We start from the raw sequence: 72,089 nt of genomic DNA, 5'->3' as shown, positions 1-72,089 counted from the left end.
GATGTCTGTTGCGATCCTCCTCATTTAAGCTGATCCTACGTATACAGAGGGCTTGCCTGTAGAGGATGACTTCTTTAATGTGTTTAGGTGGAAGCTGGAGAAGGGGAGCATCGTGAGGTTATCCGTGGGTTTGCAGTACAGTGAAGTGCTGAGGTGACTGTCCTTAATGGAGATGCATGTGTCCAAGAATGCAACCTATTCTGGAGAGCACTCCATGGTGAGTCTGATGTGGGATGGAACTTGTTGATGTCATCATATAGTTGTTTCAATGATTGTTCACCATGAGTCCAAAGGAAGAAAATGTCATCAATGTATCTAGTGTATAGCATGGGTTGAAGGTCCTGTGCGGTGAAGAGGTTTATTCAAGCCTGTGCATGAAGATGTGGCATATTGAGGTGTGAATTTGGTCCCCATGGCTGGTCTGTGTGTCTGGATGAAAAACTGGTTCTTCAACGTGAAGGCACTGTGGTCCAGGATGAAGCGGTTGAGTTGTAAAATTGCATCTGGAAACTGGCAATTGTTGGTGTTGAGTACTGAGGCAGTTGCAGCAATGCCATGGTCGTGGGGGATGCTGGTGCAGAGTGCCATGACATCCATTGTGACGAGGAATGCATCCAACTACAGCAGCAAAGGTGAGGGTCCCCTTGCTTTGACATGCCTCCTTAGCAGCAAAAAGGATGTAGTTGGCAATCTTCGAAAACATTTCATTCGTCACCTGTGTTCCTGGCTAATGCTGGAGGCAAAAAGAATCAAAGCTGTGGTGACCGTAATGGCCATGGGCAATGTGCACCTCACCGGTTCATTTGAAAGGAGATTATGTTCCTGCTATGAGAATCTGGGCCTCTTCAGGCACTGGTGTTCCACAAGTTGAATGATTTGGTTCTCTGCCAGTAGACCCTATGTTGCCTTGAAGCTAGAGCTCTGGGTCCATCTCCTTGACCCTGTGAAATGGCATCTAGCTGGATAGAAGGTGAATGCTGCTGCTGGTGTTGTCCCTTCTTCTAATCCTCATCAGAGATGACGTATAAAGCTGCTTCAGCCTGCTCTCTTGTTGTCCTGAAGGCAGGGAAATGCAGATCAACGTGACTAAGGTCTAGCAAGGCAGAAATGACTTCAAAGAAGTTGGGAAACACCTATAAAGCAACGAAAGCACACTCTCAGAACAAGTCTTGTAAGCAAAGAGAAACTTGGGAACATTGCCCTGCTTCTAGAGGCACTGTGCAAACCATGTGGATTCTCCAAGTGCAGACAGCACCATGGACTGCCATTTGTGTAATTCATGCTACATTCTTCAATTCTATCAATGGAGAACATTATGCGACACATATAGCTAGTGGTGGCCCATTAAGCTGTCAGCCCACATGGAATTGTCACAGTTTGCATTCCTCCACAAAATCCTTTGCCCTCAATTTTTAGAGGTTTCTCAACCTGCCAATTTGATGGAGCAATCAATCCCTGTTGTATTCTTGCCGAATTGACTTTGGTGAGTTTCACATTGCTTGGGAAACCTGTGCATAGCTTGTTAAAGCATGGTGGCACAGTGGTTAGCACTGCCTCACAACTCCAAGGACCTGGGTATGATTCCCAGTTTGGGTTACTGCCTGTGTGGAATTTGTGCATTCTCCCCATGTCTGAGTGGGTTTCCTCCAGTTGCTTCAGTTTCCTCCCACATTCCGAAAAACATGCTGCTTAGGTGCATTGGCCATGCTAAATTCTCCCTCAGTGTACCTGAACAGGCGCCAAAGTGTGGCGATTAGGGGATTTTCCCAGTAATTTCATTGCAGTGTTAATGCAAGCATACTTGTGACACCAATAAATAAACTTAAAGCCAGAATTCAGGGTTGACTTCAGATTTAGTTGTCGCTTTACATATATAGACAGTCCCTAATTCTCTGCAGGATTACCTGCACTGAGTGTAGTTAAAGCCAGAAAGAAGCAGGATCACAGCTTGTTTCCAAGTCCGACACACGCTTACCTTTTTGGGAATTTAATCTGCCCCATCAAACCTGAACTCCTTGGCAGATAAAGTTCTGTCCTACATATTCCCCATTCTCACTGAGTCATGACCATATTAGCCATGGCCCTGTCAGGGCTTCTCCCATGTTTTGATGCTTTAATAGCTTGACAGGGTCCCTGCTATCAATGGAAGCTCTCCTTAAAACTTTGCTAACAAAGGACCATTGGTATCAGCCTTCCTCTCCAGGGTGCAATTTCCTTTCATTTCTTTGCAAGTTATTTCAGTCAGCGAGATTGATTTCCTCAATTGATTAGGCCTCGGATGCCTCTGTTGATTGACTATGTATAAGCAACAGCCACACGCAATTTGTTCTGTAATCAACACAAAATGAAATCCATGCATGTGGGATATCAAATGGTCCAGTGTGCTGTTATGGCTACATCGCAGCTCACACCTTATTGCTAAACCCACTGCAAACTTAATTTAATTTCCCGCCAACACAATGAGATAGAGAAAATAAATATCACCAACAGCATCTGATTAACCTTTTGCTTACACTAGCAATTTAGAAACAAATTGGATTCAGATTTATTCAATAGTAGCATTACAAGCATAGGGGACTGAATTCCTTATTTTGTTACACTTTGTGATACTTACCATCGTGGATCTTAAATATTTGTGGAGTAGATGCTACTGAATTTAAAATAGGCTGCATTTCTAACTATATATTTGAGTTACGAGCCCTGGAAAACCTTTGATCCAGACAGAAATCTGGGGATTTGCTTGCTGGGAATCTCCATTAAAGGGTGGGATTCTCTGCCTTCCCCCCCCACCATCCCGCAGTGTGTTTCTTGGCAATGAAAGGCAGCGTGCCCTTGGCCGACAGAGAGATCTTCTGGTCCTGCTGCTGTCAATGGGATTTCCCATTAAATCCACACCACACTGTTGGGGAACCCACAGTGGGGCTGCACTATCATTGGGACTGGAGGCTCCCACCGGTGGGAAGGTTGAGGAAATGCCACCTAGAGTATCCAGGTTCATGGATTGACCCCCTTATTATAAAACTGCTGGATGCCCACACTGCCATAAAGGGCATCATAATTAGGTAGTGGTGGGAAGAGAACAGGAGAAGTGGCAGAAGTCACTTAAAAAGAAGTCATTTAAAAATAAGCCAGCAGTTCAAGCTCCTAAAGCTTTTCAGCTGTGGGGGCCTATTGTTTTTAAAATAGTGGCAGCTTCAGAATTCATAGGCCCAAGTCAAGTTCCAGTAGAAGTGCAGGTGACCACATTTTTGACAGCCTAGAGGGAGGGAAAGAATATGGTTATTTTATCATTAATGTAACACACTGAGCCGTTCTTTTGTTGTATTGTGTTTCGCTTTTTTGTTAAATGAAAGGCTGTAATTGACAGCCAGTTCCAAAGCACATTTTCTAACCCACTTACTCAGTGGAGAATGTATTACTCCTGTAGTGCTCTTTTATTAAGCTGCAGTGATTACATCTCTGGTAATATTAACTGACATGTATTATTGTATGAAAGATGATTGATGAGAAAGTGTCAATGGAGAGAAAGGAGAAACATATCATTGGCATGGAGTACAAAAGCAAGGAAATTATTCTGAATCTTTAGAAAACACTGGTTCTGCCTTAAATGTAATAATGCATCTAACTCTGGACACCACACATAAGGAAGGATGCAAAGGCTTTAGTGAAGATGCAGAAAAGATTTACAGGAATGGCATCAGGAATTACGTGGATAGATTGGTGAATCTGGGACTCTTTTTAGAAAAGAGGTAGTTGACAGTAAATTTGAAAAAGGTGTTCAAATTCACATAAATGAAATAAATAGGGAGAAACTTGTGGAAGGCTTAAGAACCAGAGGACACTGATTGAAAGCGGTTGCCAAAAGAACCAAAGGAGACATATGAAAAGCATGTTTATTTAATGCAGTGAGTGTTGAGGATCTGGAATGCACTGCCTGAAAATGTGGTGGAGGCAGATTCAACTGTGGTTTCAAAAGGGAATTGTATAATTACGTGAAAAGAAAAGACTTAAAAGAAAATTTCAGTGTAGTTCTAGGATTAGTTGGCCCGAATGTCCTGTTTCTGTGCTTCCAATGTAAATTAAAAAGGGAGGCCTAGGTCAGATGTAGAGAACTGTCGATAGCCTACAACTCGGAGTATTAAAAGTGTAAGAATGAAATTTAAAAGTACATTCAAGAATCAGATAGAGGGCAAATACTGACAAATGAAGGCAAGGAAAACATAAATGTTTTCTAATTTCACAAAGAACCAGAGTAGCGCTGATTAGAGAACAAAAAAGTGACTTGGATGGGCAGTGGAAAATGTGGACATGATTTTTAATGAATACTTCTGTCTTAACAAAGCTGGAGGATGATGCAGATATTGTAATTCAGGAGGAGCAGTTTGAAATATTGAATTGGATGAATGTAATGAGGAAACATGCAGGAGTTTAGCAACTTTGAAAGCAGATAAACCGTCACACATGAATGAGATATATGTCAGACTACTAAGAAGCAAGGGAGCAAATCCTGAAGGCTTTGTCCATTCCAATCCTCTTTGGTACAGGTGTGGTGCTGGAGGGGTGGAGGACTGCTAACATTATATTGTTGTTTAAATAGGGAAGAGGTCAGCCAAATAATTACAGGACAGCCAGCCTAACTTTAGCAGGCACATTATTGGAGTTTGAGGGACACGTTGTCATTTAAACAAGGTATCAATTAATAAAGGACAGTCAGCGTGGACTTAAGAGAAAATTGTGTCTGACTAATTTTTTTGAGGAAGTAACAAGGAGGCTTGATGGGGTAGTGTAGTTGATGAAGTGTATGTGGACTTTTGAAAGACGTTTGATGAGATCCGGCGGCACAGTGGCACAATGGTTAGCACTGCTGCCTCACAGTGCCAGGGACCCAGGTTCGATTCCCAGCTTGGGTCACTGTCGGTATGGAATTTGCACGTTCTCCTCGTGTCTGTATGGGTTTCCTCCAGGTGCTCTGATTTCCTTCCATGATCCAAAGATGTGCGGGTTGGGTGGATTGGCCATGATAAATTGCCCCTTAGTGTCAGGAGGGCTACTTAGGTTAAATGCATGAGGTTGTGGGGACAGGCTGTGGGTGGGTTTGTGGTCAGTGCAGACCTGATGAGCCGAATGGCCTCTTTCTGCACAGTAGGATTCTGTGATTCTAGGTCCCACATGCAGACTGGTCAGAAAAGTACAAGCTAATGGGATCTATGTGCAAATGGTAAGTTGGGTCTAAAATTAGTTCAGCGGCAGGAAGCAAAGTCTAGAGATTGATGCGTATTTTGAATACAGGACAACTGTTTCCAGTGAGATTCTGTAGGGTATTAAGTCCCTTACTTTTCATGATTTATAGCAATGATTTGGACTTAAATTTAGAATTAAGAAGTTTGCAGTTGATACAAAAACTGATCACATGGTTCACAGTGAGAAGGAAAGCTGTAGACCATAGGGAGATATTAATGGACCTGTCAGATGGCAGAAAAATGGCAAATGGAATTCAATCCAAAAAAATGTGAGGTCATGTATTTGGAGAGGGCAAGTACTTGGACAGGGAGGTAAGGTATTCAATAAGGCAACAAAGGCATGTGGCATTCTTTCCTTTATTAACTGAGGCACAATTATTTTGTGTCTGGCTTCACTGTGTGGTAATTGAAAATCAAGAGGTGGAAAGGAGAGAGGAACTTAAAATAATCACCATCACCAGGGAACAGCTGCCTGGAAAACTGTTAGATCTAAAAGCTGAGACATCGCCAGCATCAGGTGACCTGCATCCTAGGGGCTTAAAAGAAATGTCTATAGAAAGAGTGGGGGCATTGGTCAGAATCTTCCAAACTTCCTCAGATTCTGGAAGGGTCCTAGTAGATTGGAAAATGGCAAATGTTAACACCTTTATTCAAGAATGAAGGGAGACAGAAAGCAGGAAACTATAGGCCAATTAGCCTAAGATCGTTAGGAAATTGCTAGAATCCATTATCAAGGAAGTTACAGCAGGATACTTAGAAAAACACAATGTGATCAAGCAAAGTTAACAGGTGTGATTTTCCCGGCTACTGGGGTGATCAAGTGGCATTGCAGGTGGGGAAACGTCAGTGGGTGGGCTGTAGCGGGACTGGCATCCAGCTGGTCGTGAATTACTCAGGCCATTTTGTTATGGCACAATCAGCCTCACTCCAGGAAACAGCGCAAGGTTGATTACAATCTGGAAATTGATATTTCCATCTCGTTAGTGAGTCCAGGACCGTATCATTTGGGCTTGCTAATGTTTTCCACCCTACCAGGGATAGTTCCCACCAATGGGGATTAAAGCTAATCCCCATCAACAGGGGCCAAATGTGATGGCCTCCCTGGTGAGGGCAGAGACCATTGAGGTCCCCCTGGGAAGTTGTGGACAGAGGGGTGCCCCTTGGGCAGTGTCAAATGTGAAGCACAGAGTCTCAGAAATTCACCTAAGTACACCTAAAAAAAATAGGTGGGAAAATCTCCCATTTTCCTTTCCATTTGGCATCTAGTTTTTTTTGGGGTGGGGGGGGTCAATATCACTCCCATCAAATTTTAAAATTTTTGAGGAAGTAATAGACAAGGTGGGTAAAGTATGTGTATATACTTGGATTTCCAAGAGATATTTCAGAAGGTGCCATATCAATGGTTACTGCCTAAAAGAACATGGTCTAGGGGTTAACAATACAAGCATGGATAAAGGATTGGTTAGCTTGCTGAAAGCAGAGAGTAGGTTTAAACTAGTCTTTTATTTTGGCTGGCAAACTATAACCGGTGGAATGCCACAGGGATCAGTGCTGGGGCCTCAACTATTTATAATCTATGTCAATGACTTGGATGATGGAACCAAATGTTCCATAGAGCATAAGAATGGGGAGATTGTACAAAATTGTATAAAATACCAGTGGGATCACAGCTAGAATCCTGTGAATATTTTGGGCCACTCCATTACAGGAAGGATGTGATCATACTTTAAAGAGTATAGAAGCAATTTACGAGAATGTTGCCAGAAATGGAGAATTTCTACTGCATGGAAAGATGAGATTGGCTGGTGTTTTCTTTGGAACAGAAAAGGCTGAGGAGAATTTTAATTCAGATGTATGAAATTATGAGGGTCCTAAAGAGAATGGATGAAAAGGACTTATTTCCCTTCACAAAAAGGTGAAAAATGGGGATGGGGAGGGAGATAGGTTTAAAGTGATTGTCAGAATGACTAATGGGAAGTGAATTTTGGGTCTGGAACTCACTGCCTGAAAGGGTGATAGAGGCAAAAACCTTCATATTTTAAAAAATACTTAGATAGGTACTTGACTTACCACGACTTGCAGAGCTATGATCCAAGAGCCGGAAGGTAACATTAGGCTGGATATGCTTTCTTGCTCAGCACAGACACAATGGGCCAAATAGCCTCCTCTTGTGCTGTCAATTTTCAATGTTGCTCTAAGGAGTTTGTCTGTATTGAATGAATGAACACCTTACCGCTTCTCAGATTGTGAATGGAATTCAGCATGTTCAGCTGAACCTGCCCTTTAAAAGATCGACCCAGAGAAACTACAAGTGTTGTCAGAGTTGAAATTTTTAAACCAATCTTTGCTAAGATTAATGACCCTTCCCAAAAATGGCATTTCAGATCCCTACAGAATATGTTTTCAAATAGTATAGTGGATTCAAAAGTCATTGAATCATTTAGAAAACAGTTGCACACTGTAGTGTGGGTGATACACAAACTAAGATGAACTGAAAGGCCTCTCTCTTCTATATCTATCTCATAATTACATGAGTGGTAAACCGATATGCATTCTTGTGTGTGGGTCAGTTGAGGGACAAGTTGCTTGCTGGATTTTTCTCGTCAGCTGTGCTTCCTTACTTACGTTCTGTGGCGTGCACCACAATGTAAGCAATAATTACCATTCTGTCTAGAGGTAGATAATCTGCTTTAATCTCACTGATTATTAAAGATATGAGGAACAGTAGACAGAGATGGTAGTAGGTATTTTTCACCAGTAAAATATATGCAAACAGGAGGGACGAAGATTGTTAGTTCATTCCATGTGGAATGAATTTGAGGAAAGTACTCCTGTTGCTCATTTTAACACAATAAAGTTAATGGACAGTGACAGTCTCCCTATAACAAGGCAGAAGCTGCAGAGCAGCCAGGCTGAGTTAATAAAATCAAATAGAATAGGAAACCGCCCAAATCAAATAAATCTGAAAAAGCTAAGAGGTGTTTGTTATGAACAAGGTTACTATTAGTGAGATGAAAAATACTCCGCAGTTGGTGATTCGATTCTTGGGTATTCCAGATTATTCCAGGATCAAAATGTAATACTGTTTCATATCTGTGTGCCTGAATTTATCAGAGCACAGGATCTTGGTATTCCTCAATTTGCAGAAGAATTACTTCTGGGGATACACCAGTTTTATAAAAATTTACTTTGGGATGTGGGTATTGCTGCTAGACCAGTATTTATTGCTCATCCCTAATTACCCTCAAGAACGTGGTAATGAGCTGCCTTCTTGAACCGCTGCTGTCCATGTGGTGTAGGTGTTAGGGAGGGTGTTTCAGGATTTTGACTCAGTGACAATGAAGGAGTGATGACATATTTCCAAGCCAGGATGGTGAGTGATTGGAGAGGAATAACTTCGAGGTGGTGGCATTCCCATGTATCTAATACGGTCCTTGTCCTTCTAGATAATAGTAATCATGGGTTTAGAAGGTTACCCAGCCTAACTCTCGTGAGTGGGGAAGGAAAATCAGGAGAGAAACCATTTTGTTGCCTATCTACCATCTGAAATCAATCCCAGTGTTTCGCAATGTCTATATTGGGAATATCGTACTGCTACCTTAATATAACTGGTCCATATTGAAATCAATTGTAAATGAGGGCAATACATATACAAATACATAATTTTCAATATATGAATACTGGGCACTGGAAACACTGGTGCATTCCTGGTAGCGAGGGTTGCTATGCTGTGGTCAGTTAACTCTTCAGTGCTGTGACTTAATTTCTTTTTAATCCACAAAGGCAACTCACAGGAGTTGTTTCAGGGTTTTGGATTACATTCATTTTGCCAGAGGAAAGGCGTCAAACGGCACCTAATTTATCCACTTTGGCTGCTTGTAAATTGACATGGTGGTTCAGCATGACCAAACAGGCAATGGAAACAACAGAATGGTAAATATCAAGAAGGGAAGACTGAGATTGCAGACCCATGTAGACAAGCTGGTCAAATGGGCAGAAATGTGGCAAACAGAATTTAGCCAAAGAAAGTGAGAGTTGATGCATTTTGGGGACTAACAAGGCAAGGGAATACACAATAAATGGTAGGAAGTACAGAGGACCAGAAGTCCATTGGTCAGCTCTGTGGTAGTTCTAGTGAGCTGATGGCTTCAGTTCTAGCGCCTCTGTGCCTCTATCTTGAATTATGTAAAAGATGTTAGAACCATTATTTCAACCCGTAGCCTTTTGAATCCATCCACTACGTTTGGCAAGTGGATTGAAGAGCAGCAGCATCCTGGACTGCCAGAGCATGAAGCCATCATGGCAACTGCCAGGAAAGAAAGCACACACATGCGAATGATGCTCTTGTGGTCACAGGGCAGTTAAATTCTAACAGAGTACAAATCCTTCCTGTTAATTAATTTCACTGGCCTTTCACATGGCATCCTGATGGCCTCATGGGTACAGTTGACACAAAAACAGAAAATGCTGGGAAATCTCAGCAGGTCCGACAGCATCTGTGGGAAAAGAACAGAGCTAATGTTTTAAGTCTGGGTTTTTAAAAAATTCATTCATGGGACATGGGCATCGCTGGCTGGCTAGCATTTATTGTCCATCCCTACTTGCCCTTGAAAAGGTGATGTTGAGCTGCCTTCTTGAATCACTACAGTCCATGTTCTGTGGGTTGACCCACAATGCTGTTAGCGAGGGATTTCTAGGATTTTGACCCCCAGCGACTGCAAAGGAATGGCGATATATTTTCAAGTCAGGATAGTGAGCAGCTTGGAGGGGAACTTGCAGGTGGTAATGTTCCCATTTATCTGCTGCCCTTGTCCTTCTAGATGGAAGGGGTCATGAGTTTGGAAGGTGCTGTCTAAGGATCTTTGGTGAATCGCTGCAGTGCATCTTGTAGCTAGTACACTGCTGCTACTGAGCGTAGTTGGTGAGGGGGGGATGTTTGTAGATGTGATGCCAATCAAGTAGGCTGCTTTGTCCTGGATAGTGTCAAGCTTCTTGACTGTTGTAGGAGCTGCACCCATCCAGGCAAGGGGGGAGTACTCCATCACACTCCTGACTTGTGCCTTGTAGATGATTGGTAGCCTGTGGGAATCAGGAGGTGAGTTACTCACCGCAGTATTCCTAGCCTCTGGCCTGCTCTTGTAGCTGTTTATGTGGTGAGTCCAGTTGAGTTTCTGGTCAATGGTGACCGCATAGATATTGATTACACCATCGAATGTCTGGGGCAGTGGTTAGAGTTTCTCGTATTGGCGATAGTCATCACCTGGCATCTGTGTGGATATTGTCCAGATTTCATTGCGGTTGAACATGGTCTGCTTCAGTATCTGAGGAGTTGCAAAGGATGTTGAACATTGTACAATTGTCGGCGAACATCCCCACTTCTGACCTTATGATGGAGGGAAGGTCATTGATGAAACACTGAAGATTGTTGGGCTTAGGACACTACCCTGAGGGTCTCCTGCAGAGACGTCCTGGATTTGAGATGACAGACCCTCCACAACCACAACCATCTTCCTCTGTACCAGGTATGACTCCAACGAGCGGGGAGTTTGTCCCCCGATACCCATTGATTTCAATTTTGCTCGGGCTCCTTGATGCCACACTCTGCCTTGATGGCAAAGGAATACACAATATGTCAAGGGTTATCATTCTCACCTCTCCTGTAGCATTCAGTCTTTTGTCCATACTTGAATCAAAGCTGCAATGAGGTTAGGAGCTGAGTGACCCTGGCGCAACTCAATGTGTCTCTCCATCCGAGTAATTGTACTGACTCTTTGTCAGAACAATTGATGATACCTTGTACCTGGGAGAATCCAGCTGTGATGGTGCTTCCATTGCCCTTTATGCCTGCAAAATCCCATCTGTATGAAATTGTAGAAACTGCCCAGCTCTCACAAATAGAATATCAATGACTTGCAAGATGCAGTGGTTTGACACTTGAGCATCACCATCAAGGTCCACTGTCAATTCTTGGATGGAGCCAGAAACAAAGAACCTTTTTAATGGTTACCGGCAGGATGTGGATAGCAGTAGTGAGGGATCTGAGCTCTTTCTCAGAGGGCACAAATCTCAGTTACCCTCTGCCATAGGTGTAGTCTCCTGCGGCACTGATTTTCTGATATGTCCAGATAACTTCTTCATCAGTGATACACTCACTACCAAAGCTATGGTCTTCATTGTCTTCCTATCCCTCTTCCTTTCTTTTGCCCTATTCATCTTTACATTATACTGTATGCTGGCACATATCAAAATATCCATGGTCACCAATGCCCTCTTTGGACATGATGTCTGATGGATGGGGAAGAGATAGTGAGCAGAAATCTGATTAATTTGCTACACCACTATTCAGAGATCCAAAAGCCAATTGTAGTGCTCCTGCTTCCATTTCCAGCTGTAATCAGTTAACAGGACATTACACTTTTGCATGGCTCAGCTACTCACTGTATTTTTTTAGACCAATATTCAAGTAAAAAACTCATACAAAAAGATTTATGACTGGTATTGCAAAACAAGATGAAACCTTTATAGTAATATAGGGCCAGATTTTACCATTCGGAGGCTAAGTGCCGGACACGGACTCAAAACGGATCTGAGCCCGGAATCACCGTTCCACCGCGCCCATATGCTTTTTGCCAGCTCCGGTCCAGTCCATGCTGTGGGGCGGGGCTTAGCGCTGCCAGAATGATTGGAGCTCTGAACCCACGTGCAGTTCAAAAAAAATCTGGAACAGCGCACCCAGGCGTGAAAGACAAGACAAAAGACAGCAGACAGAGCCAGAGGGGGGGGGAATGAGCTGCGATCCACCCCCCGTGGGAGGCAGGCCCCCTGACAGAACACCCCCCCCCACCCCCCGCCACAGCCAGACCCTTCCGGGAGACAGACACTTCTTACTGTGTTCACCCCAAGTCCAACACCGGCATCTCCACATCAACGAGTGCAGGTCAGCAGGATGGTGGAGGGACAGCAGCAACCGAGGTAGGTTGGCGGTGTGCTCTGCCGGGGGAGGGGGGGGCCTGCCTGCCGGGGGGAGAGTCTGATCACGGGGGTGGGGTTTGCCTCCCAGGGGGTCTAACCGTGGGGGTAGGGGGGACTGCCTCCTGGGGCAGTCTGTCTGTGGCGGGGTGGGGGGGTCTGCCGGGGGGGCCTGCCTCCCAGGGGGGTGGATCGCGGTGGGGGGGATGCCTCCTAGGGGAGTGGATCGCCGGGGTGGGGGTGTGCTCTGCCGAGGGGAGCCTGCCTCCCAGAGGGGGTCCAATCATGGGGAGAGGGGGTTCTGCCTCCCAGGGAGTTCAGATCGCGGGGGTGCGGGTCTGGTGGAGTGGTCTGCGAAGGGTGTTCGAGGAGGATGGGCTTCGGAGGTTCCCCTGCAGAACAGGAATCCGCTTCAGATTTTTATTCTGCAGGCAGATAGCAGTGCGGATCCGAAACGGATCCAAAGAGAGTAAAATGGGATTTGGCGGTAGAGTTGGGCGTGCGGTTCATTAAGTCAATTTAAATGAATGCTAATGCATTTAGATCGTTGCGCCGCCCGATTGGGGCATAGACCGGATCTGTGCCCAAATCGGGTGTTGGTAAAGGCGTGATATGCTCGGTTTTGGGTGCAGATCGCGTGACAGGCCCAATGCCCGAATTTACTGCGATTTCGCATCCAAAAACAGGCACAAATGTTTGGTAAAATCGGGCCCATAGAGTTTCTTTTGCAAGAGAGGCATCCATTTAAGTTACGGTGAGCAATTGAGGCAGCTGCTAAGGAAATTCTAGGCCCTCTTTGGTACAAGTGAATTGAAAGCATTGCATTTGGGGATTTGATGGCCTAGTGGTATTATCTCTAGACTATTAATCCAGAAATTCAGCTAATGTTCTTGGGACCCGGGTGTGAATCCATCCACAGCAGATGGTGGAATTTGAATTCAATAAAAATATCTGGAATTAAAAGTTGAAAGATGGCCATGAAGCCATTGTCGATTGTCAGAAAAACCCATACGGTTAATATCCTTTAGGGAAGGAAATCTGCCGTCCTTATCTGGTATGGCTCCAGAACCACAGCAATGTGGTTGACTCTCAACTGCCCCCTGAAATGGCCAGCAAACCACTCAGTTCAAGGGCAATTAGGGATGGGCAATAAAATGCTGGCCACCCAGCATTACTCGTGTCCCACGAATGAATAAAAAAAATGCCACCAACCCACCCCCCATTCCAGCTTTCCATTTCCCTTCTGATTTACTGTTTATTGTCCATCTGCCCATCAACCGGATAGTGGATACACTCCCTACCATATTTGCCACTTCTGTGTGTTTGAAGAGAAGCAACACCATCTTTTGGAAAGTAAATATGTTAATTCTTTTCAAATAAAGCATGTAATATGCATTTAAGAGGGAAAATATATATAGAACAAATTATTCCCTTCTGCCACTAATTAGACTCTGAAGTAAAGGCCAACTGTTTCACTTGTTTTTTTGTGCTGCTGGGAGCCATCTGTTTTGTCCAGACTATCGCTGTTAGGGATGCAGATTGGATTTGCCAATTGTTCCTTTTATTTTTCAATATGAGTGTAAAATGTCAAGGGAGGGGGGGAGTAGCGGTCCAATTAGTAAGATTAAATACTCCAAGGAAAAGTATATGATTATAATTAATATTCAGACATTTACTGTCATACATATTTTCAAAATAAATCCATATGAGGAACACTATAACTGTTAAGTCTGGAAACTCTCTGCAATAAAATGTGATCTGATAGAGATCACAAAAGCTCTCAAAATGAGATGTACTCATTTGCTACTATCCTGCCAGCCACCCCTCAAATATGTAATGATCATTCTAATGATTCTCCTGCCAAACTCAGAATCACATTTTTCTATCAAGCAGTACAGCAATAATTGCTTGACCACACAAGAAATGGGACTAAGGTCTTATATCCAATAGGCCATTCTGCTACCTTAGAGGTCCATTGGTGGATATAACATCTTCCCTTCACTAATGCTTTTTAATCTATTAAATCAATTGGCTACTTCTGTGCCAATGTGAGACACATGAGCAGTTGCTGTAACAATATCTAATCTTTCACGTCCCCAGTTTTTGTTGTTTTCTAACGTATCACTTCCATCAACCATGCATATTCAAGAGAGTACTGTAAACAATTTTCTTACTATTAACATACATGTCTAGAAAATAATGCAAAGCCATGCGAGAATCTTTGATATGCACAACGAAATAAGCAAGATTCTCTGCTGGAAAATTACCCTTTTATCTGACATTTATGGCTTAGCATGTAAGGAAGTATCATAACAGATCAATGGGTCATAGCCATGGCAACATTGATTCTGGCATGGATTTAAATTCCCACTGTATGCTATATTTTAGGACATTGGTTAATACTTTGTGTTCATTTCCTGGCAGGGGGTTTGACTCTGATCATTTATTTCCAGGAAGTAGTGGTGATTTGCTTAAACAAACTTTTATAGGCATTGTGGACTTGTACTTTTCTCTACGATCACTCGTGGGAACCTGCTACATTTAATTTCAGACTATCATCATATTCTCTCTCCCTCCTTGAACAACATCCTTTTACTTCTTTTCAATCACCCCCTTCAAAACATTCTCATGCCTTACAGTATAGCCAATCCAACGTTGTTTGCCTTACCTTGGCGTTATTCACTAATTATCTTTTCTCCACCACTGTCCTGAGAACTTCTCCATAGCTCTTGTACTTTATAGACCTGACCCACTCCATCCCTCTTCAGAATTGCACTTCACAACTTTCTTGTCTTTGGATGTCTGTGTGCTTCAAGATCCATGATTCAGCCCTTTACAGCAAGACACTTCTAATCACAGCCTTTATCATTTTTTTTCTATGTTGAGTAATTCTTTATGTCTGGAGAAAGCACTCTTTACTTTTCCTATTCTAAACTCCGATTTCTTCAAGGCAGTATCCATCACCAGGCAAGTTACTTTCTATCTTTGGACACTAAGGGGCAATTTAACATGGCCAATCCATCTAACCTATACATCTTTGGACTGTGGGTGGAAACCAGAAGAAACCCACACAGATATGGGGAGAATGTGTAAACTCCACACAGTCACCCAAGGCTGGAATTGAACCCAACTCCCTGTCATTGTGAGGCAGCAATGCTAACCGCTGTGCCATCCTGCCACCCCATTGTGATTCCTGTTTCAGCAGTTGACTTCGACATTCCCAACATTATTTATGTCAATCTTCGTAATGTTCAACATTTTTGTACATTAATTTTCATTCAGTGACTTTCACCAGTCCATTTGTGCTATCCATTAATACCTGTGCATCTTCTTCTGTACTAGCCGGATACGCTGGCGTGAATCAGATCACAATTTTCCCACAGTTAATCATGTTTGGGAGAGTGATAAGTTTTGTATTGGTACTGAGTGGGGTGGGGCCTAAAATGAGCCTGATAAGTCTGGCTTCACAGAGATCGGGCCCCCTCCTTAAAGGGTGCTCTGATCTCAAATTCAAATTGATGAAGCTCCCTCCCTCCCCCATTTGACACTGGGGAATGCCCCTCCCCTCATGGAAGGGATGGTTACCCATCCACCTCCCTTACAAAGATGGCGGGCATTGGGGCCCACCCAATGGGTCCTCCAACATGACCCCCTTCATGATACCAACCTTCACGTCTCTCTTCATGATCCATCATCATGATGGATGACATGTGGCGGTACAGTGGCACAGTGGTTAGCACTGCTGCCTCACCACACCAGGGACCCGGATTCGGTTCCCGGCTTGGGTCAATGTCTGTGAGAAGTTCTCCCCATGTCTGCATGAGCTTTCTCTGGGTGCTCTGGTTTCCTCTCTCAGTCTGAAAGACATGCTGGCTAGGTGCATTGAACAGCAAACAGGTGCTGGAGTGTGGCAACTAGGGGAATTTCACCGTAATTTTGTTGCAGTACTAACGTAAGCTTTACTGTGACTAGTAAATAAACTTTACTTTTTTACTTTACTTTATCATCCATGCTCCAGCCACTTCAGGCTCCCTCATGCCGCAGCCTATTGCCACTGCTCCAGCACTTTGCCCACCTGGTACTGCCAGGGTACCAGTTGGCACTGCCAGTGGGCAATGCCCAGTCTTGTCCCCGACTATCGGGGGTTTCATTGGCCTCCGAGCCCCCTGGCATGACCATCACGCCTGGTCTTAATTTCTGGAGACCACGCTCGCTGGGCTCCCACTGCGCCAGAGGGTCAGAAAATCCCGTGAACAGGGAAGATCCAGCCTCAAATGGACTCAGCGGGTGGAATTTTCCAGCTACTCGTGCCAGTGGGATTCTCTGGCCCTGTTGCAGTGAATGGAGAACGGTGAGTTAAAACAAGTCAATGACCGATTTGCATATTTTAGTGTCTTACCTGACAGTGCCTAAAGGATTCCCTATTTACCTGCAAACTCAGCAAAATAAAACAACTTCCCAAAACAACATTTTTAGGAGGCAGAATCATTTTCAAATCCCAATCCTTCTTCACTTCCATAGCATGCCTTCCAGTTTAATTTTCTGAGAGGCTTCTAATGAGCATACCACTGAATTCACATCCAATTAGGTACGGCCAGCATGTTCCAATTAGGGATGGCAAACATGTTCTGAAGGAGGAACTTTGACACATTTGCAGCTTTTGCTAAGGCAGCTGGCTGCCTTCCTTCTCATCAATGAAAACAACACCCAGGCACAAGCAGCAGGGTGGTAGCAATGCAAAGATCTTTACCAGTGGAGCAGTCCCAGCACTGTCAGAGATATCAGTCATGATGTGGATGTGCCGGCGTTGGACTGGGGTAAACACAGTAAAAAGTCTGACGGCACTAGGTTTTAGTCCAACCGATTTATTTGATAGTAAACGCACAAGCTTTCGGGTTAGTCCGAAAGCTTGTGCGTTTGCTATCAAATAAATCGGTTGGACTAAAACCTGGTGTTGTCAGACTTTTTACAGAGATATCAGTCTCCAGGACATCTGAGAGCAATGGTGAGACTCTGACCCAGGGAGGCAGCACCCTTGCCATTCATTTGAAAATACATTTTTACAAATCGATCAGATTTCCGATCTCTCACATTGCGGCTGCCTCCTCTGAGTCGCCAAAGTGCTGACGTAGCATCATTGTCTGGGAGACATTTGAAAGACTGCATTGCTGAGGTGAAATGAGTTCTAATTGGCTCATTACAATAGTTTGGTTGAATTCCTGCTGCTGTTGGAAAGGTTGCCGTCACCGCGACGAACCCACTTCCCGGAAAAGTACCAGGAGGTGGGGGCAAGTAGGCAATGTGGCCCAACTTTTTTTTTAAATTTTCCTGGGACCCACCCCAATGTACAAAGTCACCTCCACTGGCCTGAGAAAACTCAGAGCTATGAGCATTTTATCAAGTAGAAAGCCAGTTTTTAGCATTGAAAATAAACCAATGCAGGGTTTTGTTTTTTAAAAAATCATTCGGGATGTGGGTGTCATTGGCGAGGGCAGCATTTATTGCCCATCGCCCTTGGAAAGGTTCCAGAATCAGCAGTTGACTTCTATATTCCCAACATTACTTATTTCAATCTTTGTAATGTTCAACTTTTTGTACATTAATTTTCATTCAGCGACTTTCATCAGTCCATTCATGCTATCCATTAATATCTGTGCATCTTCTTCTGTACTAGCCGGATACATTGGCATGAATCAGATCACAATTTTCCCACAGTTAATCATGTTTGGGAGAGTGATAAGTTTTGTACTGGTACTGAGTGGGGTGGGGCATGGTTTGTTTTCATGTAACAAATACTTGAATGGTAGAACCTAAACCTGAGAAAATGATGGAACTGAGTGTTAGGTGAAGCTGTCATACAGATAATGGTAATAACTGCAGACAAGGGAGACAGGAGGACGCGGGGGAATGGCAATAATAAATAAGGGAAACAGATAAACTCAACAACACAATGATGTGGAGACGGTGGCATTGGACTGGGCTGGGCACAGTAAGAAGTCTCTCAACTCCAGGTTAAAGTCCAACAGGTTTATTTGGTAGCACGAGCTTTCGGAGCACTGCCCCTTCATCAGGTGAGTCACAATACAACAACTCCGACAGGTAAGATAGCAAAGAGTTGCAAGACTTACCCTGAAGACCACCACAGGTGAACAATGAGATTTTAAGAAATGTTGTTTGTGTGCATTTTTTTGTGGTCAGACACAGGGAGGGGGAAAATTTCAGATGAGGAAGGTGAGAGAGGGAATGAAGGTCAGACCATTGCTCAGGGAGACACAAGTTCAGACATGGGTGAAGGAGGGAGTGAAGTTCAGGCATGAGAGGGTAAGAAAGGAGTGCTGAAAATGAGGAAGATAAAAAATTGGCTACATTGGAAAAGGGAGAAAGTATTTCAGACACCAGAGAATTTAAGGCACAGAGAGATGCATACTTGAGCTCTTTGTTAAATCAATCCAATGCAATTCTTGGTTGCATCATTGCTGTGTCTTCCTTTGCTTCAATTTTCTATCCATTTTCCCTTCAATGTTTAAATGTTTCATGCCTATATTATTCTTTCTGCTGAAATATTTGGGCAGAATTCTCCAACAAAACTACTAAGTGTTGAATTTGTGGGAAAATTGGAATAATTCACTCTTTCTTTTCAGTGGGTGTTCAGTCTAGAATCTCCCACACCCTGTGCACTGCAGAGGTCACCGGTGTGAATATCATTAGGTTTCAGGGACTGGGCCTATTCCCTCCCGGGAAGCTGACAGTTTGGGGCGTCTGCACATGCGCAGTGGCTCTAAACTGTCAGCCTCCTGTGTGCTGGCCAACTTGATCACTGAACAGTGCTGCCTCCCCAAAACCCCCACGACCTGATCATGCCCTCCATGACCATTCCTGCCCTCCCCCCATTCATCCCCACCCTGATCTCCAGCACCCCTCCTCCCTCTACAGTGCTAATTACCCCCACCCCACCAGAGTGCAGACATCCCAGCCCCCCATCCCAGCAGACCCCTGCCCAGGAGACTCCCCCTAGCTCGCACTCCACCAGCTTCAAGGTGTTTCAAACATCTTCACCAACAGAAACACATGACCTTTTTTTAATCTCAAGGACACACAACTGAACGCAGTATTGAATGTGTTTTAACTCTGAGAAGGAACAGCATCCTAAAGTTCATCTGAGGTCACTTTTACCATAATAGGCATATTTGAATAAGAGTACTTACACTCTTTGCACATTGTCTAAAAAAAATCATTTTATTTAGGAAATCAAATGAAACATCAAGGGATTCCTTCAGGAGCTGAATAATTCACAGTCTATTGCCTCATGCTGTGGGGAATGGAAAAATCACTTCTCAAAGTGAATCTCAGATAAAACACCAGTGTAGCTGCAGCAGATGTAAGAGGGAGTAGTGTACCGCATACCACAGGGAATTACAGCTGGGATCTCAGCGCTGGGAGATGCGTGGAACTTTTTTATGAATCAGTGCTTATTTCAATGTTCATGAACTTGATGTGTGCTGTTCCATTAACAGGTAAAATATATTATCAGAAAGTGTTTGTTGGAATGATTTGATTGGAATGGCTATGGGTTGTCTGTGAGGAATATGGACAGCTGGTGCAACTTACTGGATGAAAGTAGCACAACATGTAACTGTAACATCAAGGGCATCCAAAAGCAATGCTGCACAAGGTCACGAGTTAAACACAGTGAGAGATCTCATTCAGTCCATTTGAGCTGAGCCCTCTACAAAAAAAAACCCACCCAGCTGGAATCGAAACAAAGAAACATAGAAAATAGAATCACTCCGACTCCCCTGTGCGCAACCATACTTAGCCCCAGAACTGAAAATTTGACCTAAATGTGCATTGGATGCTTTTGCCAATTTAAAATTTATTTTTATTTCTTTCTTCCCTTTTGATTTCCCTGAATTATGTACATTTCCCCCAGTGATGCTGCTGAATCCTTTCATAGAATCCCTTCAATACAGAAGGAGACTATTTGGACCATTGAGTAAACACCCACTCTCCCAAAGAGGATTCCATCCAGGCACTTCCCCTGCTGTATCCCTGCAACCCCTCACATTTGTGGATGTGATGGCGTTGGACTGGGGTAAACATAGTAAAAAGTCTGACAACTAAAACCTGGTGTTGTCAGACTTTTTACTGTGTTTACCCCTCACATTTACCATGGCTAATACACCTGACCTACACACATTTAGACAATAAGGGGCAATGTGACATGGTCAGTCCCCCTAACCTGCACATCTTTGGACTGTGGGAGTAAACCACAGGCACGGGGCGAACATGTATGCTCCAAGCAGACAATTATGTGTCGTCATCTTTAAGGTCTTGATCACCCAGTGCACAGTTACCAAGAGGTTTGCAGGAGCGAACAAAGTTAATTCACACAGTTCTCCTCTTTAATAATTGTACACAAGCTGCTAGCAATTGTAAGTAATTCAATCCCTTGCCAAATCACAGCCAAATGCCTCTTCATTCTAAGTGTGCAAACATTTTGTACTAACAGTTTGACTTGCCTTGTCGTACTATGACTAATGACAAACCAACAAAATAATTTCTTCATTGCTTCCAATGGATAACAACTATCACCATAATGTTTACTTTGTGGCTAGCAATCAATCTGCAAGCTGACCAGTGCACTATACATTCCAGTCACATCTTCCTTTAACTCGTATTCTACTATTTTGATGGTGTAGGTTAACGATTCGACTGGCTTTGTGTCAATCGTTGTTCTGCTTTCAATAAAATGTTAAACCTCGAATCTACTGTGACTGTTTGATCTACTTCAGTTTCACCCTTTGGTATTTTAAAACCATGCATGGAGTTTATTTGTTGCTGTTTTTTTTCCTTCCATCGTCTCTCCATTACATTTCCCTACCCTTGCTATGCCAATTACATTCTTTAACTAACCCCACTGCTGTTCCTAGCTTGGTATCCTCAGCAACCTTGCATCAAGAATCAAAATGCAAGCCCTTCATGTAAATTGGAATGGCAGAGATCCCAATATTGAATACTGGGCTTCACAGGTCTGCAGAAGCAGATTTGAAGGCGGAGCCAGCGGCAAACGTGGACATGAGGGGTTCAGGTCAATGCATTCCTGCCTCTGGGCTATCTTTCCAAAGGCGGATGAACAGAAGCAGAAATTTGCCCAATTGCTGTGGGAGGCCAATAATGATAATTAGGAGGAGGGTTATATTCCCAGCATGGAGTGGCCAAGCCTTGCAGCCCCCCGGTATCAGGTCTAGGGGTGGTGGAGAGAAAGGAGTGGAGGCTTCTTGCTCCAAGTGTAGGAAACTTCACAGCCACAGTCCAAGCAATTCCTCCAGGGAGGTTTATCCTCTGCTCCATGGGGCTCTACTGGCTTTGACCCTCACCAACCTTGAATTATATGGATGTTGCCAAGAATACCTCCCATGTTAAGGTGTCTTTGTGCTCTCCTTGCTGCTCGAACAGTGCTTACCTCTCGCAGTCAGGCTTCCAGCCTCCCTAAGCTGTATGGGCCCCAGTACCCAGAACTCACCTGCTATCATTAATTGGACAAGTCTCTTAGAGGCAGCCTCCTAATTGGCTGCCTCTAGAATGATCACACAGATTATTTGGGGCGTGACCTGCATTTGTTCCCTCTGGAAGAATATTTTCACATGTAGTAAGATTTTGCCTTAGTTTTCCTCACTCTAGTATAACCCCTCTAAGTAGTTTCTGCTGTTTCCATACCCTTCAGTCAATTTCTTGTCTAGTTTAAAGATTTGCCTTGTATTCCCACAGCTTTAACTTTGGGAAGTCAAGATGTACTATTTCCGAAAGCATTCCAGCATTTATAGTATAAGAGCCTGGCTCATAAAGGGTTAACACGGAACCCCTCCCCCCACCCCCATCCCCCCTCCCGCCCGCTCCTCATACAATGATGTAAGAGAACACATAACCTGCACATAAAAATCCATGTAATATTAAGGCAAAGCCGTGTGCAGAAGTAAGCATGGAGACAGCCCTAAGCTTAATCTCTTTACTGTACACATGTATAGAGTTTCTGGTGATTAGTAAATAAATACATACTGTTGAACGACATACAACTATGAAAACCTTAATAAGACCTATCATATCACACTCAATATCTCACAACATGATGGCAGCTAATGGAACAAACCAAAACCTTTGCAGAAACTGCAGAAAAAAATAAAATCCTGGAAAACAGAAGGAAGAAAAATCAAAGGAACATTTGGACCCAAAGAAAAGGCTCAGGAGATGATGATAGAAGGAAATCACCAGAGAAAAACCCCAAAGAAGGTTTGGAAGCTGAAGGGAGAAATCTAACTTCTCACTGCAGCAGGAAGCTCCATTGGATCGTGTGGGAGGCGAGCTTCAATACTCAGAGAATTTAGAGTCAGCAGGGGTGAGCTAAAAATGTGAAATTCTTGGACAAAACAAGTCCTGAGAAAGTTAAATAGTGCGGCGGTCAGAAATTGCTGTTTAAATTGCAGAGCGGGAAACCAGATTTCTGAGTCAGTGCTGAACACATGGAGGTTGAGCTCGCTCCAAAAAAAATTGATTATGACTGATTATATATTCTTAAAAGCCAGCAAACACTGGGGTTTGACACTTCCACAATCTGAGAACATTGCGCTAAAGCAGAGAAGACTTCAATCAGTCAGTCCAGGCAGCAATTACTGAAAACATTTAAAACTGGAAACATGCTCCAGCAGACAATTATGTGTCATCAGCTTCAAGATCTTGATCACTCAGTGCACAGCTACCAAGAGGTTTGCAGCAGTGAACAAAGTTAATTCACACAGTTCCCCTCATTGAATCCTTGAGGTTTACGCATGGAAACAGTCCTTTCAGCCCAACTTGTCCATGTTGCCCAGTTTTTACCTTTGAGCTAGTTCCAAATGACTAGATTCTAGACTTCCTAACCACAGACCGTAATCAATAAGGATAGGCAACAATACCTTCTCTACGATCATCCTCAAAACCAGTGCCCCACAAGGGGTTCAGCCCCTTAATATATTCCTTATACATTTTCTGGCTGTGTGGCCAAATTCCCCTCCAACTTGATTTTCAAGTTTGCTGATGACACCACCATAGTGGGTCAGATTTCAAACAATGATGAGACAGAGTAAAAGACTGAAATCGAGAATCTGGTAAACTGGAGCAACGACAATAATTTCTCCCTCAATCTCATCAAAATGAAGAACATTGTCATCAACTTCAGGAAGTGTAAAGGAGAACATTCCCCTGTCTACATCAATGGAAACAAAGTAGAAATGGTCAAAACCTTCATGTTTATGGATGTCCAGATCACCTGAGATGGTCCAGGTTCTGAGATGGTTTCCCCCCCACCCTCTCATCCATTGACTCTGTCTACATTTCTCCCATCTTGGAAAGTGGTCAGCATAATTAAGAACTCTATGCATGCTGGACATAATCTCTTCCACCTTCTTCCATCAGAAACAGATACAAAAGTCTGAGGACACATACCAACCGATTCAAGAACAACTTCTTCCCTGCTGCTATCAGACTTTTGAATGGACTTACCTTGCACTAAGTTCATCTTTCTCTACACCTTAGCTACATTCTGCACTTTCTTCTTTCCTTCTCTATGAACAGTATACTTTGTCTGTATAGCACGCAAGAAATAAAACTTTTTACTGTATACTAATACATGTGACAATAATAATAAATCAAATCAAATCAAGTAAGCTCCATTATCCAACTAATGAAACAGGACTGAAGAGGCTAAAAGAAGTAATAACCTAACTGACAAGTAGAGTGACCACTATGGAACAAGGTGCCCCTCAGAGGCATGATTAATGTCCAGCAACTTCAGCCCATCCTTCCAATGTAACTAACAGCTGTGCAAAGCCAAAACATCAAAACACACTGATGATTGGCATGGTGGCACAGTGGTTAGCACTACTGCCTCACAGCCCCAAGGACCCAGGTTCAATTCCAGCCTCGGGTCACTGTCTGTGTGGAGTTTGCACATTCTCCCCATGCCTGCGTGTGTTTCCTCCTGGTCTTCTGGTTTCCTGCCACAGTTCAAAGATGTTCAGGTTACGTTGATCGGATATGCTAAATTGTCCCTAGTGTCAGGGGATTAGTAGGGTAAATATGTGGGGTATCAGGAATAGGGCCTGTGAAGGATTGTGGTTGGTGCAGATGGGCTGAATGGCCTCCTTCTGCACTGTAGGGATTTTTATTTTGGAATGCAGACACATCTTGGTTAATGGCCATCTCACAAAATTTAAATGAGATATGGGAGCCAGCGTTGCAGCCTTATCAGAAAATTCACTTGGGTTGTCACTTGATTGGGCAGGTTGATGAGGTTGGTCAGGCAGGATCCATGTTATTTGCTGTGACACAGAAAGGTCTTATTGTCTGGTCAGTTTTGTTCTCTTGTTTGAATTTGGGCTCCAGGTTACACTGTTTTGAATCTACTGGTACCTTGCCAGTAACTAGTGGCTTTCTCATGATTATCACTCCTCCATGGTCTCTCTCAGCAATGGGATATATATCCTGACCTGGAGCTTGTGCTCAACTTCATTTGTTATTTTTGCACAATTTCACCAATATTAACAAAAGATTGCACAATTTTAGAAACAAATGATTTGAGCAATCATTTTTGCTCATTTTGGAAGTATCATGCTAAAAACTAAACTGGCCAAGCCCCCAGGATGAATTAATCACCATTAAGAAGTTTTGTGAATTATGCTTATTTGCAGGCCCTCAGTATGATTCCAAAAATGAAGCTGGAACTTTTGTTCAAAGAAAAATAATGTGTGTAATTAAAAGGTTTTGAATAAAAAATGTTTTTAAATTTATGAAAAACTGAAAATTGTAGTCATACTAAGTCGGAAATAGCTTTGTATATTTCTTAGAAGTTATTTTCATTCATTTAAAATGGAATTACTCACATGCTTGGATTGATGCTGTGATTTAAAAGTTTACTTCTTGTGATTAAACTCAGTTTTAGCTGTACTAATGAAACATTACCAAGTTGCCAATCTTAAAAATGGCAAGGAATATTTTTTGAAGTGAAATCAACTATACAAATCATGTTTTAAAATGGTGTCCAATAGTGCTTGATCATAGCAGATTTTGTGTTTGGCGATATGTAGATATGAGCAGAAACTAGGAGGAAAGCAAATACTTTTCAAACCATGTGTAATTTTGGGCACAATTTGCGGCAAAATTGCCAATTGAACCTTAAACGGCATCACCAACACGACCTGTTTATGGGAACTTATTTTGTTTAAGTAGCATTATATCTCAAAACATTTTACAATGTATATGAAGTGGATTTACTGAAGGCCATTTCAGCTGCCATTCTGAATCAACAATGTCCCCACAAACAGAAATGTGATGAATGACCGAATAGCCTTCGGGTACCACTTGTTTAGATAACCCTTTTTTAAAATTAACTACTTATGATATCTTTGGATTAGCAGATTGAAATATGAAGCATCAGCAAATCTTTTGTGAATTTGCTTCAATTCTGGTTTCTCTGGCATATTGCACCCAGATTTCACTGGGTATTACCGCTTGTAAGTTGTTCGTTTTTAAATTTTTTAATTTACCACAGCCATTCAAATCACTTTTGTTATTAAAATCAGCCTTGCTGAGTTCTGTGGGTTAGTTACCGTCACACCCATTGCTGACTTAGATCCTATGGCTTTCCTACTCCCATTCCTGATAGTTAGTACCCTACATTCTTAGCCATGCAAACTGATTTGGGAGGATGGGATGAAAAAGAAATGCATAAAATAGAAATGAATAATTAAATGCATCTTAAGGTTGATTTTTTTATCATTGTTTTTAATTCATAAAATGCAAATTAAACATGGGACATTGTCTATTTTTGGAATTGGATGGTATCCTAATGTTTTCAGTAATTATAAATTCTTTTTTGCATCAATATGCATGAGCCAGTACACTATTTAGCACAGTGCAATCAAGGCAAAGAGAAAAATAGTCCAAAAATGGCACAAAACCTACTCATAGGACATTGTATCCAGTAATGGATGGGAGAAAACAATTTCAAGGCCTCAGTATTGTTTCAGGTTACAGATAGTGCTTACAAATTGTAACAAAAATGCCACTGTAAGGAAAATGCCTGGGTAATCACTTCCACATAGATATAATTTTATAGAAAACACTGTTTTACTTAACATGCACTTTCTATTTTGTATTCTGATTGCAAGGTTTCCTTATCAATTTTCCAGCTATTTATTATAGCCTACACTTGCCATTCTGTTATCTCCCATGAACATAAATCATCCTCAGCCAGGGAAGTACACAAGTGACCCAATCTACATACAGACATGTGAATTAGGAGCAGGAGTAGGCCACACACGCTTCTTCAACCTGCCTACAGCTAACCTTTCACTCCCTTGTTAATCAAGAATCTATATAGATCTGCCTTAAAATATTCAAAGACTGTGCTTTCATTGCGTTTTGAGGAAGAGAGTTCCAGAGATTCTGAAGGAAATAATTTCTCCTCATTTCTGTTTTAAATGAGTGACCCCTTATTTTTTAAACAGTGACTCCTGATTCTAGATTCTCTGACAAGAGAAAACATCCTTTTCACATCCACCCTGTCAATACCCCCCAGGATCTTAAAGGTTTCAACTCTTACTCTTCTAAATTCCAGTGGATACAAACTTAACCCCTCCAACCAACCGTCATAAGACAACCCACCTATTCCTGAGTTTAGTCTAATAAACCATCCTTGAATTGCCTCTAATTGCCTCTAAAAATTGATACAGAAGGAGTATTGAAGAGGCTGATTGTACAAAGTTGATAAGTCACTTGGATAGTATAGTGGCACAGTGGTTAGCACTGCTGCCTCACAGCGCCAGGGACTTTCAACCTTAGCTGACTGTCTGTGTGGAGCTTGCACATTCTCTCCATGTCTGTATGGGTTTTCTCCGGATGTTCAGGTTTCCTCCCACAGTCCAAAGATGTGTAGGTTAGGTGGATTAGCAATGCTACATTGCCCCATAGTATCCCAAGATGTGTAGCTTAGGGGAATTAGCAGGGTAAATGCATGGTATTATGTGGATAGGGTAGAGGATGGGCCGTGCAAGGTGGTCTGTCAGAGCGTCAGTGAAGACTTGATGGGCCAAGTGGTTACCTTCAGCAATGTAGGGGTTCTATGATTCTATTTGATGACTGAATCAGATGCATCTAAGGATATCGAGAGAAGTAAGGGTGGAAACTGAAGAGGCGCTAACCATAATCTTCCTTGTATACTGTAGTGCTAGAGGACTGGGGAATTTGCAAATGCAAATTCTTCAAAATGTGGTGTAAGGATAAATCCAGAATCCACAAGCTAGTCTGTTTAATTTCAGCTAAAAACATTTTCTGATTGGCAGTCAATGACTAGGGGGGTTCTGTAGGGATCTGTGCTAGGTGAGCTGTGAGGAGGTTGCAGAGATGTTTCAATGTGAGTTGGACAGGCTGAGTGTGTGGGCATTTGCATGGCAGATGCATATAATGTGGATAAATGTGAGGTTATCCACTTTGGCATCAATAATTGAAAGACAGATTATTACTTACATGGGTATATATTGAGAGAGGTGGATACTCATTGAGACGTTGGGATCCTCATGTATCAGTCATTGGAAGTAAGTGTGCAGGTACAGCAGTAAAGAAGCCAAATGGAATGTAGGCCTTCACAGCAAGAGGATTTAAGTATAGGAATAGGGATGTTTTACCGCAATTGCATAGGGTATTGTTGAGGCCACACCTGGAGTATTGTGTGCAGTTTTGGTGTCCTCTTGTATGGAAGGACTGGGGTATGAGGAAAGATTGAAGAAATTGGGGCTCTTTTCCCTTGAAAGATGCCAACTGAAGGGGGATTTAATAGAGGTGTATAAGATTATGAAGGGTATAGATAGAGTAAACAGAGGTAAGCTATTTCCTATGATAGAGACACGTAGGACAAGGGGCCATAGACTTAAGGTGAGGGGGGAGAGGTACAACACAAATATTAGAGGGAGGTTTTCCACACAGAGGGTAGTGGGGGTATGGAATGCTCTGCCATGTAAGGTGGTGGAGGCAAACACACTAGAGTCATTTAAGAGTAACTTCGACAGGCACATGACTGGGTTGGAGATGGGTGGATATAAGAGATTGTTTTAAATAAGGGTCATTAGCATTGGGGCGTCTCTTGTAATGTAAATGGATATGGTGTGATAATAATGTTTTCTCTCTTTTCATTCACAGGTTTTAAGTTGGTCCACCTCGTGTCCAGCGAGGGGCATACACGCGATGGGTCGTACTGGGGCTGCTCTTGGTTGTTCGAGATTGGCCTAGTGCTTCATGTCGTTAGTGTGTGCCTAAACTGGACAAGATACTGGGCAAGACGACAGCTCAGTGACAATCGCTGATTGCTGTGCAGGCACATGGATTTGGGCCGGTGTCTGTGGGAGTTTGCGCATTCTCCCCGTCCCTGCGTGGGTTTTCTCCGGGTGCTCCGGTTTCCTCCCGCACCCCAAAGATGTGCTGTTAGGCTGATTGGCAGGAATAAATTGTCCCTAAATCAGTTTCCGTCAATCTGGATGGCCACAAAACATTAGATAGGGGTCATGGGTAGAGAGGTGGACTGGTGGTGTTGAGATGGCGGCGTGGGCTCATTGGGCCGAAGGGCCTGTTTCCCGGGCTGATTTTGTTCTTTGTATCTGAGAAAGGATGTCCTTGCTATAGAGGGAGTACAGCGAAGGCTTACCGCTTACCAGGCTGATTCCTGGGTTGGCAGATCTGTCATATGAGCAGAGACTGAGTCAGTTAGGGTCATATTCACTGGAGTTTAGAAGAATGAAAGGGGATCTCATAGAAACTTATAAAATTCTAACAGAGTTAAGATAGGCTAGATTCAGAAAGAATGTTTCCATTGGTGAGGAAGTCTGAAACTAGTTTGAGGAAAAGGGGTAAACTTTTGAGAACTGAGGTAAGGAGAAATTTCTTCACCCAGAGGGTGGTGAGTTTGTGGAATCCAGTACCACAGAATGTAGTTGAGGCCAAAACGGTGCCTGATTTCAAAACAAATTAGATACTGCTCTTGGGGCTAAAGGGGTCAAAGGATATGGGGGTGGGAAGGCGGGATCAGAATATTGAATTCAGTAGTCAGCCATGATCAAAATGAATGGCGGAGCAGTCTCAAAGGGCCGAATGGCCTACTCCTGCTTCTAGTCTCTATGTTTCTATACTTTAGGACAAAATTCATAAATTGAACAATAGTGGACTGATTGAGAAAAATCAAAACTCACATTAAGGGTTAAGGTGATTAACTAATTTGATGGAATGTTTCAATTAGGTAACTGAGAGAATTATGGCAGTAATGTGTTGTGGTGTACATGGAAGATATTTGATAGAGTGCCACATAATTGCTTTCCAACAAAGCTGAAGCCCACAGAATAAAATGGAGATTAACTTCATGGATTCAGAGTTGGCTGAGTAACAGGAAACAGAGAGTAGCAATGAGCAGTTCTTTTCAGACTGGAAAAAGGAATATAATTGAATTTCTCAAGGATCTGTATTCAGACTATGGCTGTTTTTGATCTATATTAATCGTAGAACCCTACAGTGCAGAAAGAAGTCCTTTGGCCCATCAAGTCTGCACCAAACACAATCCCACCCAGGCCCTACTCCCATATCCCTACACATTATACCCACTAATCCCTCTAACCTACACATCCCTGGACACTAAGGGACAATTTCTTAGCATGGCCAATCAACCTAACCTGCACATCTTTGGACTGTGGGAGGAAACTGGAGTACCCGGAGAAAATCCATGCAGACACAAGGAGAATGTGCAAACTCCACACAGACAGTGACCCGAGCCAGGAATCAAACCTAGGATCCTGGAGCTGTGAAGCAGCAGTGCTAACCATTGTGCTACCATGCTGCTGCCTAATGACCTAGACCTGGATGTGCAGGGCACAATTTTTAAATTTGCGGATGTTCGAAAACTTGGAAGTAGTATGAACTTTGAGGAAGACCATGTTGAACAGACATTTAACAAATAGAATTTAATGCATAAAGTATGGTTAACACATTTGGTCTGAGGAAAGATGAAAGGGAATATAAAATAACAGGTTTAACTTTATGGGGGTGCAGGAATGGAGGGACCTAGGTATATATGTGAGCAAACCATTGAACCATGTCAACAAACCATTCTGAGCTGAATGTATTAAAGGCATTTAAGACAGCCAGACGGTCAGACAAATGTCAAAGTTTTCCAGCAGCCACACAGATATCTGAGCTGATCTTCAAAAGGGGATGAAAGCTCAACCAATTTTCAAAGTTTTGAAGCAGCCAAACAGACGGCTGGGCTGAACTTTAAGAGGGGAGCGAAATCAAACCTTTGGGCACATTTCAAACCATCATCACCAAATGTTACTATTTTACAATATGGAATTGCACTTCATCTGATGGATAATGCATCCAATGCGCCTAATGATATTTCCACAGTCACAAATGCTGTTCATTACCTTGACAACTTACCAGTTGTCAGAAATGTCAATGTAGAAGCCATGTTATTTAATCATCATGTCCCTTTTCAAAATGAATCCCTATCATCATTCACTGTGTTAAAAAAAGGACCAGAATTTTACATTGCTCATGAGGTTACATCCGAATAGGAAACATGTGAAATCATGCAAGGCGACTTTGGGCATACTTCCCATGTCATCACGCACTGGTGCTACGTTCCAGTCAGTGGGTGGGCACACGCAAGAGTTGTAAGTGTGCCTGCCAACAATCAAGCAGGCAATTTATCTCATTAAGGGGTCAATTGAATGCAATTTTACATGGCCTGTCTGTTTTTATGCCTAGACATTCTTTGCATAGTTTTTCCATTGCTATTGATTTTTCACAGTGCTGCAGCTCTCTGAGACAGCTCCACAGTAGTTGTCTCCCTGAGAGAGTACATTAGAAGCGCCAGCTTGCACGCTCCCTTTTCTCAGCACCCATCCTCTTTGCAGCAGCAGTCAAGCCTGTCCCAATATGTATTTCATGCTGACTGCCCATTAATTGGAAAGCCAGCGTGAAATAGTGTTCTGGGGATGATCATGGCTGGAATCATGTTCTGCACCCATTTCCAAACCCAGTGCAACTGCCCAATGGATGAAAAGTAATATACGATACAGTCTTTCTTTATGACATGTGAAAAAGCAGCACCTTTCAAACTTACCTACCAAATTATTCATGACTCATAACCATGGTTCCCCCTATGCTTTTGAATCACATCACATACCAAAACTGGCCTGACTCTACAATAACTGCATATAGTTAAAAATGCCCACTTCCACAAGAGGTACATGGCTTGTGACGTGCCCCCTTAGAATCATAGAAAAACTACAGCATAAACAGGCCCTTCGGCCCACAAGTTGCACCGATCTTATCTCTACCTACTAGGCTTACCTATAACCCTCAATCCTATTAAGTCCCATGTACTCATCCAGAAGTCTCTTAAAAGACCCTATCAAATTCGCCTCCGCCACCAACAACGGTAACCAACCCCTTATCCCACACTGTTGAAAATTGTCATCACTGGCAATGGAAGTGAAAATCCTGGATTTGGTTTCCACTGCCATTGCTAAAGCCTGTCCAATAAGCATCCTACCTTTGCAGGATGGGAAAATCCAGCCTATGGAGCTCAAAAGCAAGGAACTTCCTGTGGACCTTTATAAAACACTAGTTCAGCCTCAACTGCATCTATTTTAGAACTGGTATGAAGTTGTTGGAGGGTGTGCAGAAGAAAATGGTTCCAGGGACGAGAGATTCCAGTTACATGGAAAGATTGGAGATGCTGGGACTGTTTTCCTTAGAGAAGAGGAGATTTGATTGAAGTTTTCAAAATGATGAAGGCTCTTGTTATGGTAAATAGTTTGAAGTTGTTCCCATTGGCAGAAGGTTTGAGTACCTTAAATCAGTGCCCTCTCATTAGAGCCAGAAGTGACATGAGGAAAAACCTTTTCTGTACAGTTGGTGGTAAGGATCTGGAACACAATGTTTAAGAGTATTCACTCAATTGTGGCTTTCAAAAAGGAATTGAATAATTATCTGCAGAGAAAGAAAATTGCTGACCTGTGGGGAAAAGGCAGGGAGGGCAACTAGCTGAGAAGCTCTTAAAGTGAATTGGCATGGACACAACAGACCAAATGGCCTCCTTCTCTGCTACGATTTCATGTATCTGTCTTTTCCCTGATCCCTTAATACCTTTGTTAACGGAAATTTCAATCTCAGATTTTAAATTAACAATTGACCCAGCATCAACTGCCATTTCAGGAAGAGATTTCCAAACACTCCCATTGTGCGCATGTAGAAGTATTTCTTAATTTCACCAATGGCCTTGGTTCAATTTTTTGGCTATGACCCTTGTCCTAGATTTCCCGACTAGTGGAAATAATTTCTGTCTATCTCCCCTATCCATTCTCCTACTTTTAAAACATCAATTAAATCACCCCTTCATCTTTTACTTTCAAGAGAATACGACCACAATTTTTTTTGGAACCTCACCTTGTAGCTTATTCTTGGCATCAGGTATCATTCAATTAAATCCAAAGTACATCCCCACCAAGGCCCCTATCTCTTTTCTAGGCATTCTGCCTAGAATGGCGTACAGTTGTGGTCTAACCAGGTACAAAGCATTACTTTCCCCTATCCATCCTACACATCTCAACAAACTTACATTTATATAACAATTTTTATGTAACAAATAATCCTAAGGTGCATTATTAAATGACACTGAACAACATAAAGAATTATTAGGTCAGTTGACCAAAAACTTTGTCAACCAGGGAGAGTTAAGGATTGCTTTTCGGGGGAAAATGGGGCAGTGAAGCAGAGTGGTGTAGAAAGGGAATTCCAGAACTTGGAACATAGACAACTAAAAACACAACCACCATTGGTGGAGCAACCATAATTGGGAATGCACATGAAGCCAGAATTAGCGGTGCAGAGATACCTTGGTGGGGCTAGAGGAAATGGCAGAGATAGGGAGGGATCAGGCTGTGGAGAGATTTGTGAACAAGGGTGCAAATTTTAAAATCAGGATGTTGCCTGACTGGAGACTGATGTAAGTCAGCGAGCACAGAGTGATACAGGAATGGGACTTGCTGCAAGTTAACACACTGGCAGCACAGTTTTGAATTGCCTCACATTCAGAGAGGGCAGAAATGTGGGAAACCCATCAGGTGCGCATTGAAATAGTTGAGTCCAGAGGTAACAAAGGCATGAATGAAAGTTCAGCAGCAGATGAGCTAAGGTAGAGCACAGTACAGTGCTGTGAAGTAGATGTAAGTAGGTGATCTAAGTGGTGGCGGCAAATGATGATCTGCCTTCCCGAAATCAAAATACCAGAAAGATAAGTCGTGCCCCTATAAAAACTTAGCTCAAACACAAATGTAAGTACGTGGGAGCATGACATATCTAAACACCTTGAAATTCTGCAGTAGATTGAATGGTCTCAAATCATAAATCAGGAACCATTTATGCTGTTTCACCATGTATTTTCACACTGGAATTATGATAGCAGACCAGCGCAGACATTACAAAATCTGATATCTTTGATCAGAGTTCTTTCAATTATTTAGATTTTAAAATGAATAAGATTTACATAATTATTTAAGATCTCGAAATTAAAAGGTGGCTCACCTTTCTGTGATCTGATGAAAGCTTCTTTTTTGTTAATTAATCAAACGTAGCAAACTAAAAATCAAATAAACAGATGCATACTTTCTTCAGAATAGTTAAAAGTATCTTTTAAGATCCTATTTGAAGAAAATCATTTTGTGGGGTTGTGTGAACTGCAAATTGACTACATTTACAAACATAACAGGAGCTGAACCTCAAAGCAATTAATTGTGTGTAAAGCATTTTGAGATGTGATAAGATGTCATACAAAGACATCCTGTAATTTACTTTTTTGTGTGAAGTTTCTTCAGGGTTTCCTTTCAACCTGTTAATAACTATAAACTAATCTGACAATGGGTCAAGTGTGTGTGATTATAGATTAAGACAAGTTCATTAACCATTAGATTATTAAGAATATGTTTAGGCACAATGTTCAGAATTTCAATGGATTTGCTGATTCATCACTTTAATATAGAAAAAGTATGAAAGATTGATATGGTGATATCTACATTTGTGATAATACCATGTCAAGCATATAAAAACAGACTCAGAATGATACAACACAGAAGGCCATTTGGCCCATCATACTTATGCCAGCGGTTTGAAATTAGACCCATTCTTTTGTTCTTTCCTAATTGCCTTGCAACTCTACCAGTTTCCTTTTCAAATTTAGGATTGAATTTGTTTGCACCACTTTTCCAGGCATGCTTCCATCTTTCCTAAACGTGTTTCATTCCCAGTCTTGATTTTTCTGTAGCCAAGTCAATTTGTGGCTTGTTAAAGTTACAAAAGCACTACGTGCAGAATATGTTCCAGAAAATGTCATTGCAGAAGCAGCGCAGCCTCTGTGATAACCAACATAAATTGTCAATCAAGCTCCACCATCAATTTCAGGGAACACATTAAAACCATAGGACACTGCACCAGTCCAGATTAAGAATAAACAAGAAGTCAAATATACCGCCTCAGCAACAATAAAGGACACGAGCTACAGAAAACAAGGTGCTGACCAATTCCATGGCCTGCTAGAAACACCCGGCAGAGAAATATGATGAAAATACCAATACATTTCTTAAAGATACAGTACTATCACAGTCTGATTTCCAAAAAACCCATTGTCTTTTGGAAATCAGATCCTATTGCAGCATCATGGGCCTGTTTGCATTGACCTCAACAACGAAAGTTTAGGAACTCTTCAATGGTCTTAAATTTCGCCGTTGCCTGTATGATAGATGACCGGAGGAGAACTGTTATGTTTAAATGGATCTAATTTATCCAGAATAAAATAGTGTGTTAAGGCAGGGGACTTACACGGACAGTATGACTGACTGATTGGTGCTCCTTTGTATGTTGAGGCCTATGGGTCTTGGCAGTTAAGTTTCTAAAGCTGGCAAAAAGATCACAGAAATTAGCATTTAGTGCAACAGCTTCACACAAGTGACCTGATACGTTGAATCTGAATTTCCTCAATCCATTCAGCATTATTATAAGAATGTAACTGTGGTATTACTGCCAGAGGGTGCAATGGATTTCAACCCAATATTTATGGGTAAAGCTGTCACAAAATAAATGGGATGTACAGTGAAACCAATTTATATGTAAATTTGATGATCATGTAGAAACAGATTCTTATCTACTCAATTTGGGCCTATTTAGATTCCAGTTCTCAATAATTGCTGGAAAAAATTGTGGATCTACAATATTGTGGGAAATGTGTGAAAAGTTTGTGTAAATTATTACCCTGCAGGTTCTTTAGGTTCTAAATTCTGTGTGAGTACAGACCCAAGCAACACTGATGTTGAAATTCCTGCCAGCTGCATAACAGATTGTAAGCAATATATTCTGCCTCTCCTAATGTGTTATACATAAAATAGAATTCGATTGAACTGAACTTAGTATATTGAGCTTGGTTTCTTACTTCATAAAATGTTTTTTTCATCAAGACCCAAAAGGGTAAGTGATGCTCTTGAGAAATTATTTGGTGCAATGTGTCATCCATTTCAAATCTGGGTTGAAATCAATTATTCTGGGTGGAGAAGAATCTGTGAAGGAAGGAGGAAGCAAAGAAGTCTTAGTCATTCTGAGATTTGCATTGGTTTTGTAGTTTTTATAAAACAATATATTTTATAAACATTAAATACAATTTTTGTTGAAGAGAATATCTGAAGGTGCAATTGCAAGACAATTGGGAATCCCAATATAAAATCAAAGGAGCACCTTTCTCTGGAAATATTGAACTGCGAACAAAATTAAATTCTCAGATCACATTTGTATTGAGTGCAACATTTTAGAAGATGGTTATCTTTTTAAACTGTTTATTTAATTCAAGTTAAAATGTGGCAGAGTGGTGGGTAGTGTGACATTAGTGTACCGTTGAGAATTTTTTTTAAAATCATGTTCTCTGCAGCTATCATAGCTTCAGTCTTTTTCATTGTTGCTGGGCTGGCTGTTAGAAATCCTTTTGTTGCTGCTTTAATGGCTTAAATGGTGTTCTGTTTATTTTTACAATGGGCCTGAGGTACTCTCTGGGAGGTGTTTTATGACCCTGCATTGTTAGGAGGAAGACTGGTGGCAGGTCATGTATTTTGGGCAGTTTCTTTTTCATAGTGAATTCAAGGTTTCACTTTTAGCTTTGCTGGCAGCAGTTTTTGTTTAGAAGTGGGTGGACATCAAGCTGGAAAACAGTTTTTCTCTCTCCCTCTCTGACCCTGGATTTGGAAATCCTGCTATTAACTGGAAGCAAGGTTTCTGGCCTCCCTACCATTGAAAACCTGCTGTTGGTAGTTGGCTTAACTAGAGATTCCTTGGTGTTTTGGGAAGCTATTCTGACGCCAAGATTGTCTACATGTGCCTCAAGGAAACTGCAGCTTTCAACAAAAGGGCTAAATTCCAGTATCATCTGAGCATTAGTTTTTGCTGTGGGAAGGGTTTTGTTTATGGGATTGGTTTGATTGGGACATTTCCCATATTCTTTAAGGGTTATACAAAACCGTGATTTTTGTAATTTGTAAAAGTTAACGCTGATTTTATTTCTAGACATGTTAACTGTATACTTAAATAATCTTTGTTTGATAAAAGCTTCTTAGTGAATCAGCTGAATCATATCTGAAGTGGAATATCTCACGCTCACCCTAGACAAATCTCCGATGACTTCTGACCGGCTATAGGTTTATGTGATCTGGTTGGTATAGGGAAAGACCTATTGAAACCCAACTGCCAGCTTTCATACCTGGATACAAGGAAAGGAACTCTCTTTGAGAGAGAGCATGTGAAAATGAGAGAGAGAGAGCAAGAGAAATTCCAGGGAAGAGACAGGGCAATATCAGACCTGTCAACTGCAGGAAAAAAAGGCTTCTCTCTGATGGCAACCATGCCAAATACAGGTGAGAGTGCAATTTCTGATTGAAGTGATGGAACTGTAGAGATTTAAGGACACTGGAAGATTATTGTGTGGCCTAGAGATGCGATCGCTGGAGTGGCCTTTGCTGCTGGAAGTTGGTTTGAGTGTTCTCTGATGACTGAGGGAATCAACTTTTGATGGATACTAGCCATTCAGACTCAACAAAATAGAAAGAAATGAGCCAGATGGAAGTTGGGAGTAACTTTGGACTGATTCTTATCAGGACAACAACTATGTGGTGAGTGTGGCGTTCCGTGTAAGTGTGGAGTGCAGTTTTCAGTTGTGTTAGGAAATTAAAGGGGGAATCTTTTGTGTAGTTTAGTGCATGCTACATTATGGCCAAACAGCTGTGAAAATGTGATAAGGACAAGTGTGGGGTCATTAACATGATCCGCGCCTGCATCCGCGCAGATGACCACTTTACTGAAATCCGAGAATGCCTGCAATCCGATTCGCACCCGAAGCAAGCCCAATGGTGATTTAAATGTATTTGCATTCATTTAAATTGAATTAATGAACTGCCCACCCAACTTTATCAGCATTTCCCCCTTTACCCCTGGGTTCGCCAATCCGGAATCACGCCGTAATGGACCTGCTGAATAAAAGTTTGAATCAGGCGCTCTAGTTGCTGAGGAAGGGAGTTCAGTGCTTCCAGCTGCTCTCTGACTCAGATCAGTGGTAGGGGGAGAAGGGAGTCGGGTCAGATCATTCTCTGGTGAGGGGGAAGAGGGGACAGGTCATTCTGTGGTTGTGGGGGTGGGGGGCGGGCAGTGAGGCCAGATTGTTGTCTGGTCTGTGGGGAAGGCTGATCATTGTCTAGTAGAGGGGTGTGAGGGGGGTGCAATTGTTGTCTGGTTGGGGGAGGGAGGCAGGCCAGATCATTCTCTGGTGAGGAGGTGGGGAGGGAGGAGGAGGTCAGTCAGATGTTCCTCTGGGGGGCACGGGGGGGAGTGAGGCCAGATCACTCTCTTGGGGGGTGGGGGGGTTGGGAAGGAGGGGGGAGTGAGGCCAGATCGTTCTCTTGGGGGGTGGGGAGGAGGAGTGAAATCAGATGGTTCTGAGGGCGGGAGAAGGGAGGCGGGTAGATGTATCTTGGTGGAGGGTGGGGGGGGGGTTGGTGGGGAGGGAGGCCCAATCGTTCATTGGTGCGGGGGGGGTCAACAGGATTTCTGGTGGGGAGTGCCGCTGCCACTCTGTGGGTGATCGGTCGGGGGAAAGGGGGCAGGGGACGCGATCTGGGCAGTGTGGGGAGGTGGGTGGATAAGGGGGAAAGTGATGTCTGTGGGGGCCATCGCTCCCGCTTTTTGCTCCCGGGCCACTTTCTCCACTTTCAGCGGCCCAGGAGCGATCTGACAAGGGCGCACTTTTCAAATCTTTTTCCAATTCTGCATGCGCAATTCAGAGCTCCGGTCATTTTGGGCGTGCTAAGCCCCGCCCACAGTGCGATTCAGACACACAATTTTTTCTCAGTGCATAATGGGAGTGCCTGAAAGCAGATTTCCAAGTCAGATCCGATTTGTGCCCAGATTCAGAACTTTGCATGAAAGTGGTAAAATCATGTCCAATATTTAATCAAAATTCTTTTTCGTAGTATTGGCTGTTACAGTAAATGTTTTAGAACATGAAATCTTGTGATATGATCTTTTGAATTGGTCACTGAGAAGCCGAATCTCTATAAAAGATAACAGACTCTATGAGAACCAGAACACAGTACAAAAGTACATAACCTTATAATGAATGACTTCTCAAAGTGAAGAAAAACAAGCAAGGGATTTATCTAGATAGCTGCAGGAATCATGAGGGATGATTAACCCACATCCATTGGTTATAACCCAGGCAAAATGTTAACTTCATTCCATGGTCTCTGTAACCAGCTAGTGCTAACCACTCTATTCATTTGCTGCACGCAACAACAAGAGCCCAATTTTGTGATTGACTAGCACCAGTTAATGCTAGTCTGCACTGCTGAAAAAGAGAGGCACCTTGTCCCTGAACCAGGTGCTGGGAGTTATTGTTCAAGGAAATCCGTTCTGGGAATGGCACTACAAAGTGAAAGCAGTTTCCAAGTTTTCAGATGATGATCTGAAGCTCTTGTCAGAAGAGGTGAAATGGGAGAGAAATGTCTTGCATTCACAGGGTGGGTGGGAGGGAAGGAAGCCCTTCAGACATGTGGTCAAGAGGCAGTGGGGACAGAAAGCTGTGGAGGAAAATGCCAGGAGAAGAATCAATCACTGGGAACCTGGATGCAGTGCCTCAAGAAGTTCAATGACTTCAATTAATTGGCCAAGGTAAATAAATGCATCTTCAAATGCCAGATCTGACAAACAACACCAGTAGCCTGAGGTACTCCTCAAATCACCACCTGATACCAAATTTGCACAGGGCATTACACAGCGTTAGACCCTTTCTTCTCTAGGATGGAAGTGATGGCCAACTACATTCACAAATTTATGGATTCAACCATGATTCTGCATCTGATATGCCAGCAGCATTTGTGAGCCCCATTACACAACAGCAGGTTGGTTAATTGGTGTTGACAGCTGATGAAATAGTCGATGCTTCCATTATATCACAAGTAACAGTCGCCTTCATTGGAAGAACAGATTATTGTCACTCAAGCCACTGCTGCTATCATGGCTGTGGATTAGAATGCGCAAAGCAGATTGCAAGCTGTACAGCAACTTGTCCTCCAACAACAGAATACAGCTGAGGCAATACTCAGGGGAGTGGCATTGGCTGCATGGAGCTGAAAGTTACTGCCATCTGAGGGTGACAGCATTCATCCTCCAACTACTGGCACTATGCCAGTGTCCTTACTGTTGACTCTTGGCATTATGCCAGTGTCCTTGCTGTTGACTCTCAGCCAGCCAGCTCAGGCTGCTGTCTCCTCTGCCAAAATGGTGCAATCAGCACCCAGGCCTTCCAGGCCCAAGAGCTGCTTGAGATCACAAGGCTATTTGTATTCTGCTCCACTGAAAGTTAGCAGCTTCTTACCAGCTATGCCACAGCCACAGGGACAACACAATGTAGGAGAACCAAGACAGGGAAAGGAATACAGAAGAAAGGCATTACAGGAGTGCACAAGTATGAATCATTGATTTTTGCATACAATATGGCAAGATTTCATTTAGAAGCTGGGTTGGAGCACTTATTTTGTGTTTCTTTTTGGCAGCAGATGTTATGATGGTCTGCGAGAAAGGAAAGGTAAAATGTGGGATTATTACTGAATGGGAATTGGGTTTGCAGCTACAGGTATCACACTCACATGAGCTCTTCACAGACAATAAAGACAGAAAAGGCCTATTTAATTTGCCTCCTCTCTGCCTCTTCTTCTTGCTCCTTCTCTCCTTTCTTTTTGTGCTTCTCAGCTGGTTGTTGTATGGCTGATGGCATGGGCAGCGACTTATGGTGGCAAGACTGCGCAACATGCACAAGGCAGCGACAAATCTTGATATCTGCTCTGCCAAGCACTTCAGGGTATCCACACTACTCCAAGCAATGGAAGGATTGATTCAGCTTGCCAACTGCCTACACCATCCTATTTCATGCATGCCTGCTGCACAAATATGTACAGGTTTCACACCGGTCAGTCATGTCAACTAGGTACCATCCTGAGCATTGTTATGGGGACTCAGATGTTGCTGGCACAATGCAATGCCACAGAATGGAGGCAAAATGCTGCTGCTGTGACACCGAGCAATGACCTGCATGACTTTCTGCTTGGATGTTGAAGGAGTGGAATCCATTTTGGCAGATTTTGGTGAGAATGTCCTATCAAAGTGCAAGTGCCTCACACACCGCCCCTCACTGAGGTTCAAATAGGCAAGTTTCTTGCTGAACATCCTGGCTATGTATGGTGTCTGTTTGAAAATCCTTCTTGCTCTCTCTTTTTCCTTTTCCAGCAGTTTTTCATGTTCTTTGTGCCCTTTGTTCAATATTTGAGTATTCTGAAGGGAATTTGGGTATTCCAAAGGGAACGCCATCTGCTGCACTCGTACCTGGGAGCAACAGGTTTATGCAGAATGCTTAAAAGTCAGCAAAAAGTCCTTCAGCACCTGCTGCACAACTCCCTGTGGAGTAATGCAACTTGAAACAAATATAGAAAGTACCAAACACTGAAACAATGCCTCAACCATATTGAGAACCAATGACACATTGAAAAATTGACGTGAAAATCATGTCAAGAAAAAGTGGAAAATATGCAGCTCCAATTCAACAGTCAGAAAAAGAATTCTTGACCGCTTCTGCAGCACAGCCAAGTAAACGTAAAAATTCTCACATTAGCACGAGTGCCATTTAAGAAAATAAGCTTGAGAGATAGCACAGTGGAATTAAACCCCACAAAGGGAAAATTGCTCAGTGCAGAGAAGCTACTTTCACAGATGAAAGACGAGTTTGTTAATGAAAAATTGTAAGTGGATGAAATTCAAATATCAGAAGCACCCGTTAAGTATCATGAAAAATATCTGGAATAGGAAAAGGAGTTGCTGATGAATCAGAACAGTTGGTTGAATGTAGAATTAACAAGCAAAGCAGATGAAATGTGGGAACTTTGTTGTGAAATGAACAATGAAATTCTTGAACTTTGATCCAAGCTGAAGAATATGAAAAGTAGATAACTCTAAAACAAAGACAAATGAACTCAATAAAGTAGTAGCTGTACTGAATGAAAAGATTTATAGGTTTGAAAGAAGGTTGAAAAATATCAAAGTAAGCAAATATGCAGCTGAAGTTGTGAAACAAATGGAAATTAAAATTCCATTTTTGACACATCTACTGGAACTTCACCACCTCACCTCCCCAGAATCGAGGTGGGTGAGGCTTGCAGAATGGAATTCTCTATTGGCCTCAGCCACTATTTTGCGAGCGTAGCCCAAGTGAGGTTCATAAAATAGCGCTCATCAACTTTCAGGGCAAACATGGCAGACACTTTGGAAAAACAAAATCCACTCTAGGAATAAATTTTGGGGGGTGGGGGGGGAGGGTGGCAGGGGAAAGGAAGTCTACTCCAAGGGCATTCAGGCAGAACAAGGGTTAATGTGGATCTGGAGAACAATACCACTCAGTATGATGTAGAGATTTGCATGATGGTAGATGGTGTGCAGCAAAGTGTAGCAGAAACCAGCATGGAGACAGTACCCATGCAGGACTGTACCTTGGATATGTACATAGTTAGAAATTACCAATGAACAGTTTATGTTCAGCCATACAAACCACTAGATCTTAATGAGGCACCAAACAAGCTTATTATAGAAAGAAGCTCATTTTCTTAAGTATATTTATTGGTGTCACAAGTAGGCTTGCATTAACACTGCAATGAATTTATTGTGAAAATCCCCTATTTGCATACAAAAATCCAAATGCAGCTCTTGCATGTCTCCTTGGACAGCTCAAAAATCCAAGAAGGATGATGCGCTGAAGAATACAACTAATGATTGATTGTGCATTGTGAGTTCCTTTTTTATTATTATTTTCACTGTGGTGCCAATGTGTTTGTAATGTTGGAAAATGCCAGTAAAGTTCAGTGTAACAAATAAAACTGATAATGTTCTTGGAATGTATTGAACATCTCCTTGAAAATGCAAACAACATAACTTTGTAAGTTAACATAATGATAAAGCTACATTTGCAGTGATCACAGAATCACAGGCTGTGAAATTGCCTTGTGTAGCACCATTCTTGTGTTGTTCTTTATGTGTGGCCTGCACCACCAGCCACTTCCATTACAGACGTCCATGGTGTTTTGCATGGCATGTCTGTCCTGCTGTGAGGGAGCCTGCTGTGTGGGGGGTGGAGGGTTGTGGAACTGGAAGATCTCGCCTTTGTCCTGCAAGTTAGAGGGCAGAATATCAGTGACAATGCACCACAGTATTTGGGTGATGTGCCTGCCTTAACTGAATAGCTGGACGTATGTGGAGGCAGCAAGAGGTGGGTATGAAGCTGATAGCATTGATATGAATGTGAGGATGAGGTGGAGTACCTGGATGTCAGGTGTCATTTCTGAGTGCCAGGGAGAGCCGCTGGGTAAATTAAAAGCAGAAAATGCTGAATAAACTCAGCAGGTCTGGCAGCGTCTGTGGAGAAAGACTCCTTACTACTCTTCTTCAGAGCTGCCCACAAATCCCGTCAATTCTGCTGAGTTTATCCAGCATTTTCTGCTTTTATTTCAGATTTCCAGCATCCGCAATACATTGCTTTTAGTTTAGTGCTGTTAGGTGAGTGATCAGTACAGAGGGAGTGCAGCAAAAGTTTACCAGTTGGTTCCCGGGTTGGCTGGTCTGTCATATGAGGACAGACTAAGTCAAATAGGATTGTATTCACTGGAGTTTAGAAGAGTGAGAGGGGAACTCATAGAAACTTACAAAATTCTAACAGGGTTATACAGTGTAGATTCAGAAAGAATGTTCCCAATGGTGGGGGAGTCCAGAACTTAGGGTCATAGTTTGAGGACTGAGGTGAAGAGAAATTACTTTACACAGAGGGTAGTGAATGAGTGGAATTCACTACCACATTAAGTAGGTGAGGTCAAAACATTGTACACTGTGATTTCAGGAAGGGATTAGATATGGTTCTTGGGGTTAAAGGGACCAAGGGACATGAGGGAAAGTCTGAATCAGTGTAATGAATTTGATGATCAGCCATGATCAAAATGAATGGCAGAGCAGGCTCAAAGGGCTGAATGGTCAACTCCTGCTTCTACTTTCTCAGTTTCTATGATTCCATAATGCAACAAGCAGCCTGAGATGTCTATGTTTTGACGGCGAAGAGATGTCATGTGAAGATACATTCATTGAACCCATTAGACTTCTTGTGACACAGCAGCCACCAGATCCCCCAGTCCAGGCTCCAGGGACTGAGCTCCTCTGAATCTCTCCTGTCTCCAGCACTGCATCCATCACTCCAGGACCCATTGTCTGCCTCGGTGTACAGCTTTGCAATAATTTAGTTGGCAGCAATATTTTTGTGTAGTTTCCCAATGAGATTACAGCCTACCTTTAAGAAAAGCAGGCTAGCTGTACCATTTGATCAGCAAACAATGCTGCCTGGGGTCCTGCAATGAGCAGCATGGAGGAAAAGGTAGCAATGTGGGATCTGCTCACACTAAAGCTCCAGTAATGCAGGTGAGGTGTGTATTTGAGATTGAGTGGGTCCTCCCTACATATGTGTAGATAAGTTTCAAATCACCATCCCAAATCCTGGAAACAAGAGCAACCTGATTTTTAAAGTCTCAAATTATACAGGAAGGAGATATCTAGCCCGTCATGCCTATATTAATTCTTTGAAGTTTGATCTAATTGGTCCTAAATCCCTTTCAGTATAGCCCTGCATAGAATTTGTTTATGGCTGTATCCAATTCTCTTTTAAGAGTTACTGCATGGCGGCACGGTAGCAGAATGGTTAGCATTGTTGCCTCACCACAGCAGGGACCCAGGTTTGATTCCTGGTGTGGGTGACTGGCTATTCAGAGTCTGCACGTTCTCCCTGTGGCTGTGCGGGTTTCCTCTGGGTGCTCCAGTTTCCTCCCACAGTCCGAAAGACATGCTAGTTAGGTGCATTGGCCATGCTAAATCCTTCCTCGGTATACCCCAATAGGCGCCAGTGTGTGGTAGCTAGGGGATTTTCACAGTAACTTCATTGCAGTGTCTACTTGTGACGCTAATAAATAACTTTAAACTTTAAAATCTGCTTTCACCTGTCTCCCAGATGGTGTATTCCAGATTGTGAGAACACACTGCATAAAATAATTTCTCCTCATCGCCCCAATGGTTCTCAAGCAAATTATCTTAAACCTGTATTTTCTGGTTATCAACTTCCCTGTCAGTGCAAAGAACTTCATCTTAGTTACTCCATCAAAACATTTCATACCTTTGAATGCCTCTATTCTGTCTCCCATTAAACTTCTCCTACCTGAATCTGCTCTTTGTGGTCCGTCTGATTACTCTCGCTATCTCTTACCATTGAGGCTTAAACTGAATCTCTACAGTACAGAAAGAGGCCCCTCAACCCATCAAGTCTGCATCGACCACAATCCCACCCAGGTCCTATCCCCATAACCCCATACATTTACACTAGCTAGTCACCCTGACACAAGGGTCAATTTAGCATAGCCAAACAAACCCAACCTGTACATCTTTGGACTGTGGGGGGAAACCGGAACACTTGGAGGAAACCCACACAGACATAGGAAAACTGTGCAAACCCCAAAGAGATGGTGACCCAAGCCACGAATTGAACTCGGGCCCTGGGGCTGTGAGGCAGCAGTGCTAACCACTGTGCCAACATGCCACTGTGCCAAATATAACTCGGGTCTTCCATTATTGCCATCCTGCCACTTTTGAAGGAACGTAACTCCCAAGGATGAACAAGTTGGGGAACAATGGGAAGGTAACAAATTTATCACTCTCAAAGTTATTCCCATCCAACTCTCAGGAGGTGGGTTGCTCAGTACTTTTTTTAAGAGGACTGCATATTCTCATTTTAACTTTGAAGAGTTAGGGTGGAATTCTCCCATTCTGCCCAGACTGAATTTGGCAGCAAGTGGAATGGGAAATCCAGCAGGAGATGAAAAGTCCAAAATCCACTGCAGTAAAGACAAATTCTCCTAATGATAGGTTAATGGTGGGCCGATTCTCCCGCTGCCTGGTGACTTGAACACAATTTGCATTAATTTGCACCTCATGAATGCTCCTTATAAAAGCTGCTGAATGGAATCTGGTCCATCCTTCCAATCGTGCATCACATCAGCTGGAAATAATCTCAACATCAAACCCTCCTGAAAAAGAATGCTGTGCACAAGGCAGAATTCCCTTTGTTCGAGATTTTTAAGGTGAGTGCAACATACATAGCCTACCTGCCATAGTGCTGTATTGTTCCTGATGCACTGAATGTCTCTCTGCTAGAACTGACCAGTTCACGCCCATCATCTCCACGCTAAGTTGGTCTTGATGGACAGCACTTGAGCTGAGGACTCATGGGCCCTCCACTCCAATGAACCAAAATTCAACCAGAGTGGGGTTGTGAGGTTTAAGTTTAGTTTAAAGTTTATTTATTAGTGTCACAAGTAGGCTTACATTAGCACTGCGATGAAGTTACTGTGAAAATCTCCTAATCGCCACACTCTGGTGCCTGTTCGGGTGCACTGAGAGAGAATTTAGCATGGACAATGCATTTAACCAGTACGTCTTTGGGACTGTGGGAGGAAACCGGAGCACCTGGGGGAAACTTACACTAACAGTGAGAATGTGCAAGCTGCACTCAGTGACCCAAGCTGAAATCAAAACCAGCTCCCTGGCACTCTGAAGCAGCAGTGCTAACCACTGTGCCACAACAAATGAGAGCAAGTTTGATGAACGCAAGGGGGAGAATGCGGAAGGAGGGCTGTGTGAGGGCAGGGATGGGGGTAAGGAGCAAACAGGCATGATGGCAGGAAGAGGTGCAAGGAGGTGAATGAGGCTGATGAACAACAAAAGGCAAAGGGAAGATTGGGGAGAGGGAAGCAGGACTCTGACAAAGCTGCACGAAACAAATAAGGGGGTCAAAGGGATCCAAAATTGTTTACTAGAAGGGGGTGCGCACAGGCTCCAGATGGGATGGGTAGTCATCCAGGTGGGGCATGAGCACCTTGCAAGTGATGGATTCAGCGGGAGGGTGAGAATGTCCACCACAATGACTGGATTCAGAACATTTGCAGGGATGTTTGTTGAGAGATAAGGGTTACCCACTGAAACAAGCCCAAAGTAAAAACAAACCAAAGGATCACAAGTTCTGAACTTATTTTGAGGAAGCCGCCCCACATATTCCTGTCTATGAGAACAAATGGGAGGGAAAAAAAACACCTTCCGCAAACTTCGAGTCAGTATTACCTTGTTATGTAGAGTGCCAACCCTCCAGGATTGGCCAGGGGTCTCAAGGACACTGCTGTGTGCAATCGTAGAGAAAAATGTTTGGGATATTAAAAAAGATTTTTTAAAAATTCTTTGAACATTTCACTTTACCAGATATAAAACTATTGAAAATGGGAGGATAAAGTTGATTGGCTGACAGTCAAGCACCATCCAGTTGGGTAGAGGGTAGCACGGTGGCACAGTGGTTAGCACTGCTATCTCAGAACACCAGGGACCCAGGTTCAATTCCCGGCTTGGGTCACTGTTCGTGTTGCGTCTGCACATTCTCCCCAAGTCTATGTGGGTTTCCTCTGGGTGCTCCAGTTTCTCCCCACAGTCTGAAAGACTGTTGGTTAAGTACATTGACCAGAACAATGTGGCGACTTGGGGATTTTCACAGTAATTTCATTGCAATGTTAATGTATGCCTTACTTGTGAAACTAATAAATAAACTAGTGAGTCTTATTTTGCTTTCCAATTGGTGTAGGAAGGTAATGAGTCACAAAGATGTTGACCAATGAGCAACTGGAGCATGGGAACAAATCATATGAGGAAACCTCCAAGAATATATTTAATCATAACTGGCAACATTTTGTTATTCGCTGTCTAATCTCTCACCGACTAATGTACTTCAATGCACGTAACTAGAAAAATATCACACACTTCTTTAGTATTTCGCAAAGTCAGCCCCATTTTCAGGTGCCTTTTGGAGTTCATTCCTCTGTTGCCATTTGCAGGCCAGGAGGAGCAAGCTGCAAGCTTTGCCAATAGCCCCACAATGAGCTAGCACCTTGCAGCAAAATGTCTACAGGTAACTACACAGCAACATATCCCCCACAAAATGCAAGTAGCATCAGGTGAGGTTAAACAGGGACTGGTGTCAGTTTAGGAAAAGGAAAATGCTACTCGGCTCATAACAAGGGTTGCATCATTAACTTCCTGTGTGAAACTTTTCCACAGGGAAGGCAATGAAAGTATTACCTCTGATCAACAAGGCTTCAATCACTTGACACAACAAATTGACTGAGATTCTCATCTCTGGAAGGAGATGGAAGAATGGATTTTAAGGCTGATGGTGTGTATGTGTGCCATCGGCTGTGATGTCCCTGTGGTGCAAGTTATGTTCATGATGACTGGAAATCATGAAGGATTTGCAAGAGTTAAGCAGAGTGGGGAGATTCTTGCATTAAATGTCTGTGAACATGATTCCAGAAGAGCAATGAAAGAGAAGGTCATCTGCTGACAATTGCATTGGAAAAGTAGGCAGTACCGCTGACAGAGTGATTCAATATTTGCAGACTTATCTGCTGCAACACAAACCTTTAGCAAGGCTCAGAACATTTTTGTAATGCTCCTTACTGTTTATATTGGGAAAACAGTTCAAAACAAGATTTCACTGCTATCAGCAATTAAGAGGCAAATCCAAAAATAACTTTTGAACAAAAACTATACATTTTATCGAGGTGTTCCAGGTCACCCTTGCTGATCTGGCGGAGTGATCAGGAATATACAAAATGCAAACTACTCAAACATCCTGGGCAAATGGAGAGGACAACCAGCCCCAATGACTTCAAAGCTAAGGAATATATGGCAAATATATACCTAGTTTATTCAGCTACCATTAACATTTATCTCAACCTGCAGTTTCAGAATTCCTGCATCTCCCGAGTTTTCCTGTCCTGGTGAGATGAGGCAAGACTATATTTTACATGCCTCTACTGGTGTGTTTCTGGTGGGGGTGCATGTAAGATAGGGTGGGTGTCCATCCCAATACCTACAATATAGGAGTGGCCACCAAAATTGGCATCCAATCTGTCATATTCAAATAGATGCTCAAAGGTCAATCGACCGTGATAATATGCTGCCATTGCCATTAAATATTTGACCTGGGCAGGAATGAAAACATTCACAGGATGGGAAGGAAGAAAGGTTTCGATCTTCAGGGACAACCCTATGCAGGTTGGGAAGACCCCAAAGATCCAACTTCTTCATAATTCTCATCATCCTTAAACCTAGCCACCCCAATTCCTTACTCCTCCTCCCTGACTATCTGAAACCCTCCCTGCACCTAGCAACTTTGGGGAGCCATGGGCCTTCTCGGTGTTCTTCATGCAGCAGCCACTAGTACTGGTTGTACAATGATCCAGAGACCAGAAGATTTGGACCCAGGTTTTTAAAATAGTGAGAGACGGGAATTTTGGAGATAAAGTAGGTTGTGAGCATAGTTTATCTTGTTAGATGAATTTTACTGGGGGATAAAAATGGCTATGCCCTTTTGTTTTTGAAAATATAACTTTCCAATTTTCAACTGACTGGAAATTTTGCGATTTGAACTGAGACAGAGAAAATTGCTTAAAAATGCAAGACTACGTGCCAAGGTGAAGGTGAGAAATCAACAAATCGCCCTCATGGGAATGTGAAGAGAGAGACATTTTCTATAACCCAGACACTCATTGAAACCCGTTACCATCTAAAGAAGAAACATTAAGAATGCAAATTATTGAATATTAAAGCAAAGGCTGCCACAGGTAGGCACACCCAAAGTCTCTTGGAAATACACAATGGGTGAAGTATTTTAAGGCAAGGCTGCTGTGCCAGAGAGCCCTGTCACACAAACATTTCACCCGCACATGCAAATACCCACAAACATAAAGTATAAACATCTTGTTTAGTTATACAGATGTTCTAAGGTCTGTGTACCACTCAGTCTTGTTGTTGGTGAGTTGTGGCTTCTGCATTCCTCCTCTAGGATCCAGAATGGGGAAAGTGCACATAGAGGGCTGTTAATAGGCCTGTCTGAAAGTGAAACCTGAATTTACAAAAGGAGGAGGGAATATTGTTCTAAATTTATTTATTTGAATTTAGTGTAATCCAATGTGTTTTGTGTTATTTGTGGTTTTGTGTACTTATATTCTAACAATCTAAATTGATTTTAATGTCTTGTAATGTCCTATGTCACAATTTATGTTCTCAAGTGTTTAAATAGTTTAACCCATTGGGCACGGCTTAATCTTATTAACACAGATTCTTCCACCTAGGGCTGTAGTGGGGGAACTGGAGTCAGGCAACCAGCTCCAATGATGCTGCAAGCATGACATGAAGGCCTTCGACATCAATTATTTCACCCAAGAATCACTAGCTGATGAGAGAGGAAGATGGTGATACTTTTTGTAGGTTGGCATGCACTACCATAATGCCCAATAGCTACAGCACATTGGCAACAGACACCAACACTGAAAACAACAACCCACAATGGCAGTCAGTAGCTTCATATACGGCACTTGTGACAGAAACTGTCTCTCAAGGATTGGCTTCTCCAGCCACCAGCAGAAGTGTGCCATATGAAGACACCCCATCTGAAATGGATTTAATTGTTTGCTGTGTGTCCATCATCTTTTGTAAGTGAAAGGATGCTGATCGATTTGAGACCTTTTGCTACCTTCTAGCTGAAATATAAATTGCTTCCTGCAGTTTCTCTGAGAGGACACTGTTTCTAATTTACAGAAGGCAGATAATGCTTCTCCCATTGATTTGGGTGCAGGTTCTTTCCTATATTGATTTTAACCTGCAGACCTAATGAATAGTTTAGAAAACAAGGATTAAGACACAGATTGGAAGCACAAATTGAACTACACCAGAATACCAGTCAACTCATTCAAATCTTCAGAAGCTATTTGGAAATTGTTATTTCTATCTTTTCCCATTGTTAGCAGAAGACACGTTCTTCCAGAAGTAATCATTACTATCCAGACCAACAAAAATAAGCATTATGATACTCCGAAAACAAATTCTTACCTGCTAATTCATCAGAATCTGCATTTAAAATCAGATACTCAAATTGTCTCTTTACTGGAGTAAGGACATCAAGGTAATTGTTAACCAAGTAAATACCATGAAATTGGAAGTGCATTATTAGATTGAAGCAGAAAGACAAAATTAATTGGTTCACTGAGTGAATGTATTTCATGGCACGCAGGGACTATATACAGGGAATAAAATATTTTGTTGCATTCTATCTTCACATTAACTTTATCTTTAAGATGACATTAACTTTATTTGGGTGTGTAATAGCAAAAATGAGCACAATTCATTGTTTAAAAATGTTAGTGAATTTTGATGGATTGTTTGGACAAATGAGACCAAGGATCAATAATTTTTTCAAAATGTTTTGATCTACATGTTGAAATGTAATTTTAAGTGAAAAAAATCATTTCTTGACCATTTAACCATGATCTAGCCATTGTACCATAGGGCCCATAGAATTTCTATAGTGTAGAAGGAGGCCATTCGGTTCATCAAGTCTGCACCAACCGCTATCCCACCCAGGCTCTATTCCCATAACCCCACATATTTACCTTGCTAATCTCCTGACACTAGGGTGAATTTAGAATGGCCAATCAACCTAACTTACACATCTTTAGACTGTGGGAGAATACCAGAGCACCCAGAAGAAACCCTCACGGACACAGGAAAAATATGCAAACTCCACAAAGACAGCGACCTGAGGCTGGAATTGCACTGGGTCCCTGATGCTATGAGGCAGCAGTGATAACCACCATGCCACCCAGTGCTGATTCTTTACTAGAACAACTAGTCCTACTCTCCTGCTCTTTCTCCAGAACCCTGCAAATTGATATCTGTTGTGGAATTTATATACTCTCGTGAAATTTACTATTGAGTCTACTTTCCCAACTTTTCAGGACATGATTTGCAAGTCATAACTCACTGCATGAAAAAAAACTCCCCATCTCTCCTCTGGTTCTTTGGCCAATAATCAAGAATCTGTATCGTCTCATTACTGATCCACCTGCCAACGAATACAGTAAATAAAAATGCCAAAACCTGGGAATGAACCATGATCCTTTAAAGTTTCAACCTTATCCCCTTCCCAACCGTGCCATTTCAGGCTATTTCTTCTGAAGGCATTAAATCTTTGCTGCAGGGTGGTTACATAAGCACTGTGGTCCTCGGTATTACATCCAAGTGAATGTGACTGATTTACAAATCAGAACATCAAATATAAGCAAGCTTTTCAATCATAGGACAATGTCAGTTCTGTGAAATAGAACATTTTTACACCTTGGCCACTTAGCATTAGTAACAAATAGTGATGGGCCGGGCTAGATATAAAGTAAAACTCAATTTACTATGTCCCAACAATGTGCCTTGCTAAGTCTGAAATTCTGAAGAGCACTCTTCACTGCACCCATGTAACATCTTCAATTTCCCACAGCAGATCTATAACTGGCAATTCAATGTCAATTGGTGCACAAATCATTTCACACAAGATTTCTGGAGCTGCTAGAATGAAATTAGTTCCATCCTGTCAGTCTAACTGACTCATGTCCAGGTCAAATAGGTGAAAGTGCAATAAGGTACAGTAGGTAATAGCTATCTTTGACCCACTGGCACAAAGTCAATCATGTCCCCATGATTCCTGCTCCACGCTGCTGTTGAGAGACCTCCAAACCATTTTCAGATCTTATGAATTTAGCTGGAGAGCTGCAGGATACAAATAGGTGCAAAGCTGCAATTAAATTTTAGAAAGGCTGAAAATAGCAAGTAGCTGACTGATGGCTTTGACTATTTGGAGAAAGTGGGGTGTGCAGTCAACCCTGTGAGGGCAAGAATGGGCTGCAAGTGGACCAATGCAGTTTTGTGGGCCCTGAAAGAACATTAGAACAAATTGGGGCAAAGAGAAATAAGAGATTCAATTCCTTTTTCTAATGTGCTCAAGATATGCTGAAATGGTCTGTAAAGTTATAATGCAAATCAGTGGATTATGGCTATTTGTGACATTAGTGTACCTTTAAGAAAGTTTCTTTTTAAATGTGATTTCTGCAGCTCTCACGGCTTCAGTTGTTTCTTAGTTCACAGTTTCAAAAGAACATAAGAAATAGGAGCAGGAGTAGGCCATCTAGCCCTTCAATAAGATCATGGATGATCTGAAGTGAATCAGTTCCACTTTCCTGCTTTCTCCCCATAACCCTTAATTCCCTTGTCTATCAGAAATCTATCTACCCATGACTTAAATATATTCAACGAAGTAGCCTCCACCACTTCAATGGGCAGAGAATTCCAGAGATTCACCACCCTTTGAGAGAAGAAGTTCCTCCTCAACTCCGTTCTAAACTGCACCCGCCTTTATTTTGAGGCTGTGCCCTCTAGTTCTGCTATCCTTTCTAAGTTTCAGTGAAGTTATTGTTGTCAGGCTAACTACAATGAGTCCTTTTATTGCTACTTAAGTGGTTTAAATGGGGTTATTTGTGTTTACTCTGGGATTAGTTTTATAATCCTGTATTGTTAACTGAATGGTCATATGTTTTTGGATAGTATTTTCTTTCATTTTCAGTTTGTAGCTGCAGGTTTGAGTTTTAGTTTTAGAAGGGACAGCAAGCTAAAAAGAAATGTTTTCCCTCTCTCCCTGTTGTTTTGAAAATTCTGTTCTTCAGCTGAAAACAAGCTCTTGTTTTCCTGAAGGATGAAAATCTGGGTCCTGGACCAGAGTCCGTCTTGTGTTTTGGGAAGCTGCCTTATCTTGAAATTGCTTAGAGTGAATCCAGAGACCTGCAGACTTCATCCAAAGGACTCAATTTCCATTATCATGTGAGCAGTAGAATTTGCTATATTGAACCAATTTAAAGGGTTTTGTCTGTGGCAAGAATTTTGGTTTATTTGGAACACATTAGATATGTTTGTTAATGCTATACATTATAGTGATTTTGTTTTTGTTTGTAATTGTTAGAAGTTATTCCTAGCATTCTTTCCACATATTTTAACAAATAATTCTTAAATAGACGTTTGATAAAAGCTCCCTGGTGGGCCTGTTGAATCACACTTGAAGTGAAACATCTCATGCTGATCCTACCCAAATTCAAGATGCAAAAATTATTCAAGCAGGCTCCATAAAACACTTTGGAGTTTCTAACCTGAAACATTATATATTAGATTTGTCATCGATTTTGTGTCATTCTGGTCAACCACAGAAATAGGAAGAAATGGTGTTATACAAGTGCAGTGCAATCCAAGGTGGGATTCAGACAGGACAGTGCGGCAACATTCAAGAGTCTGTGAGTGACAAGAAAACTTCTGAAATTTACAATGTAGACTTAATTTTTGATCATTACAAATGAAATGCATTAAATAAACAGGATGTCACCTGAGCACAAACCCTAAATCCAATTAATTGTAAACTTGGAATGCATTTAATGCAAAAAATACAAAATTTAAACACATTTACAAAAAGCTAGAACTAAACCCACAATATCTGTTGCAGGTATGGCTAACTTGCTGCTAAAGATTTGTGTCTATCCTCGATCCATAGCATCCCTACAGTGCAGAAAGAGCCATCAGGACCATCGTGACTGCACCAACTCTCTAAAAGAATATCCCACCCAGGCCCTTCCCCCACACATTTACCATGTGTTCCTTCCACCTAACCTATACATCTTTGGATACCATGGGGTAATTCAGCATGGTCATTCCACCTAACCTACACAGCTTTGGACTGTGGGAGGAAACTGGAGCACCTGGTGAAAACTCACGCAGACACGGGGAGAATGTACAAACTCCACACAGACAGTGACCAGACTGAAATTGAACTCAATCCTTGGCATTGTGCCACCGTATTGTCCCACTTCTATTTGAAGTAACAACATAAAAAGATAAAAATCTCTTATTGTAAACCATTAACAGAAAGATACAATAAACACTTTTCAAGTTGTTTATGGAACTTTCTTAGAGAAATCTACATAAAGAACTATGCAGAGTTCCCTAAAAACAAATATTTTTTATGATTATAGATTTACAGGGAATGTTGTTATTCCTCTCCTCTCTCACTGAAGTGTGACCTGATATAAACATGGGTAAAAACAAGTTAGCTCCAGCTCGCAAACAGCTCACTTATAGACACAGCAACAGTTATGCTATGATCGGATTTCATAGTTTGCCAGGTACTAAACACAGCTTGGAATGTAAGGTTACCAAAACAATCCCAACAATGTGAGGAACCTGAGATAGCTGGGAGACAAGGGATTTTTGAATTTGGACAATGAGCACGGTGGTTTATGGTGACTGTCTTCAGAGAGCAGCGTGGAAAGAAATGGAGCTCCTGTTGGAAGAAGGTGAGCTTCAAACTGTGGCACAAAGCAAGATAAATACATTGTGTCATTACTACACAAGTTACCTAAAAACTAATCAGTTGAAATAACTGGCAATGCTCTTGGGAGACACACTTGAAGCTTTCATTTAAAGTAGGTGCGAGCTTCAGCAATGCACATACAAATGGAATGGCTGGATATTGCTTGATTTTGTAGTTCAAGAGCATTCTAAACACCAAAGCCACAGCATATCCAGGGAATCCAGCCAGGAAAGGGAACTTGCGCAGAGCAGCTTTTAAAAAACCTAAAGATAAGTGGTTTTGGTTCTTTTTAAGGCCTCAGAAGTTGTCTCACTCATGAACACAGTAAGAAATCTCACAACACCAGGTTAAAGTCCAACAGGTTTATTTGGTAGCACAAGCCACTAGCTTTCGGAGCGCTGCCCCTTCATCAGGTAAGTGGGAGATCTGTTCACAAACAGGGCATATAAAGACACAAACTTAATTTACAAAATAATGGTTGTCAACCATTTGTTGGTTTTAAACTATTCTTAGTGCCTAGCATGAACACTGAGGATGTCATCAACTCCTGTAAGTTCCTCTGCAACCCACACAGCATTCTGAGACTTAGAAATATATCGCCGTTCCTTCACTATCACTGGGTTAAAATCCTTTGTTGGTTTTAAGTGGTGGAGAGAAAGAAAAGATGTGATAAAATGAGAGAAAGTATTATCATTGCTGCAATTGGTCCTGCGAACTGACTTAAGAGATGGCTAGAAGTGTTGGAAAATTAACTGCAATGTAGATTAAAGTGAATATGGAGGAATGGGCCACCTCGGTGGCACAGCGGTTAGCACTGCTGTGTTGTCAAACTAACCATTATTTTGTAAATTGAGTTTGCGTCCTTATTTGCCCTGTTTGTGAACAGAGCTTATCTGATGAAGGGGCAGCATTCTGAAAGCTAGTGGCTTGTGCTACCAAATAAACCTGTTGGACTTTAACCTGGTGTTGTGGAATTCTTGCTGTGTTTACCCCAGTCCAACACCAGCATCTCCACATCATGTTCTATTTATGCGCAAGACCCATGTCCACATCTGCTGTTCCTCTTCTCTTCGTTTTCACCAGGTACTCATTAAGCTCCTCCCCCATTAGCCTTGGGATTCCTGTTCTTTGAAAATCTTGTAAGTTTTTTTAACATCACTTAAATCATTGTAGCCCATTACATTTAATTTAAATATAATCTTCCTCTATTGTCGCTAAGCCCCGATTTACAGGTGTTCAGGATAGAAACTATTCACTTCAATGGTGTAAAATTGCAAAGTTTGTAAAATGTGTTGTTAAGGTTAAAATCAGGGCTCTAGCTTGCTTATGGTTTGACATGCTAAGTGGCAAGTCCATAAACACCTCGTGATTTCTTTCATTGTTACCAGTGAATAGTTTAATACCGTTCACAGGGTATGTACACTGGTGATTTTTTTTTAAATGCAGTACCTTACATTATCATAGAATCATAAAATCTTACAGTACAGAAGGCCATTCAGCCCATTGAATAAGTATTGATCACAATCCCACCCAGGCCTATCCCCAAAACCCATATATTTACTCTAGCTAGTCCCCCTGACTCTAAGGGGCAATTTAGCATGGCCAATCCATCTAACCTACACATCTTTGCACAATGGGAGGAAACCAGAGCATCTGGAGGAAAACCACGCAGACATGGGGACAATGTGCAAACTCCACACAGACAGTGGCACAAGCCAGGACTTGAGCCCGGGTCCCTGGCACTGTGAGACAGCAGTGCTAACCGCTGTGCCACTGTGGTGGCCCATTCTTCCATATTCACTTTAATCTACTTGCAGTTAATTTTCCAAGGCTTCTAGGCATCTCTTAAGCCAGTTGGCAGGAGCAACTGCAGCAATGATAGTACTTTCTCCCATTTTATCACACCTTTTCCTTCTCCCCACCACTTAAAACCAACACAGGGCAGCATGGCTGGCATTGTAGCTCACACCTCATCACTCTAACGCTCCTATATACCATGGTATGAAGTGTAATGTATTAGGGAGTTCTGAAGCAGTTTCTGTTTCTTAAACAGCCATTCTGCACCTCAAATCTCAGAAGTTATACATCAGGGTTAATCGGTATTGAAACAGCTGCTATATCAGCAGGAACCTCCACTGCAATATTTTTTCCCATTTTCACCTTAGGTTATTTTTGAATTTTCAGCAGAATTAAAACTATTCCTAGCGCCTGGCATGAACACTGAGGATGTCACCAACTCCTGCAAGTTTCCCTGCAACCCACATAGCATCCTGACTTGGAACTATATCGCCATTCCTTCACTATCGCTGGGTCAAAATCCTGGAACTCCCTACATAACAACATGTGAATGTACTTATACCACATGGACTGCAGCAGTTCAGGAAGGCAGCTCAACACCACCCTCTCAAGGGCAATTAGGAATGGGCAATAAATGCAGGCCTCTCCAATGATACCCATATCTCATGAATGAACAAAAAATTGTCTCTGTATTGTGGATGTGACTGCACTGTAATACCACTTCAAAACCATCAACAAGATACTCATATACCATGAGCAGCATGGTGGCACAGTGGTTAGCACTGTTGCCCCACAGAACCAGGGGCCCGGATTCAATTTCAGCCTTGGGTGACTGTGTGGAGATTGCACGTTCTCCCCGTGTCTCCATGGGTTTCCTCCAGGCACTCCAGTCTCCTTCCACAGTCCAAAGATGTGTGGATTGGCCATGCTAAATTACCCAGGGGGACTAGTAGAGTAAATACATGGGGTTACGGGAATAGGGCCTGTGTGGGATTGTGATCGATGCAGACTCTATGGGCTGAATGGCCTCCTTCTGCCCTGTAAGGACTCTATGATATCTTTCTGCCATGTATCACATCCACAATTTATTTTCTTTATAAACATGCTTCTTAGTGATTTGTCTCAATAGCATTAAATGTAAAGTAGATAAGAACTAAAACCGTGTTAACAATTAAAATATATAGCCCAAGGCTGAAATCCGTTCTTTCTCTGTAGCATTCACTAATATTTTGTAATAATCTATATTCCCTAATGTTGTGCAAATTTGTGATATTTGCTTCTATCCTTCCAGAGGGTGCAGCATACAGTCCAAAAAGATTATAAAAAGTGCAATGACGAAAGTATTAATACCAAAGCTCATCAGACCATTTGAGGATTCATTCAGAACAACTTCTACTTTTCTACAGCTGGGGAGCACTCAGTTCCCAGGGACAAAGATGTGGAGAAAGGGGCAGTGATGACAGAGCTTCCTCCATTTAACGTCACATGGGGATTTCCTGAAGGTCTTGAAACACTTGCCCCTAGAAGGTGGGCATCAATGCCTCAGCCAGCATTTGTTGCCATCCTTAATTGCCCTCACGAAAGTGATGATGAGCTGCCTTCTTGAACTGCTACAGTCCATGTAGCATTGCTATATCCACAGTGCTGTTAGGGAGTGAGTTCCAGGGTTATATTTGTTGCTGGAGCTGCACTCATCTAAAAACATGGTGAGTACTCCATCAGACTCGCGATTTACATCTCCTGGATAGCAAACAAAGTTTGAGGAGTCAGTAAGCAAGTTACTCTGTGCACAATTTCCAGCCTCTCACCTAACTCCTGTAGCCCTTCAGTTTCTGGTCAACGATAACCCTAAGATTTTGATAGTGATGGCCATTGAATGTCAAAGGAAATGTCACCTGCTATTTATTAACCCAAACCAAATAAGCCTTCAACACAATTATCCCTACAAAACCATCTCCAAACCCTGTGTCTTAGGACTAGGTGCCTCCCTCTGGATCCTAGACTTCCAAACACACAGACCGCAATCAGTAAGGATAAGCAACGACAGTTCCTCCATGATTATCCTCAACACAGGTGCATTCAAGACTATGTCCTCAGCCCCTTACTATACTCCTTGTGACTGTGTGGCTAAGTTCTGCTCCAACTCCATTTTCAAGTTTTGCTGATGACACCACCATAATGGATCAGATATCAAACAATGATGAGACTGAGCACAGGAAGGAGAATCTAGTGAAATGATGCAATGACAATAATCTCTCCCTCAATGTTGGTAAAATGAAGAAGATAGTAACCAACTTCAGGAATCATGGTGGAGGACATTCTGCTGCCTACATCAATGGGGGTGAAGTGGAAATGGTCAAATGCTCCAAGTTTCTACGTGCCCTGATAACTAACAACTAGTCCTGGACACCCCATGCCAATACTAGAGTGAAGAAATCGCACCAACATCTCTACTTTCTTAGAAGACTACGGAAATTTGGCATATCCACTATGAGTCTCACCATCTTTTACAGATGCACAATAGAAAGCAGTCTTCCTAGTTGTATCACAGCTTGGCATGGCTCCTGCTCTCTGATTAAGACCACAAGAAATTACAAAGGGTTGTGAATGAAGCCCAGTCCATCATGCAAAACCAGCCTCCCATCTATTGACTCTACCTACACTTCCCGCTGCTTCAGAAAAGCAACCAGCATAATCAAGGACCCCACGCACCCCAGACGTGCTCTCTTCCACCTTCTTCCATTGGGAAACGATACAAAAGTCTGAGATCACTCAAAAACTTTTTCCCCGCTGCCATCAATACTTTTGAATGGACCTTTTATTATAAGTTAATCTTTCCCTATACCCTAACCATGACTATAACACTATATTCTGCACCCTCTCCTTTCCTTTTCCCCATGTACTTTATGAATGGTATGCTTTGTCTGTATAGCATGCAAGAAACAATATTTTTCACTGTATCCTGTTCCTGACTTGGCCTCCGCAGCCTTCTGTGGTAGAGACTTTCATAGGTTCACTCCCCTTGAGTGAAGAAATGTTTCCTCATCTTGGTCCTAAATGGTCTATCCTGGATACTAAGACAATGTCCTTGGTTTTAGATTCTCCAATCAGAGAAAACATCCTTCCTGCATCTAGTCTGTTCAGCCCTGTTAGAACTTCATACATTTCAATCAAATCTCCTCTCATCCTTCTAAACTTAGTGAATACAGGACAATGCCGCCTACTCCTATATTGAGACCGCGGGAGTGAGGTGGGGTTTGGGACTGAAGGTGGGGGAGGATGGTGGGAAATCGGTGTGGGGGGTTTGGGGCAGGAGAACCAGGGATCAGGCCATGGGGTGTGAAGGGTTGGCATTGCGGGGATTACAGAGTTGGCTAGCGATTGAGTTGGTCATATAAAACATATAAAAGCGCTATGCTGCCGGCCTCCTGGGTGGGAAAAGGCCATTGAGTTCTGGAATGAATAATGCTAGTGCAGTCTGCAGTGCACTATGTGGGAGATTGTTCACTATGTCTCATTTTTGGATTTAATATTGTCCCCAATTTCTTTTGTAAGCCTTAGTTGAGCCATTAATCCTCTTTTATTTTGTGCCAGTCAGGAATGAATAATTGCTGTATTTCGTGTACAGATTCTTTAAATATGAACCATTGCCTATCTGCCATCAATTCCTTTAGTAAGGTTCCCCAGTCTATCCTTGCCAATCCATGCCTCATATCTTCATTTTTCCCTTTATTTAGATTCAGGACCCTTGTTTTGAATTCAACTACTTCACTCTCCATCTTAACAAAGAATTGCATCATATTATGATCATTATTCTGAAAGGGACCCTGCATAACAAGATTGTTAATTAATCCTTTCTCGTTGCACACTACTAAGTCTAGAATAGCTTGTTGTCTGGTTAGTTCCTCAACATATTGGTCTAAAACACCATTCTGTACACAGTCCAGGAACTTCTCCTCCGCTATATCATGGCTAGTTTGGTTTGCCCAATCTATGTGTAAATTAAAGTCACCCTTGATTACGGTTGTACCCTTATTGCATGCATCTCTGATTTCTTGTTTAATACCTTCCCTTGTATCTTCACTACTGTTTGGGGTCCTATACACAATAGCCGGCAAGTTTTCTGCCCCTTGGTTTTTCTAATTTCTACCCATTCAGATCCACATCATAATTTTCTGAGCTAATATCCTTCCTCACGATTGCATTGATTTCCTCATTTACCAACAATGCAACCCCACTTCCTTTCCCTCTTTGTCTGTCACTCTTAAATAATGAATACCCTTGGTGTTCCATTTTCTGACTTCTGACTTGGCACAGAGCTTCACTGGGATTTTAGAACCAATCCTTTCCGGTGTGGAAGTGATAGTTAATTCCACAGCAGCATTCATGGACCTAGCTATCATGCAGCATCTGATGGCCAATGTTTCAGCTTCCATCACTACCCAGGCAGGAACCACAAAGCCTCAGAGTGGCAGTGGAAGCTCAGACAAGAGGTCACAAGATCAGTGCTTACTGCCATGCAAACCCAATTATCATCTATCATTATTCTGCTGGATGATTTCCATCATTCAGTGAACGTAGTATAGAAATGCACAATTTCGGTTTGCTGAAATCCTCGTAACAAAACTACATAAATGTAATTATTCTTTAAAAATGTAACTAATCTTGATGATGTTTGCTTCACTGGGGCTGAGGGTGAGAGAAACTTGGAACAGGTGTTCTGACTTCATTGTCAAATGCCGCATCACAGCTGCCTTCGTTTGATATGGGTATGCAAAGGCACTCCTGTAGTGCTTTAGGGACCAACACTGTGGCAAAGAGATAGGCGAGATCACAGAGAAACACGCAGAGAGAATGGAATTAGTGGAGGGAGCAGTAAACCTTCCTGCTGCTCAGATGTTTGCTTCAGGTCCAGATGGGGCTGGCTTCTGGACTGTGGAATAAGGCAATGAGAATTAATTTAACTCAGCAAAGGCTCAAAAAGGAATGAAAGGTTCCAACAGAGCCTGCAACCACAGGCAAGCTGTTTACAGCTATAGGACCTGCTTTCAGCTTGATTGTACGATCTGACTGACATCAGGAAGTGCTGCTAAAAATTCCAGTAAAGATAATAAGGCTGCATTTTTTTAAAGACCTGACAATCTGGCAATGTTTTATATATTCACTATAAATACAGCAACTAGGTAGCTATCCCACAATTCCTATTTGGCACAAATGATTTGCTTGTAATGGTAAAACTGTCATCTCTTCAATTTAATTGGATAGAGTATACAGCAAAATGATAGCTTGTGCAAAAGGGATTATAAATGAGATCCTGTTTTTCTCTGATTAATGTAGGATCCATTTAGAGAAATACTTAACCTGGGCAAGCCTAAAGGTCATTACCAGGACTATAACAGTCATTTTTGATTACAGATGATGGGAAATAAGATATACCGGATCCTCAACTGCAGAAGTACCTGGCCTTTATCGTGTCATATTCAGACACAGCTCATTGTCAATTAACTGAATTCAGTATCAGCAGATTTCTAATGTACAGGAAAGTACAAAATCAACCAGCTTTCAATCAAACTAAAGAAAATCTCTGCTACACCCTCCAATAAGTTGTTCATAAACAAGCCCAGTAGAGAACTTGACTATGGAGGAAAACTCCCTTGTGTAATGCTGTCCCCAAACGAGGACAAATTTAGGTATTGGTTGCAAGAATGCATTAATAGTATTTCACAACTTTTGCAACTCTGTTTCTTATATTAACGCTCTCTTTTCTCTCCTAAGGGTCTGTTTGGGACCAGGTCAGAGAGTAGCCATCCAATCTTTGCTTTGGAAAATTCAGTATTGTCAGCAATAAAAGGATCTGGTACGTACAAGGTTATTGTGGGGCTGAGTACAGTACCACCCACATGGTGTTGTAAGAAGGCAGGTGACCCAGAGCTAGGCTCAGTGTCAGCAGGAAAGGTGATAAAACCTAGCGCACAAAGGATGCTGCAACCAGGAATTGCCATTAACAACAAAACACATAGCTGAGCAGACCACTCAGCCCTTTTCTCATCAAAGGAACCCACTTCCTTGGCCTCAGAGGGCTCCCAGAAGGCCCCTATGGAAAAAAAAGGAACAAGGAGATCAATACCATCTCCATCCACCTCACAAGAAATGATCAGTGTAACGGCAACCACTCTTCAGCACAACAACCAATCTGCTGTAGCTCAACGTAAAACAATGGAAGAAAAGAATTAAAAACATGCCCAAAAGCAGTCCAACCTCCAAGCCAACAACAAGAAACAGAACCAACAAAATCTGCTCTCCCAACAGAATAGTGAATAAGATGTTGGGAAGTTATAAGGCCTCCAGACTATTAACTTCAAGGAATTGAAGTTGGGGGGGTGAGATGGCGTACTGACAATGTTGTTAATACAAATACCGTAATAGCAATAAGATTAGAATCACATTTAGATTGTAATGATAAGATAAATCCACAAAGCTTTTAAAAATACAAGACTCAAAGCAAACTAACGTTACTCTTTCTCCATGGGATAAAGACTTGTGGGGAGGTGTATTGATTGGGCCTGATACATACATGGTTAATGTACAGTACTGCCTGTTATGTATGTTGGGGCTTAGTTCCTTTAAGGAAATGGGTCATATGAGTGGTTATGTGAGCTGGCTAGAAACCTTCCTGAGTGGGCAGTCCATGTGTGGAGTGAGTAGACTGAATAAGGATGTGTTCCCTGACACCTGGCTGTGAAACAGTTCTTGAGGGGACACCTCAGAGGTTTAACACCGTCCACATGTTGTAAAAAGGTACATGGCCTAGACCTAGGCTCAGTGTGATGTTGGCCAGAGATATAGTAAAACCTAGTATGGAGACAGATCCATACCGGTACCCTTTGCTCTAGAGTTGTATATAGTTACATGTAGTTATATACAGATGACTATGAAGCCTTCTTTAACATGCATGTACTGCAACTGATACCATTCCAACATTCTCCATTGGTCTGAAATGAGTCTAATGAAAAGATGAAGAAACACAAGTAATTCTTACCATTTAAAATTGAAACCAAAGCTCTAGGAGGAGTTTGGACCAGATAATCATAAATTCACAAACACGGTGACACACTTAATCAATGCATTTAACAAAAAAGTGTAACAATGTTAATTAAATTGCAAAAATGAAGGACCAATAAAAATGTGTAAATACATTGTTGATGGGCCTTGGGTGATCACCACAGTCTCCCAAAAACACGTTCACAACAACCAAGATTCATCCATTGATTCAATAGAGACTCCATCAGTGTGAGGGCAGAAGTCCTGCACCTCAGCACTCAAAGATAAATAAATAAAGTGCCTGCAGTCTCTGTTTACACAACAACAGCTGTATTAATGCGAGTCAGTAACAAATAAAACCACTGAAAGAGGTGGCAGGCACCACCTCTGAAAGCTGGCTACAAGTCTGTCTTCTTGGGAAATAATTGAGACGGATGATGAAAGGCTGATTTACAAAATAGGAAAGTTGCTGAAAATTAAAGTATTGCCTGCGCAGTTTCAACATCGTTATAGTCTGTGAGTCTGTCAGGTAATTGGCCTTGAAGTGCTACTTAACTTTTAATTAAATGCTGAGCTGACACCATCTTCCAAAGCAAACATGCTTCCAATAGCACCTTATAATTTGCAGCAGACTTTAATTTGCAAGTATACACTAGTTTTCAAAGCCATGGTGAGAAAGATCATTTAATAAGGGTTTTCAGTGAAATGGGTAACAGAGAAATGACCAGCATCAGTTTTATTACATTTTCTATTTAATTAGACAACCCTGCAGCATTTAAAGTCACTGTTTTATATTTCACTCAGTTACAAGGCCTCACCCTTTTTCTTCATCAATAACTCAGCCTATATTTACACTGCAAGTTTAAAGTCAGTTCAAAATGATTGCAACTTTACATCCACACTAAAAAGTATAAATCCAGAATATAGTCCAATCTCACACTGAAACAAAACAAAGGGAATGAAACTTCCTTGAAAATAATCGCAAAACATTTCAGTTAGCAGTACATGGAGTGTAATAGTTGTGTGCCATGCTAAAGCTGTTTAAGGAGCCCTGAGCAATTTACAAGCCCACTTAAACTCACTTTAGATGTGAAAAGACTAAGGGCGGTATGGTGTCACAGTGATGAGCATTACTGCCTCACAGCGCCAGGGACATGGGTTCAATTCCCCAGGTCACTGTCTTCGTGGAGTTTGCACATTCTCCCCATGTTTGCATGGATTTCCTCCAGGTACTCCGGTTTCCTCATACAGTCCAAAGATGTGAGGGTTAGGTGGATTGGTCACGCTAAATTGCCCCTTAGTGTCAGGTGGATTAGCTAAATACATGGGGATAGGGCCCAGGTGGGATTATGGTTTGTGCACACTCAATGGGCCAAATGCCTCCTTCTGCACTATTATTCTATCTCCTCACTACATTCTAAATATCTACATTTCTATTTGTTGGCAGGAGCTGTACCACTGCTTGTATCCATTCATACATCTTTTCCCAGACTAAAAAATTCCTGGTCCCACAAGAACCAGCCATAGGAGTGTTGTCCTGTTTGCTTAAAACCCAATGTGAATTAGTGATTTCAGATCAGTGACTACATTGAATCTAATAGTATATTTACAGTCTTGTAGAATATTCCTGCTTTTATGTCTGAACTGTTGTGTTTTGGTTAATGTAGTAGTTACGTGGTAAGATTGTGGACGACGTTTCCACAGGGAATGATTGATGTGAATAGTATCGGCACATTTAAGGAGAAGCTAGACAAGCGTATGGGGGGAAGGAAATAGATAGCTAATGTTGGAAAGGTGTTGGTTGCAGAATGTCTATTAAAGAAGAATTCATAATAATCTATATGTAAGCAGCAATTTTTTTATTAACTACATGTAACTATATACAACTATACTGTAAAGGCTATGGTGTTGTCTCCACCCTCGGTCTCATTTCTAACCAATACCACACTGATCCTAGGTCTCGGTCATGTGCCTTCCTATATCACTGTTTGGGTGGTACTGTCCTCAGCCTCACATTAACTCTGTATGTACCAGATCCAACTACTATGTCTCTGACAAGTCTTTAGCCCATGGATATAGAATTACTTCAGTTTACTTTGAATCTTATAAGTCTCATGCACTTACATTATTGTTATAAGCTTAATGCTATTCTAAAATTATATCTATAACTGTATTTGCATTAACAACGTTCTCACAACCCCATCTCCCTCCACTTCAGGTCCTTAAATTTAGTGGTTCAGGCAGTCTGGAGACCTTATACCTTTCTACATCTTGTTCATCCCTCCATTGGGTGAGTGGTAGATTCTGATTCCTGTTGGCTTAGAATTTGGACTAACATTCTGATATGTTTTCATTCTTTTATTCTATTGCTTTATGTTGAACCACGTCAGCTGACTTGATTGAATCAGTGATGTAAGTAACAAAGCATTTAAAAGAAGCACGGGCTTGCTGTTTATGGAATCAGATGATAGCAAGTTCCCAAGAATTGAGTAAGTTAACTATTAATTACAATTTTTCTGTTCTCAGAGGCCAATTGTTGAGGTTCAGAATTAGGAATCCGGATTAGCAATAGGTTTCATTCAAGCCATTCATCTGACTGAATTAATAAAAAGGGCTTCGCAGGATTGGCTGCAGACTGGAAAGTAAAAGAATGTAGCTCACTTTTGCAGATGATGAACTCTGTTCGCTGAAACTGGATTGTATGTACTATTTTGCTTTGGTAACACTTCTGCCTTTAGCTTCCAGGCTCTTCTCTCTAAAATTTCTTTTGTGGAATTTTCTCCGTGTTTCTAGTTTCAATTGGGATCTTCTTTTAGTTCAGAATCCATTGAAGACGTCCTTTTCCTTAATCTTTCCATTTCTGTGAAGATGAGGGTTTTTGATCCTGGAGCTGTCATCATGTTGGAAGGGTGTTGGTTACAAAAACATGTCAGTTAAAGAAGTCATTGTAGTTTTCAGTATATTTACAGCAAGTCTTTATGAATGATGTGTAATTATACTATAGATTGAAGAATACAGCTATGAAATGATCATCACCTTAGGTCTTATCATGTCTCCAAGCAATCCCACACTGACCCCAAGTCTAGATCATTATGCCTTCTTATATCAATGTGTAGGTATTACTATAGTAAGAAGTCTCACAACACCAGATTAAAGCCCAACAGGTTTATTTGGTAGCATAGCTTTTGGAGTACTACTCCTTCATCATATGAGTGGGAGTTCTGTTCACAAACAGGGCATATAAAGACACAATCTCAATTTACAAAACAATGATTGGAAAGTGAATCTTTAAGGTAATCAAGTCTTAAAGGTACAGACAATGTGAGTGGAGAGAGGATTAAGAACAGGTTAAAGAGATGTGTATTGTCTCCAGCCAGGACAGTTAGTGAGATTTTGCAAGCCCAGGCAAGTCGTGTGGAAGTTGGCTAGCAGTCTCTGCTCAGCAACTCCGCACAGTCGAGTGCCGTGAAGGCTGCCTTGGAGAACGGTTGCCCGAAGATCAGAGGCCGAATGCTCATGACCTCTGAAGCGCTCCCCAACAGATGAAGATGAACCTCTCGCCAAGGCCAACTCCACACCTCCCTTTTTTGCCTTCAAACAACCACACAACCTCAAACAGATCAATGTCCACAGCAAACTACCCAGCCTTTCAGAGAACAGTGACCACAGCACCACACAACCCTGCCACAGCAACCTCTGCAAGACTTGCCAGATCATCTCATGTGAGAACACCATCCACTAGGTAAGGGTACATACACTTGCAACTTGGCCAACATTGTCTACCTGATACATTGCAGGAAAGGATGCCCTGAGGCATGGTACACTGGGGAGACCATGCAAACACTATGACAACAGTTGAATGAATACCACTCGACAATCACCAGGCAAGACTGTTCTCATTCAGTTGGGGAACGCTTCAGCGGTCACGGGCATTCAGCCTCTGATCTTCAGGTAAGTGTTCTCCAAGGCGGCCTTCACGACATACGACAGCACAGAATCGCTGAGCAGAAACTGATAGCCAAGTTCCGCACACATGAGGACGGCCTCAACCGGGATCTTGGGTTCATGTCATAAGAACATAAGAAATAGGAGCAGGAGTAGGCCATCTAGCCCTTCGAGCCTGCCCCCCCATTCAATAAGATCATGGCTGATCTGTCGTGGCTCAGTTCCACTTTCCCGCCCTCTCCCCATAACCCTTAATCCCCTCTTTTATCAAAAACCCATCAACCCGCGTCTTAAAAATATTTAGCGAGGCAGCCTCCACCACTTCAACGGGCAGAGAATTCCAGAGATTCACCACTCTTTGAGTGAAGAAGTTCCTCCTCAACTCCGTTCTAAACCGCCTCCCCCCTTTATCTTGAGGCTTTGCCCCCTAGTCCTACTGTCCTTCCTGAGCGGGAAGAGTCTCTCCACCTCTATCCTATCCATCCCATTCATCATCTTGTATGTCTCAATGAGATCTCCCCTCATTCTTCTAAACTCTAACAAGTACAAGCCTAGTTTATTCAGCCTCTCCTCATAGCTCAACCCCCTCAACTCTGGCATCAACCTAGTAAACCTCCTCTGCACTCCCTCCAAGGCCAAAATATCCTTGCGTAAGTGCGGCGACCAAAACTGCACACAGTACTCCAGCTGCAGCCTCACCAATGCCCTATACAGCTGCAGCAAGACCTCCCTACTTTTATATTCAATCCCCCTTCGTTATGAAGGCCAGCATCCCATTTGCCTTCCTGACCACCTGCTGCACCTGCAAGCTGGGTTTTTGCGACTCATGCACAAGGACCCCGAGGTCCCTCTGCACCGTCGCCTGCTGCAGTTTTTCGCCCGTAAGTAATAGTCCTTCCTACCATTATTCCTACCAAAGTGGACCACCTCGCACTTGCCAACATTAAATTCCATTTGCCAGTTCCTGGCCAATCGCCCAGCCTATCTAGATCCTTCTGCAGACTCTCCACACCCTCCACGCAATTTGCCGTTCCACCAATCTTGGTGTCATCAGCAAATTTCGACACCATACACTCGGTTCCCTCCTCCAGATCATCTGTATGTCACGCTATCTGTAACCTCCACGACTTGCCTGCGCTTGAAAAATCTCATTAACTCTTCTGGCTGGAGACAATACACATCTCTTTAACTTGTTCTTAACCCTCTCTACACTCACATTGTTTGTACCTTTAAGACTTTATTACCTTAAAGACTCGCATTCCAACTATTATTTTGTAAATTGAGAATGTAACTCCCACTCACCTGATGACGGGGCAGTGCTCCAAAAGCTATGGCTTATGCAACCAAATAAACCTGTTGGACTTTAATCTGGTGTTGTGAGACTTCTTACTGTGTTTACCCTAGTCTAACACTGGCATCTCCACATCATAGAACATAGAAAAACTACAGCACGAACAGGTCCTTCGGCTCACAAGTTACGCCGAACATGCCCCTACCTACTAGGCCTATTTATATCCCTCTGTCTTACTAAGTCCTGTGTACTTATCCAAAAGTGCCTTGAAAGATCCTGTCGAATCCGCATCCACCACCACTGCCGCCAGCCGATTCCACGTACCACCACCCTCTGAGTGAAAAACTTACCCTTGACGTATCCTCTGTATCTACTCCCCAGCACCCTAAACCTGTGTCCCCTTGTGGCAGCCATTTCAGCCCTGGGAAAAAGCCTCTGAGAATCCACTCAATCAATACCTCTCAACATCTTATACACCTCTATCAGGTCACTTCTCATCCCTCATCTCTCTAAGGAAAAAAGACCGAGCTCTCTCAAGCTTTGCTCATAAGGCATGCCACCCAATCCAGGCAACATCCTTTTAAATCTCCTCTGCACCCTTTCTATGGCTTCCACATCTTTCCTGTAATGAGGCGACCAGAACTGAGCACAGTACTCCAAGTGGGGTCTGACCAGGATCTTATACAACTGCAGCATTATCTCCCGACTCCTAAACTCAATTTCTCGATTGATGAAGACCTGTACACCGTACACCTTCTTAACCACATCCTCTACCTGCAAAGCTGATTTGAGCGTCCTATGAACCCGAACCCCAAGATCCTTCTGATCTTCCACACTGCTAAGAGTCTTACCCTTAATATTATATTCCATCATCCCATTTGACCTGCCAAAATGAATCACCACACACTTATCCGGGTTGAAGTCCATCTGCCACTTCTCCACCCAGTCTTGCATCCTTTCTATATCTCGTTGCAACTTCTGACATCCCTCCAAATTATCCGCAACACCTCCAACCTTTGTGTCATCAGCAAACTTACCAACTCATGCCTCCACCTCCTCATCCAGGTCATTTATAAAAATCACAAAGAGCAAGGGTCCCCAAACAGATCCCTGGGGCACTCCATTGGCGACCGACCTCCATGCAGAAAAAGACCCATCTACAACCACTCTTTGTCTTCTGTGGACAAGCCAGTTCTGGATCCACAAAGCAATGTCCCCTTGGCTCCCAGGCCCCCTCACTTTCTCAATAAGCCTTGCATGCGAGACCTTATCGAACGCCTTGCTGAAGTCCATATAAACCACATCTACTGCTCTTCCTTCGTCAATGTGTTTAGTCACATCTTCAAAAAACTCAGCAGGCTCATAAGGCACGATCTGCCTTTGACAAAGCCATGCTGACTATTTTTGATTATACTGTACCTCTCCAAATGTTCATAAATCCTGCCTCTCAGGATCTTCTCCATCAACTTACCAACCACTGAGATTAGACTCACTAGTCGATAATTTCCTGGGCTATCTCTTCTCCCTTTCTTGATTAGGGAAACCACATCCGCAATCCTCGAGAACCTCTTGTCTCCATTGATGATGCAAAGATCATCGCCAGAGGCTCAGCAATTTCTTCCCTTGCCTCCCACAGTAATCTGTTATCTAACTTGATGCTTTTCATCCTCTTTCTTAATGTCAATACTCAAGCTTTTCAGTCAGCTGCAAGCCTGCACTACAACCACCAAGATCCTTTTCCACTGTGAATACTGAAGTAAAGTATTCACTGAGCACCTCTGCTATTTCTACCGGTCCTATACAAACTTTCCCACTGTCACATTTGATAGGTCCTATTCCTTCACATCTTATCCTCTTGCTCTTCACATACTTGTAGAATGCCTTGGGGTTTTCCTTAATCTTACCTGCCAAGGCCTTCTTAGGACCCCTTCTGGCTCTCCTAATTTCCTTCTTAAGTTCCTTCTTACAAGTCGAATACTGCTCTAGATCCCTAACGTTACCTAGCTCCCTGAACCTTTTGCACGCTTTTCTTTTCTTCTTGACTAAATTCATTACAACATTTGTGCACCACGGTTCCTGTAACCTCCCAAAACTTCCCTGTCTCATCGGAACATTGTCGTGCAGAGCTCCAGACAAATATTCCTTGAAAATCTGTCACATTACTTCTGTACATATCCCCAAGAAAACCTCCTCCCAATTTATGCCTCTAACTTCCTGCACGATGGCTTCATAATTCCCCTTATTCCAGGTAAACACTTTCCTAGCTTGCCTAATCCTATCCCTCTCCAATGCTAGTGTAAAGGAGATAGAGTTATAATCACTATCCCCAAAATGCTCTCCCATTGAGAGATCTGACACCGGTCCAGGTTCATTACCCAATACCAAATCAAGTACACCTCTCCTCTTGTAGGCATATAGGTATTACTATACTCAGTCCCACATTAGTCCAAATGCACCAGACCCTTCTACTCCAGTTACGATGGTAGTGCTAGATGAGAAAAGGTGGGAGGAGGCTGGAGAGGAGTATAAACACCAGCATAAACTGGTTGGATCGAATGGCCTATTTCTGCGCCATATATCCTATATAACCTGAGTTACACTTTAGATCTTAATAAGCTAATTATCTGAATTTAATGCTGCTGTCTCCAGTCATTATAAATGAATGCTCGTTGCTACCAACTTCCCATTACTTTTAAACTGTTTCATAATTCTGTCGCAACCAGTTACTGGCTAATATGAGCTG

The sequence above is a fragment of the Carcharhinus amblyrhynchos genome, chromosome 1, assembly GCF_965287045.1.
Source record: "Carcharhinus amblyrhynchos chromosome 1, sCarAmb.v2.hapA, whole genome shotgun sequence".
NCBI classification, from domain to species: Eukaryota; Metazoa; Chordata; class Chondrichthyes; order Carcharhiniformes; family Carcharhinidae; genus Carcharhinus; species Carcharhinus amblyrhynchos.
The sequence above is the reverse complement of the archived record's forward strand: the minus strand, read 5'-3'. Positions refer to the sequence as shown.